Source organism: Glycine soja, chromosome 16 (genome assembly GCF_004193775.1).
Source record: "Glycine soja cultivar W05 chromosome 16, ASM419377v2, whole genome shotgun sequence".
NCBI classification, from domain to species: Eukaryota; Viridiplantae; Streptophyta; class Magnoliopsida; order Fabales; family Fabaceae; genus Glycine; species Glycine soja.
Genome location: NC_041017.1, coordinates 5,566,409 through 5,627,356, shown reverse-complemented (window position 1 = coordinate 5,627,356; position 60,948 = coordinate 5,566,409). Strand labels below are relative to the sequence as shown.

Genomic DNA, 60,948 nt, shown 5'->3' with positions numbered 1-60,948 from the left:
CTCTTCTCTGCGAATGATGTAGTAGGAAATGACCCAACCAAAACAAATAGCAGTTAGCATCACTCATCGTGAGTGAAGTGAATTGCAACCTCTCATCATTCAGGTATTCTTTGTCATTTTGGATTTGATTCACGTAGAATGCTTGGTGAATGTTTGGTTTCATGGTGGCCACAGAAAAAATGCATAAAAAAGTGAAAAGTTGACCAGGGGAAGAAGTTGCTTCAATGTATATGGGAAAAATTAATCGAGTTGAGTTCAACATGCCGCAGCACCAAACACATGCTTACAATATCAGTTCAAATGCCAACATTCCTTACAATCATCTTAAGTAGGATAGTGTCAGTACGTATTGTAGCATGTACTGTTTAACAACATAATAAAAAGCACTTGAGACTGATTGGGATTTGAATATCAAAGAAGAGAAGGAAGAAAGCTGAGCATTTGTTGCTACCCTACCAAAAAAACAGACAAAATGCTCCACAAATTTTGTACCTTATTCCTAAAAGGTTAAAAGTAAGGCTATAGAATACATAGAAAGTTCAATCTCACCAAGTTCTCAAACCTCAAGTTTTCTCATTTGGCTTTACACGTCTTCATATATTGCAAGAATTTCTACTGTCATCAGTTTATAAGTTAACCACTCCCATCAAGCTGTCCATGAGAAAGGAGGTGTGCCATATATTGCTGTAAGAATCCAAACATGTTATATTGTTGTTAGTTTCATAAACACTTTCGAGATCCAAAAGAAATGGAATACAATAATAAAATTCAACAAACGCAGAAGCATGGTTAAGATTATGCTAAAAGATTTTATGCATAATATAAAATAAGAATAATCTACTAAGGTTTGATTAATAAATTGATTTAACTATCAGCAAAAGCAAGTAAAAAAAAAATATTTGTACTGCTTCTGCCATAGCTGCTATTGCTTGGTTATACAAAAGAACATAGAGAAAAGCTCCTCTAGCCAATACCTAAGGTCTGTTTACTTTGAGAAAATACTATGAGAAAAGCCTGCCTGATGTTGAAGATATCACATTAACTACTGATATGACTAAAACAATGTATATAAGGAACAACACTCATCTAATGAGTAATGAGCTAACTTTTGGGATTAAGTTAGGCTTAAACCCAAATTCTAAGTTGGTATCAAAGTCTATCCTACTGGTTGTCATTGGGCATATCTGGTCAAACGAGCAATATATGTAGACGTTCAATCTTGTAAACTTCACACTCAAGATTTCCTGCCCTCAATGTAAGTGGGGTGTGTTGGAAATCTCACATTGATTAGTGACATGACCCAAATAGTGTATAAAAGTTAGAGGGCAAACTCTCACCTTATGAGTTATCTTTTAGGATTGAGTACAGTTCCAATCCAAATTTTAAGACCACAAAAAGAAAAAACATAACTTTAACATGACAGAAGAAGTCCTAATCCTGGGAATTATACTACAATTTTAAACTAGTTTCAGGTGATATAAGGAAATTATGTCTATCATCCTCCACTTATGGAAACTGGATTTGCCCCTACTGTGTATGCCTGGTAAAAACATCAATGCCTTTTAACACCCAAAAAGAAAAGTTTGGAAGTACATAACATAGCAAAAACATTTCTATTTCCTTATCTTCTCAAACACTAAAATTATCATTTCAGAAGACAGTTTTTAATGCAATTTTTCAAGCATTTTCCTATCACAAATCTATCTTGTCATTCCAGAGAAGGCCACAAGTTGTCACTCACAAATCATTCCACTGTCCACCACTCACAGAGGAGGAACAAAAATTCTATCCAATAGTTTCCTCCAAAATCTCCTTAATAAAACAAAAATCCTCAATGCACTAAGACTCTTTGATACAAGCCCCTTTCGAGTAAGGAGAACTCCACAAAAATTAGCAAGAGGAAGGGAAATAGGAAGCTAAACTGCTTTCATTCATATCTGATTCTCACAGTACGATGGTTATGTATATTTGTAGCAGCATATTGCACACCTAGCTGCTATGCACACTAACAGCAAGCTAAAACAGATTCCTAACAAACCCATTCTAGAACATATTTCCTATTTTTAATAAAAGAGACTAATAACACTTATTTTGGGCTTCAGTAAGAATTGGGTCATAACATTACTCCACCCATTTACAACAACTTTGTCCTCAAGGTTGTGATCATGGCAGGCCTTTGAAAGAGGCATGGCTGCAGCAATAAGAGTCGAGTGATCAGTCACTTGGGTAGATTAAGTACAATGCAGACAAGTCAGTAACATCAGCAGTGTCCAATTCTTGCTTTAAATTTGCAAAAACCTGTCCTTCACTTATCTGCTCTAATATTTGATCAGATTTTCTTGTCTCCAACAAACCAGTGGCTAGGCTAGCACAAATTGCACTCTCTGGATTGTCAGCACCAACAGCAAATTCAACTGAATGCTGATTAAAAATGTGGTCACAGGTGGGACTAGATAAAGAAATTCCATGTTTTCTTGGATGAAGAATTCCTTGTCTTGGGGTGTAAAACTTGCCCTTGAGCTGTGTTTTGAGATGAATAACCATCCAAACCCTTTTGTGTAGCAGGAACGAGAAACATAGGAACTTTGACAGTTGTGCGACGAGCTAAGAAAACATTTGCTGCAACATAAAATCTTCAGTCTTCCCACCAGTGAATGATGCAATGTCTACTCTATCAATTTTCACATTATTGCACTCGCACACCAAAGCAAGATTAGCAGAGGAATGTGGCTTTGTGACCAATGGTTCCATCTTTGATGCATTAAATCTATACTGGACTAGAAATCTTGCATTTTCATCACTAAAAACTGGTTCATATGGTGCAAGTGTCATATCCCCAAGGTATTTGTATGTGGTCACAACAATACTGTTTTTCCCTACAGCTTCTACAACCATGTTGCACACTGCCATCCTTTCTTCCATACTTAAATTTTCAATTGTTGTCCCTACGAACTTCATCCCTTTATATGATGCACCAGACATAGATATTTCACCATTGATATGCAAAATTAGACCCTTTGCAAGCAAATAACAGGGCATTTCACCTTCCAATACAAATCTTAATGCTGGAGGCACCTTGAGTAAGACCTTTCCTGTCCCTAATATAAAAGCTACATGACTACATCAGTGCTACCAACTTCTATGGCAAATTGGCCTAACACTCCAGCTGATGTGGTGTAAGAATTAGTAACCAACAAGACCGCTCCAGGTCTCTAACGACCCTCCTGTGCTAGAGCAACATGACAAACACCTTTACAATCTGGATTAGCCCTGAAGTTACTGCAATCTTGAATAGCATAGAAGTACTTGATATCTTGCTCCACACAAAACTTTCTTGAAATATCCACAATGTAGTGAGCGTGTTCGGCATTGGGGAATATGTAATGATCAGGGATAAACATGAGTTTTTCACAATCCCAAACCTTTGGGGTGTTGCGAAACATTTTCTTAAAAATTCCACATATACCTTGACAAGTGATCATTGATTATCAAAGCACCAACATTTGCCCAAGCACTTTCCCCTGGTGTCACTCCACAGTTCTCCTCTTCTTTTTAAGAATACCTAAAACTATATTTGAAGTGTCAGATGACAAAGCCAAATCAAGCAAACTCCTCTAAGCAAGCATCATTCCTGCATCTCGAACAGAACCACAGGATTTTGCAGCAATAAACCCAAAGCATCCTGTTCAAAATCGAGACCTTCTTTGTCGCAATTTTTTTTAGTGCACATACAGTGTCAGAGAGTGATACCTTGAAACCCAGGAAAATGCACTTCGAGGAAGCTTATTCAAATCAGGAGCAATCATCACATAAAGTACATGTTAAGAAAGGTTCTCTAGGCTATTTGAAAGGCTTGCCCTTGTCTATGTTAGGTTTTGGAGTTCCAATTGATCTAAATATATGCTTCTACGCATGCATTCAACAGAAATTACTACTATTTCATAATCGAATGAAATTTGATTGCTTCAATTTGAATTGCTTTACAAGTTCACATTTCAAATTCTCTGAAATCTTAAAATTATTTATCCAAACACACCATAAAGGAATTCATAACATAACACCTCCATAAAATTATGTTGTTGAAACTAAGAGGAATTATATAAAAAATGAAAGCATCATGCATCATACCGCATGATATGCATATGGCGACTTCCCTTGACGCTCGAAGTGCTTCGCCATGACGCAGAACTCAAACGGACCCCACTCTTCAGCCTCGAAGCAGTTTCCAAGAGCAGCTTTGTACAACTGATCACAAATTTCAAACACGCTAAAAATCATACTTAGGTCAAAATAATATGCAGTAATTTCCAAATGCAAAGAAAAGAAAAGAAAAAGAAGACCTTGGTAGTGTCGGTTAGAAGCTCGGTACCAGCAGGGTAGGAGGCGTAGAATTGATCGGCTCTAGAGAAACCAGCCCTAGTCGTGTTGTTGACGTAAAAGTAGCTTATGAGCGTAGCGAAGCAGTAGAACCCACTGTACGACACCAATCTTCGGAACTTCTGAATCTTCACTATCTCTTTAAATTCATCATAGATCCTCATAATGATGGCTATGAGAAGTTAGAAACCTTACCCTCAAAATCAAACAATCAAACACATAGTATGCAGTGCGCATGCAAGTAAGATTATGTTGGGGCCTGAGATTGAAGCCCATTTAGAGGGACCCACTTTAATCTCAATAAGAATGAAAATATTTGTATTGCAGCAACATGTTAATCCATTGTTGCTTGCAGAATAGAATAGAATATAGAATGTAGATTTGTAGAGACACAAGTATGCATGAACATGAAGTCACAAACTGTGACATGAAAAAAGAAAAACAATTTGAAAAGAAATACCCTATCAGGTGATTTTAAAGCGAACAGAGCAGTCCGCACTTTCGGCTTATGCCCTCCTTGGCTGGTTTTAAGTTTAGGGGCGACACAGGGCAATTCCAGTGATTCAAAACGATATGGTTTTATTCGCTAAACTTATTTTAATAGATGCTATTGATTTGAGTTGAAAATAACTGTCTCACTTATTTGTTATCAAAGTAATATCATATGATTTATATTGATACATTAGTTTAGTTTTTTATTTTTATGCAATTAAAATTCAAGGATTTTTTTTTAATTTGATATTTTTATTTTTAATTTAATATTTTATTAAAAGACATTTTTATCTTTAATTAATTTATATTTTTTCTGATTCTAAACATAGTCTTTTCTTTCCTATGTATATAATTTTTATCATTGTCTTCAATAGCTTGGCCACCAACCACCCACCAGAGAGCTCTGTCTTCGCATTCCCTACGCAAAAGCTAAGTGTTTTTAATATATTTTTCTCTGTCTTTTAAAAAAAAAAAACTCTAATTATATTTAATAATTTGATCTCGTATTAAAACTCATGTATCTAAGGTTATCAAACTCAAAATTCATGAGAGATTCATAGATGGACTCGTGGACTCTACAAATAATAACAAAATATCTGTAAATAACACACTAATTAAATATTTCAACAATATAATAAAGTAAAATATTAAATAATAAATTTCATAATACTTAAATAATCAAGTCTTGTATATGTTATAATAATGGTAGAGCATTAGGGAATAAGAGTTTAATGTAATTAAAGGTGATAATTTTTTGATTTGAAAATAACATATTAAATGAATGTATATTGAACATTAAATAGATAGAAAATAACTCAAAATGACTTATTAAAAAAAATTACACACGAGTCAACTCATAGGAAGGAAGTGAACTCGTAAACTTATAAGAGTTAACGAGTTAACCCGAGTGTTTAATAATCATGCATATATCTTTTATCCAAGATTAAAACAAGTATATCTATAAAATATATATTTGTTCTAATATTGGATAAATGATATATTTGTTTTAATGTTTGATAAAAGATAATTATGAGATCAATTTATTAGATATAATTAGAGCATTTCTTTTAAGGCAAAGAAAAAATATATTAATAAGACTCAACTTTTGTGGTGGTCATGGTCAGGTAGAAAGCACGACGCAAGAAGCGGCGTGTGAAAAGTGTTATATTGTTGATGACATTGAAAAAGATTATATGTAGAAAATGGAATGTCAAGTTTAGAATAAAGAAGAATATGAATTAATTAGGGATACAAATGTTTTTCTAATAAAACATTAAATTAAAAATAAAAATATCATATTTGTAAAAATATATTTGAACTTTAATTACAAAAAATGAAAAATTAAACTAAATTTTCTAATGTTACGATATAAGACACATACCAATATATGATTGGATGATACATAAGTTACATCGATATGACTTATTTTTCATGTCACACCGAATTAACAACCTATATTGATATTGAGATATAAGTATAAATAGAGGGTAATGCTAATGCACTCACACCCTTTTTGTAGTATGAGTAAATTAGTAACTGATATCAACAAATTTGAAAAAAATAATCAATAAGCTCATTTTTTATCATGATATTAGTATGAAGTAGCCATTATTTATGAGGAATCTCAAATGTACACAAAGTGAATATTTTTCTCCTAACAAGTTCATTTAGTCAGACTATTAAAAATATTATACTAATCATAATTGAATTCAAATAAAGGTTTCAATCGTATCTTAGAAGCATCTTTTATTATTAAAGCTAATAAGTTATGCAAAACTCAATTCCCGCCCAAATTGCAAGCTTAGTCCCACCTATATTACATAATTTTTTTGCATAAACTTTTAAATTTCCATGCATACAATCGCTATTATCAAAATATTTTTTTGCCATTAATTATCCAACTATTAACTAGAGATTTATTTTCCATTAATTATGAAATTCTTTGAATTCTCCAATTACCATCTCCTGGTTTTATACCTATTAATTACGAAACTCTTTGAATTCTCCAAGCAATAAATTGCAGTTTCAATTGTCCCCTAAAAATAATGAAAGACTTATGTTACTTAATGCGTGGTTGTTCAAGAAACATTACCATGTGTTTGTGTTATTCAGAAACACACAATCAAATGACACCCTTCAAGCATATTCTTTTTCTTCAAGGAACTCGGCACCCAGGGATACTTTCGACGGTTGCATGATGAGCTATGGTGTTTCTCCTCCTTTTCTCTTTTCTTTCCCTTTCTCGTCTCCTTTTTCTTTTCTCATATTTATCATTTTGTAACAATTTCTGTTGGTGCAAACCCTTCCCCCCGTTCAACATCATTATTCATGTAGAAAGCAATTATTCTATGAAATCAAATTGTTCATGTTAATCATGCATTTGATGTGCTTGATTAATTGTCTAAGTGGAAATTGAAATGGATGTTTCTCAAGCCCTCTTCTTCAATTCCTCTCCCGCATTGGTACAATCTTCTTCCATTCTGATTTCGTGTAATTTTTTTTATTACATCAACGTCTTGATAGTACATAAATTTATATGCATAAATTGATTTTCTTATGCTTATTACAATACCTTTAGTTGTTAACTTAATATGCCGTGACACTACATTGAAGAAACAAAACTTGCAATAAAGAAGACAAAAAAGGCACATCCTATACTTGATTGCCTTACCATCAGCAATTCACAAGTCGGATATGCAAATCCACAATTTTACGCACTTATACTTATTCACTTACAACAAGGATATGTCAAGGTATAACTTTAGGAAGAATTACTTTTTAGATTAATAGCTACTATCACAGGAATTAATACTAGTCCATGATATCAAATGTTTACACATTGTCATTCCCTAATAATCACATTTATGGTACAAAACTCTAATTACTCATTACTCTTGGTCTCACTAGCCTTATATCATAATACATACATGATGTTCATCTCGCCTGAAAGATATTATTCGTACACCAGGCAAAATCCTTGTGCAAATAAAGTGTTTTTCATACATATCTAATGCTTATAGTATCTGGTGTGTTCATCTTACATATACAATGCTTCATCATGCACATATATTAAATGCTTTTCATGCATATAAGATGCTCATCGTGCACTTTCAGGCATATAAAATGCTCACCGTGTCCTTATAGTGCTCATCGTGCGCATAAATTGCTTCCTCATGCATATTAAATGCTAGCCGTGCAATTACAGTGCTCATTGTGCATATAGAATGCCCATCGTACACTTATAGTGCTCTTCATGCATATACTTAGACTATATGGTGCCATGAAATGAGTCTTAATCTAAGCAAACGGGACATACGTTAGAGCTGACATTAACACATGATTCTATTCAATGTAGCTCATCACTTTACTCATGAAATCATTCTCTTTTCTTCCCTTCCTTTTTCCCTCACCCCAAAGGCATATGTATATAAATTTGGATGGAACATATTGATTGAACTATGTTTTAAGAGAACTCAAATAATGTGCTAATAAAGCATGCATATAAGGAAGTCTAAGATACTAATTAATCATGAATAGCTAACACTAAGATAAGTAATGCACTTAGTTTAAACAACCTACAATTCCAATTATACAATTTAGTTTAAGTGAGGAGATTTTCATGTGGAATGAAAATATGATCTCGTTAAAAAATTTACAATGGAAATATGATTATGTTTTATAAATTTCCATGTATATAACAGAAACGTGTTTCTATTATGTTTCTATCCAAGGGATAATTTGGAAATACAATTAAAAGACACCCATGTAAGTAGTGCCAATAGGAAAAATGGTAGAGCCAATAACAACCCCATTGAAAAGGTAGGTACCTCAGAATCAGAAACAACATGCTAATAGGATTATGTTGGGCTTGAGATTAAAGCCCATTTATAGGGGTTGGGTCCACTTTCCCACAACTCCGCTACAGATATTATAGGAACTACTTATAAAGATAATTTGTAATTATTATCCATTCCCACGTCGTACCGGAAAAATGACACTCCGTCTAGTGTCAGCTCCGCCGTCGTTCTCTCTCTTCTCCTGCCGCGCCACCGCATCCACCGCCCTCCCTCCGCCGACACCGACGCCGACGCCGGCGCCGACGCTTATTTCTTCAATTCCACAGTCCCCGCCGCTAACATGCGCACTTCACTGTCCGCACTTCCAATCGTACGCTCCTCCTTTACTTACTCTCATTTTTTTTTCCTTTTTAAAAATTCAATTTATTTATATTATTATTGCTTTTTCAGGTGTTCGGGGTGCACGCACGAGTTCAATCTCCACCGTCCGGTGATATTGGACGACGCCACCAATTTCTTTCGGAAACACGGCGTCTCCGACTTCACATTTGACACGTGCAAACTGGTTCTCTTCACAATTCACAAAGTCTATTCGGTTTTTCTTTTTAAAAAAAATTCTTTTTAATTTGTTTTTATTTTATTTTATTTTTGAAGTGGGGTTGGAGGTGCCGTGCGAAATTGGCCGTGCGTGGCTCTTCGACGGAGCCTCTCATTGGGCTCTATGAGGAGGGTACTCATAACGTAGTTGACATTCCACAATGCCAAGGTCCCCACTTTGTTCATATATTGTTATTAATTTGTTATTGTTTTTCTTTTGGGTACCTTCACAAGATTCTATTCTATTTTAGTACACATTTTAAAAATGTAATAGAACATGAAATGAGTTTAAAACAAATTGTACATTTTAGTTCCACTAAAAGAGTTGGAACTAACCAAGTTAAGCTTTCACTTCCATTTTTATCCCTTTCCACATTTTTTTCCTTGGTTGTGTGTGTATGTTACTGTAGTTTTTTCTTATTTATTTTTAGAGAAATGATTGCAGCGCACTCTTTATGATTGACTGAAATTTATTGGAAATCACAATTTTTTGTAGATCCCTCATGTTATTTAATGACTCTCTCTTCTGATTTTGTAGTTTTGAATAAATTCTAACCAATGATAGAGTGTGTGTTAGGAGGAGTGTGTTGTTGACACTTCTCTTATTTTTAAATGTTGTCCTTTGGTTGATGTGGAATTATGTTGATTAAGCCTGTGTATAATGTCTTTTGTGAGCAGCTCATCATCCTAATATTAATGCTGCTGTGGAGCTGCTTAGACGGGGTATTTTCTTGATTTTGTTAATATCACTATGTTTTGTTTTATTCTACAATTTATTTATATAATTATTTTTTTATGTGATTTTCTTCAATATTGTTCAGGTATTATTGAAATAGGTGTTGAGCCATATATTGAAGATGAAGGTACTGGTGATTTGCGATATGTCCAGGTGAACTTTTTATAACAATGTCGAATAGGGTAGTTGACGAATTCAGTTAACAATTGGAATTTTGAATTTGGGGAAATTGATCACTGGTGGGTGGGTTTTTGCAGATGGCTGTGACAACATATAACACATCTCTTCCTGCGGCTCAAAGATATAAGAATGGTTACATCTTAGTTCTTACTCGTGATTTATGTGAAAAAAAGGAATTAATGGAATTGAAATAACAATTAATTCTTTTAAATCATACGGTTTCAGGAAAGGTTCAGGTTACATTGGTTTGGAATTCAAGAAATGAAAACTCACCCGGTTCAGACAAACTGAATGCATTAGCAAATGTGAGCTTGTTGCTTGGCTTTCTATCTTAATTGTTTTCTTTTGGCTTTATAAGTTTCCCTGCCCCTTCCCTTTTCATAATAGAAAGTGATGGTTTGTATGATCGATTGCAGTTTCTGTGGAAAAATGGTGGTCAAAGGAGCAGGCTTCATTTAATTCACTCTGTGTGGGCCAACTTTCAGACTTCTACTAACAATGTGAGTTCAAATTGTTCTCATGAAACAAATAAATGGTTTGTATGTGATTAAAATAGAAAATTGTATGCTGTATGGGATACAGGGAAGGTAGTTTTTGTAGTTGCAGTAGGGAAAGAAGGATGTTCCATGGTTCATGTATTGCTTTTGAACACTAATAGTTTGGTGCTGAGAATTTACATCAAATATATTGTTGATTCATGATGGTCATATCTTTGTTTTTTTGGGAAGCAAAGTATTGTTATATAATTTTTCCCTTAACATTTTATGGTGGGTAAAAAGGTCACAGAGAGCATAGAGTTTTAAATATTATTTGTAATTGTGTATCTGTATCATGTGACTTTGCAACTTAGATTGCCTTTGCGAAATAATATAATACAAACTAGAGGTTGACAAGAATGATTTTTGTTGGAAAGTTACCTTAATTGTGGTCTTCCCTAACCTGCCTTAGTTGCGGCCTCTTTGGAGGCTGCCTTAAGTGCAGCCTCAAGAGTGGTGGTTTAGTCCCACATTGACTAGTGATAAGGCCAAAGTAGTGTATATAAGTAGGGGACAATCCTCATTGTACAATCTGGTTTTGTAGAGTTGAGTTAGGCACAAAACCCACATTTTGAAATGGTATCAGAACCTATCTTAGATCCATTGGTGGGCCACCTGCATTTGCCACGCTTTAGGCTGGAAGTTCTGGGTGCGAGGGCAAGTGTTGAAAAGCCACCTTAATTGCGGTCTCCCCTAGTCCTCCTTAGTTGTGACCTTTTTGGGGTCTGCCATAAGTGTAGCCTCAAGGGTGGTGGTTTAGTTCCACATCAACTAATGATTAGGCCAAAGTAGTGTATATAAGTTGGGGGGCAATGCTCACTTCATAAATTGGTTTTGTAAGGTTGAGATAGACTAAAAAAATTCTTACGAATTTTGATAATGCATGTTTGAGGGGATATCATTGGATGCTGAAATTCTGAAACTTTATATTTCCATTTCAGTTCTTACATAAAATAAGCTATTTTTATCTAGGATTCCTTGTATGCTGATCATGTTAACTTTTCTTGACAACTTATGATTACTTCATCATGCATGATGGCATGCATAATTGTTTTAATAAAAAAAATAAATTCATGCCTTTGAATTGCTTACTCGATGGCTCAGATAATTTTTGGGAATAAATGGAGACATCTTCTTGGAGAAAGAGATTTTTGGGAACACGTTGGTGGAATTGATGTATCCTTGGCACCTTCTAGTTTTGGCCAGGCAAACACACGGGTAAAGATTCTAATTTAGTGGATTTTCATAATTTACATGGCAATCAGATAGTCATTTTATGTTCTTTTTGAGTTAGTTACTATTGAAGCATGGCACTAGACACAAAATACACACACACGTTGACTAATTTGTACATACATATTTATAGTATTGGTATATCAAGTATATGAAAATATATCTAAATTCTAAAATATGCTTAGCATGTGTTAGAGGGCAAGCCTGGTGAAATAGTAAGGTTGGAGCCTTGTGCACTAGGTCACCTTTTTATGATAAGTATGTGTTTAAAAACATTTTATTTTAGGATAGTTAAAAACATATTTAGGTGTCTTAATGGTGTCTAACTGTCTCATTTTTTTAGGATCGTTCAAAACATATTTTTTTAGGATAGTTAAAAACATTTTCCTTGAGCATTATATTAAGGTCTCACTGTCTCATCTCAATGTGTCAATGCAAGTATTATTGTCTGGTGTGTGTTGTACAGTGTACACAATAGGTTGTGTTTTTGCTGATTGTACTTTGCAAGTAGTGAACTAAAAGGAAAATCACATCAGTAGGAAGGAGGAGTGAGATGCTTGAAAACATGCATCGTGTGTTTGTGTGTATCCAGCGTTGTTATATTATTGAGGGCTGTTGTGCCATTAAGCATGAAAGACTGATTTGACATGCCCACTGTCTTGCCTCCTCATTCTTCCAGGCTTTTGATGCCTTGCTTCGGAGGTTACAGAAATATGTTCCATATGAATCAGATGTTGCTGATTTGTATGCTGGAGCTGGGGTCATTGGGTTGTCATTAGCTGCCACAAGAAAGTGCAGGCAAGACCTGGATGATTCTAAACCTTAAATGTTTAAGTTCTAACTTTGTCTACATAATTGATTTGGAGAATATGTGCTAGTTGTCTTACAGATCTATTAAATGCATCGAGATTAACAAAGAGTCAAAGGCATCTTTTGAGAAGACCATTGAACGGTTACCTGCCACCGTTGACAGCAGTATTACTTGGCATCATGCAGATGCTTCAAAAGTTAGTACTGCATATCTGAAGCATCATCATATACATGTTTTTAACTTTGAAATATTTTTTTTTCTGATTCACATAACTATAATTTCTAGAACTTCAATTTTGGTATGCATGTTTATTTATCAACATATGTGAAGATTTTATTTGAAAAGGATTTTTTTTATGTCCACGAGAGAAAGCATAGTGTTTTTATTTTTTAATCTTTTATCCCTGTCACTTGTTATTTGGAACTGATTTTATGAATCATTTGCAAGTAACAGGAGCCCTTTTTGTGGCTTTTGGGTTCAGATGTTGTCGTCATTGATCCTCCCAGGAAAGGACTAGATGCATCTCTTATTGATGCATTGAAGAATATATCATCAGTCGAGCGTAAAGCCTTTTCATCTTCTGGAAGGTTGTAATTTTGTAAACCTATCAAGTTTAGTTAAACGGAAAATATTTCCCCAAGCCAGTTTTTGATTTAGTGCAAGTTAACTGCAGCTCAAACTCATCCCAGGAAGAGAAGAGACCTTGGGTTTTACGTGCTAAAGAAGATTCAGTCCAAATTGGAAGCAAACCTCCAACTAACATAGCTCAATCAGTGCCACAAACCCTTATTTATATAAGTTGCGGATGGGAAAGTTTTAAAGAGGTATCCACTCTTAATGTTTTATGGGTGTGCTTTGACTTTTCTCAAACATGAGTTCTCTTTATGTTAATTTTAAAAGTTGCTGACAGGACTGCAAGTCATTGTTGTCTAGTAAGGCATGGTATTTGGAAAAAGCTCATGGTTTTAATTTCTTTCCTGGCACCCAGAGGTATTTATGTTTTTCTTTTATTTCTTAATTATTTATTTATTTTTAGTATTTACTGATTATCATAATTGGTTTCACTCTTGCATAAAAAATCTTAACGGAGTTAATACATCTTGCTTTTTATCATTCTCTGAATTACATTGTAGTTGCATTTCAACTTTGTATTCATCTAGAACACAAATCTTTTTTTTTTTGGTATAGGGCACAACCCTTTGATATAGTTTTTATCCACTTCAAGTACTTATATTTATAATGATTTGGTATACTTATTGATTACTTTGAAGATCACGTATGTATACACCATATCAGGTCAATATTCTCGTTTCTAATCCTTTCTTTTTTTGAGTGCAACAGACTATTGTACAACTCATGAATAATGTAGGTTTTTTTATTTTTCTTATTGTGTGTGTGTGTGTAAATGGGCAATTGGAGCTTTTAACTTTTAAGTAGGCTGTGCAGAATGGGAGAAAATACCCTGGTATTCAAGTTAGACATATGAAACATGATCACTAATAGCTTGTTTGGTTTAGCATAATTCTAGAGAAACAATCGCTTATTTTTTCAAAAACTCTTTTAGGATGTTGAAAGAAACAAGTGATTATTTCTCCAAAATAAACTAAACCAAACATTTACTAAATCTGTAATGGAAATAATGTGACACCCAGGACATCTAAAATTGCATTTATATTTGAACTTGGCTTGTTCTTATAGTACTCAGCATCCTGCCCAACCCTTTCTGGTCTCCTCCCACAGTAAATTATACTAGTATATGATATTAGTCCTGGGAAGTGTCAAACATGTCATTTTCATTACATTTGACCTTTGTAACATTTGATGTGATTGATTAACATTGGAGGCATGCTTGTGCAACCTAAATTTAACTTACTACATGATAGAAGAATCCCCATAAGCATTATGTCTGTACTCTAAACATGGAATGAACTTGAGAAAGTTCTCCATTACCTTGTTAGTTCATATATAGTTACAGAATGATTCCTAGAGACAGTGATTATCCCATCTCCATTAAATGCCTTCTGTATACTGTATATATAATCCATAGCTTGCTATCTACTTCAAATATGCTCCACCCCTCCCCTTGAGTTTTTTTTCCCCTCAAGTAAATTTTTTATGAGAACCTTTTTTTCTCTCCAGAAGTAAATTAAGGATACATCGTGTAGTTGGTTATATGATTGTACACAGCATAGCATCCTCCCCAAAAAGTAAAAGAATATTAATTTTTCTTTTGCTCATTGGTTGCAGCATTGAAGTTCTAGCAGTGTTCAAGAGGGGCCCTCAGAAAAAGAAACAAGGAAAGAAAAAGAAAAAACACTTGCAAGGAGCTGTGAGACATTAATTAGTACATGGTTCAATATGCCGGTTTTCATGTACACCAGCAAATCAGTGTGAGATCCTGCAGGGAGGAAAAGAAATGGATATGTTTTGTAGCAGTCTCGATTGGGAAAAATTTACCATGGCCTTTTTTTGGGTGGGTGGGTGGGGGGAAATTGTTTGTACTGGTGGAAAAGGGAATTATGTTTCTTCATTTGATAAATTGTGTTGAAAGAATATTAAAATTTGAATATAGTTTTTACACTGCTTTTGTATCTTATTCATCTCCGTGCTTTTGATCCAAGTAATACAAAATTGAGGAATAACTTATGGAATTAAGAAACCAACTTGTCCCAAGAGAGCTGTTTTGCCATTCAATGACTAGGAAAACTTCAATTCGTCTTTTCTCTACCCTTAGATTTTGCCAGGTGAGGAAAGACTGTCAGAATGTTTTGGGCAAGTAGATCTTGCCTGGTCAAGATCCCAATTACTGGGGATATCTGTGAGGAGATGGCATCATTTGGTCAGTTATATATGGTAATTTTAAAAAAGAAATTAAGATCAGCAATGAATTTATTTTGCTCCTGAAATGCTACAAGAAAAAATGGCAACATATCTAATTCATGTTTCAATGGTGTTAATATTAATGTGCTTAATAAACTCACCCCAGAGGCTTGATACTTGGGTACTACGAGCAGATGTCGAAGTCCAACTTGCCTGAAGAGGGTCATTGCTTTTGCTACTGACATGCTCTCTAGCACTGTAAAGGGAGTTGTATTGGTAAGAGGATGTAGATCAACAAACATTTCCATTTCCTCACTGGTCACAGCCACCTCTTCAATACTTCCTTCTCTCTCAGCCAGCTCTACCCAGGTAAATTTCTCTCTCACTTCCCATTCCTCTGTTCTCCTTCTTTCTTTAAGGAACCACTTCTTCTTTATTGCCTGGATGAGATGTGCTCTTAGAATCAGTCCATGAAGTTCTGTTCCCCCATTGGCCTGTCCTACTACTGGTGGTACTACCCCATTGTCCATAACAGGGAAAGCATTATGTGTTGTGTTTTTCAAGACATCTACTATTTTGGCTACTTTTTCTACTCCATGGAGGGTAACCACTGGTGGCTTTACATCAACAAGCTCACCCACAGTGAGATTTCTCATCCATGGCTCAGGATTTGCATCAATGAAAGGAAGGCCTTTCAAGTGCAGTATAATCTCATAGATGCTTGGGTTGAAACTGTCTCCAACAGTTTTGGCTATTAGGAGAACAATCATTGTTATTGGTAGTAGGAGAAGATTGTTGGTGAGTTCAAGGAAGATCACACAAAGGGATACAGTCATCCTCATGGAACCAGCCATGAGGGAGGCTGCACCAAGTACTGCAAACAGCCCTTGGTCAATGTTTGTATGAGGTCCCATGTAGATGCCGAGAAGGCGGCCATAACCTGAGCCCATCAGAATGATTGGGAGGAAGAGCCCAGATGGCACTGCAATTCCAAAAGTAATTAGTCCTAATATGCAATAGAGTAGAAAGAAAATTACGAGGGACAATGGTTGATATTCTTGAGGAGTGTTGGTTGAGAATATGTTTCGAACGGCATCATCATTAGTGGTAAGCAGCAGAGTAGCAAGATCATTGTAGTAGCCAGGGGGGCAGTTGAATTGTTTGAAATTTCCAGACCGTCCGTTGGTGGGGCAGGCTGACTCTGGAAGTGATGGATCACATGGGGTGCATTTTGCTAAGAATGGGAGACCATATTGGCACATTGATGTGAATAGTGCAACTGCAAGACTGAGGAGGAGTTTATGTGTTCTTCCTTTTCTGCAATAATTGATGGTAGACACCCCCTTAGTAATGTGATTTCCCCATATAATCAGTTTCAGTTGTGTTGACATTTTATTAGAGTATGAATCCAGGATACCCTTTGGGGAGTAATTCTAACATGTGCCCATTAAGTTAGGGTGCATCCATGCATCTTGCATTTGATACCATTGGATCTGAATAAAATAAAGAAATATTTGTTTTGTTCAAATCCAATGGTTACACATGTAAGGTGCATGGATACATTCTAACTTATGAAGGGTGCATTGTAGAATTTGTCACAATTTGGGATCATGCCATAAGTTTAGTTCATTAGATGCCATCAGTGGTTGATTTTGATGTTTACTTTCTATTTTTGACCTTAGCAATTGAGCACATATGTTTATATTCTCATTGATAGCAAATGGCACAATTATGTTGTCTTCATTGGATGATGCATGTGTGGTCAGTATAGAACATTAGATCATGATTTTTTTCCCGTCACAGTAATTATGTCTCCTCAGGAGTTCAGGATATGCAGTATGTTGAGACTAGAGTTGGACATTGATGCTTACTGATTGATGAGATTGTAGAGTCTGAGGACCTTGTGTAGCACATGATTGTAAAGGCTTCCCAATACACCACCAATGATTCCAATGACTACAACAAGGACGATATCCATAACATGGTACCTCACTGTGACATTGCTTACGTCAAACATGATCAATCCTCCTTCACCAAAAAGGCCGCATTTCCCAGTATGACAGATTTCAATGAAGGCCCTGAGCACCACTACCACCACAGCTGTGCTGAAAAAAGTTCTCCATAGGAGAGCACTTCTCCACCAGGTTGCCACCTCTTCAAGAGCAAAGAGAACTCCACCGACTGGAGCCCGGAAAGCTGCACAAACTCCTGAAGATGAACCACAGGTGATAAGATCCCGACGGTCACGATCATTGTTAAAATATCGAAGCCAGTGCCATTTGGTCCTGTAATTGTCAGGGCCTCCCTGGCCTAGTAAGGAAGCAATGCAGCTTCCTATATGCACCAACGGTCCTTCTTTTCCCAAATCTAGACCTGCAGAGACAGCTCCAATGCTTCCAATTATCTACAAGAACCAAGTCGTGGGATATGATATGAATAGGATTTAAAAATAACATTGATCAGAAAATGGAGATATGATGTGAAGAGGAATTGGTAATTTGTATACAACAGTGTCAATGCTAAGTGCGAATACCATTTGCATTCATGGTCTGTGATTTTTACCAATAACAAACTTATAAACTTGATTAGTGATATTTGTAAGGGTGTGATTGGGAAATGGTTGAGTTGAACGTAAACAGATATTTGGTGTTTTTGAAATACCAATCCAAACACTATTTAGTAGAGGGGCATAGCTTTATGTATTATATGTAAGCGATCTAATATACTATTTGGGAGAGGGGCATAACTTTATTATGTGTTAGATAACACAATTGAAGCCTTCATGATTGTCTGTCATTCATTAGACAAATTGGTCTTCAATGATTGAAACTGGTGACACTTGTATCATGCTTCTTGTTAGGGGTGGGAATAGGCCAGGACAGGCCAGACTTTAAAAGGCATGAGCCTAGTCTACGATTAATTTTTGAGGCCTGAACCTGGCCTATAGCCTATCAAAGGCTTTTATTTTGGCTCGGCCTGACCTTTTTAAAAGCCTAGTCTGGCCTGGTAGCCTATTTAAAAATCTTCTTCACATTAAATTTTTAATATTCCTAGTTGTTTTTATCAAAAAAAAAAAATAACATACCTTTTATAATAGGCTAAACAAGGCCTTAATATATAATTTGCCTTAATTTTTTTAGTTGGTAATCCTAAAAATATATTAATAATATAAACAGAAATCACCAAATGATATAAAATAATCTAAAACGAAAGAAAACCTCATACTTGATATGATAGGATATGATTTTTGTATGGGAACGTAATAAGATATGATATGATATGATTTTTATTTGCTTCAAAATACAGGAACGTAATCACAGGAAACCTAATAGGAATAGAAAAAGGAAATGTTAACAGAGATAGGAAAACTAATAAAAATAATGAGAAATATAAAGGAACACATGACTCACACATTGTAATTATAGGAATGGAATCTACTAGTTTTTTTAAAAAATAATATTTAATTGTATCCAAAAAATAATATATATATATATATATATATATATATATATATATATATATATATAGGCCTATCAGGCTTATAAGGCTTTTTAATAAGTCTAAGCCTGGTGTATTTAATTTAATAGGCTTTTAAAAAAGTCTGAGTCTAACCTTTTAATTAGATAGGTCAGGTCGTATTCTCACCCCTACTCTTGTATAATTGTTGTGCTATTATATGTACGATTCCAGAAATCCGTGCTGCAATTTCTGAAGTTTTGCGGGACCATTGTATGGATAGATGGAACAAAATAGAAATTAACAGAACATGACGGAATAGGTTTATTATTCGAACATAAAGTTGATATAGTATATAGTTATTTACTTTTTTCATCTTTTTTCTTCTTTCTTTTGTATGCTTTTCAAAAAATACATTTAAAAATCTGAGGATAACTTTTTGGTTCATTTTGATGTTGACAAAACATTTTACGGTCGAAATTATCCTTTGTGTTGATCTGCAGTATAAAAGAATTAAAGAAAGAAAGCTGCCAAGGAAAATAAACAAATACTTTTTTGCGTTGCAGTATTATAATTCACTCTTTTCGTTTCTCTTTCCTCCATTAACCTCCTTTCCTTACCATCTAAAACTCCTGATCTCATCAAAATGAATCCTTATAACTGAGTTTTATACCTTTTAAACTGGTTTGCTGCGAGTTTAATCAGAAATAATTCAAATGAAGGAACTGAGACAGTGTTGCATACAATCAAATAATTAATGTTACCTTGACAATCAATGTTGTGGCACCAAACATGTTGGGAGTATCAACACCATTAAGATAAGCTTTGATCTCAGGAATTCCAGGTCCTGCTGCTGTGGGTGCAAAACACACACAGAGAATAGCAGCAACAAATGTCAAAACGAAATTAATGCCCGTGAAATATAGGAAACCCGTCAAGTACCTGTCCCATGCACATTGATGAAGTCACACACTAACTCATGACATTGTTGAAGCTGAATTGCTTAAAAAAAATATATTGAAAGAACAAAAGAAAATTGATAGGAAAAATAGAGAGCATGACATGATTGTTCTGACCTTTCTTTGTGGATGTATTTAAGAACAGCCAGAAGCTTATACCCAGCAATATTCTCAACAGCAAGATTGATGAGAGTGGCTATAATACCAGTGAGAAGTCCAACAAGGAATGCTAGTAACCATTTCAAGAATATGTATTGTAACACTTGAACTCTTGATCTGCTCCTCCAGTCATGCTTGAATAGATCATTCTCATTTATCCTGCATAGCAAAGTCTTTGTTAATAAGAACAAACGAAAGAAAGAAGAAGCAGCTTTTTTGGTGGAAAGAAACAAAAAATCATGTTTAGTGTTCGACAGTATCTGGAACAGGATTGCCTCTAAAAGAGGATACACGTGGAAAAACAAAAGAGAACAAAAAGATATAAATTTCATTGCACTAGGATAATGCCTTCTTACTCATAGTCCAAGCTTTCTATGTAGGAAACTTTTTCTCCAACCAGAGCAAGAGGGTTGGAAGACAGTGTCCGAGTCCTCTTGAGCAGTAGTGGCTCATTCAGGGGATTGCTTTCTGGGTCTATTTCTTCTTCTCTTTGAACTTCTTCCATTTTGTGATTGATTTTTGTGCTTTTTCCAAACTCCCTAGAATCCTCTCCCATTGGAACAGACACTGATGTGGTTGAGGTAGAGAACTTTATAAAGCTCTCAAGTTGGTGAACTTTGTGTTTGTTTTGGTTTGGATTAGATCAAGGTGAGACACCTCACCTATAATAAACAGTGGAGACTTGTTATCTTTTAAAGTCTACTTGTTCTTTGGTGTTTTGCATTGCTAATTATTTTTGTTCTTGACAATTGTTTTATCTACATGGTTCCATCCCTTTATGAGATCATTCAAACTGAAAAGTCACACTGTGGATAGAAATGTTATGGTATAAAATACATGGAGATGAAATTTAGGGACCAAAAGGAACTTGTCTTTTCAAAGTAGGAGTAGATCCTATCCTAAATTGAATCTTTTGGCTTAAAAAAGGTATAAAATAAAAGCATCCTCAATCAACTCTATGTATTTGTTAAACAAGCTGTTACCTTTTTTAATCCAAGGTTCTTGGTTCATGATGATGGTTGGGACCATAGATAGTGAAATGTAATTGTTCTTTGCCATGAATGGATGTGGATGGTACACGTGCCTTTGTTTAAGTCTTTATTATTTTGATTAGGTAAATGCCATCTAACTGACTCTTAAGGTATTGGTTAAGAAATTAAAAGATTTTTTTTTATTGGGATTTATAAAATTATATTGTCTATAACTTTTTTTATGCTCTCCTATGATTTCTATAATAAATATTTTTTTCTTTAAATTTTTTAATTAATATTATAAGGACACTAGTTAGCCAGACTATTTTGATTATTAGTGTGTTATTGAAAAATAAATAGTTGTTGTAGTTGAGCCAAATGGGTGCTTCCTAGTTGCCATTGATGTATGAATTTGATGGCTACACCAGTTTTATTTTCATCATTTTATCTGTAAGCTTTTGTTCGTTTTTCCAAGGATTCCATTCCAACTGTCAAACTAAAACAAATTAAAGATACTACATATTGTATGAGACTTTAACTTTTATTTTTTGTGTGGGTTGGATCTAACTTGTTAAAGTAGTATCTTACAAAAAGTGTATGTAGTTTTGTACTTTCTGTTTTATTTAAAATATACTTCTATATATATTAAATACATAGGGAGTTCATCATGAGCATAAGTTTATAATAGAAACCAATTGATAAAATCACTTTATGCCTTTGAAAAAGCCAAAGTGTAACTATGTGTTAAAAAAGTGGATTGTTTATATGGGTTAATTATTTGAGGAAACCAGGGCAGCTAGTTGGAGAAAAATATCTCTGTCTCCACAAACATTTGGTATAAATTCTATTCTTATCTCTTATATTTAGCAAAAAAAGTTTGCTATCATTGAATTCTCGACAATGAATGTAATAATTGAGCTGAACTCGAATATCAGGTTTTCGAGCTGGATATATGACTGATTTGTGTAATCTTATTGGTTAAAAAAACATTTTTTTAAAATAAAATAAGGAATTTTTTGTTTTTTTTTTGTTTCCTTAGACTGATTCTGCTTTAAAAAAATTCTATTCATTTTAAGAAGTAAATAGAATTTACTTCTTAAAAAAAATTTACAATTGTTTTTTATAAGTTTGAACAAACAGATCATTAATACATATACTATTACTAATTATTTGTAATTTTAAAATAAGTTACAAAAACATATAATCCAAATATTATAAAATTATAATGAGTTTAATGTTCATGTAATAGTAATGTAAAATTATTTTATATCATCATCAATCACAAAAATTATCATTTAAATTATTTTAAAAATTAACAAATTTATCATATATCATAAATTGTGAATTGTGATTAGATGACTATGTTAAATTTTTTACATTATCATTTATGTATGATTTTTCTTTGTCTTGTAATATTAATCAAGCTCGAACTTAATTCCTCTGGAAAAAAAAGCTCAAACTTAATTCTTCAAATTAACTCAACAAAGTTCAATTTAAGTTAGAATACTATGCTGAAATTGGTTTACATTCTTGCTATCAAATTATTCAGTTGCAATGCCACATGAATTTTATTTAAAACTTTGGAAAAAAAATTATATACTGATAAAATAAAAAGTTTGTAATTAAATACAGTGTAAAACTGTTTCGAAAATCAATACGCATAGACATTAATCTCTTAAAACTTTACCTACAATATGTATTTAGGGAAAGTTATTTATTACTACTAAAAAATATTCATGTATCATTATTTGAATAGAAAACTTAATATTTAGTACTAAAAATTATAAAAACTCCATAGAATTATAAATAACTTCGTATCAAAATAATCATTCCCCCGAACGCAATCATCTTGGTTATTATACTCTTTTATATTTCAGAATATGAATTTAACATATAATATTTGAATAAAATGCTAAAAAAAACACATTCAATAATATTAATCTTTCTTCTTTCATTCGTGTGATACGATCCTCTTTTTTTCTTACATCTTTTTTTTATAGCTTTTTATGTAAAATATAGACATAAAAATTAGTTATTGCACTTAGTTATACATTATCTTAATTATGTGAATTATTCATTGGTAAAATGTAAGAAATATTTAATAAATGCATTAGTTCCAACAAGAATGGCATTTTCGATTCAGCAAAAAAAAAAAGAATGGCATTTTCAATCAAATTAAGAAATTAAACTAATAAAAATACATAGAAACTAACTAAAACAAACTACACAATAATATTTGTAACAAACATTATAAAAAAAATTGTAATAAAAATAAAAAAATTGCCAAATACTAATAATTAATCAAGATAAAATTAGATACACCAAGAATTCAAGTCTCAAAGACTCAAATTAATGGTGATGAATGAGATTTAAACTGAAGATCTCATCTCACGTGGTGAATTATTCATGCCCGTCCAGTCCTCATCAAAGGCGAGGCTTCAATATTTTTTACACCCACCACATATACAACATATAAAATCATAAATATAAAAAATATACCATCTGAGGTGTATTTATTCTATTAAATAAGGGGAAAATAGAAAATAAAATAAAATAAATGATGTGATCAAAATTAAAATAAAAAGAAGATAAATATGAAAAACTGTGAGAAATGAGAATATAGTATTATAAATAGAAGTAGTAACCTGATAGAAAAGATCGTGCCATCTTCGTCTTATTATTATTATCATTATTATTAACTTCTATATAAAAATTATATATGATTGGCTATGGCTCTAGCTCTTGCTTTGCCCATGAATTCTGAATCATTTCATTTCAACTCTACCTCAATATTTGATTATTTTATTTTTAAAATTATAAAATATTATTTTAATTTTTTACATTATTAAACTAACCAATGATGTGAAATGACACAAAATAGTATTATAAGATTAATACTAAAAAAATGAAATTTTTATAAACTCAATAGTAAATGAATGGTATTTTAAAAAAAATATTATTAAAACATTACATGCTATTAAAATCGACTCATTTATTTATATTTGAATAAAAATAGACTCATATATAAAAAAATTAATGTTTTTTTTAATCAAACAAAATTTAAAACTAACAAAATAATTAAATAAATTAGTAGCTATCTCCAAAATCTTGCCAGAACCACTTAAAAAAGGTCATTGTTTAGTAATTTCAGAAATATATATATATATATATATATATATATATATATATATATATATAATTTAACTCACTCAATCAATGCTCAAATTTAACAAAATTATTAAAGGCGAAATTTTTTTATTATTAAATTTTTAATACACTTTCATTTTCAAAATTTAAAATCAAGACCATTATTTAAATTAAATCAATTCTCTAAATGACACTTTCCTTCCAAGAATTAATGATTTAATGTACTACATTACTCGGCGTCACCCAAAAAGCCTCATCCGATATTAGATACTGTTACGAGGGATAATGATAACTTTTAGAGCCACTTGTTACATGCCACGTGCCACCTTTTCATGAGTGTATCAAATTCAGCAAACCGTTCATTATTTGAATGGCTATTGACTACCTCCAAAGGGCACCTTATCCACGTCATACATCCCTCTCTATTATTATTATTATTATTATTATTATTAATTAATGTAGGCAATAACATAGTCCAAGCTGTCCAATCTGGAGGTTTCATGTATAAAATAGGGCTAATTACAAAATGGTAAAATTCTAAAATTGGTCCTCTATTTTATTTTCAATTTTGAATTTGGTTCTCCAGTTCTTTAATTCATAAATTTGGTCTCCTATTTTGTAAAATCGTGCAATGTTGATCCCTCATGTCACAATTGAACGTCGGCCGTTACATACAAAGGAATGTTGACTGTCATGTGTCACGATATGATGACGTGTTATGTTCTGATTGATCAATGAAAACAACAATGTATTTCATCTTTCATGTAATTGATATCCAATCATAACATGACACGTGATAGTCATTATCTAATAAGAACGCGACACATGACAGTAAACGTCACTTGCTAATAGTCAACGTCCAATTGTGACATTAAAAAACCAACATTGCACGATTTTACAAAATAGGAGGACCAAATTCGTGAATTAAAAAACTGAGGAACCAAATCCGAAATTTGAGATAAAATAGAGGACCAATTTTACAACTTTGTCTTACAAAAATAGTCTCATTATTTATGAGATTAGTTCCTTTATATTTTAATTTATTATTAAAGTTTTTTTTTTTCAAATTTACTATTTAAATGTCATGACTAAAATAACTCATGATTATCGACTTTTTTTTAACGCTCAACATCTAAATTTAGTCATGAAAATTCAAATAATAAATTTGAAAAAAAAAGACTCTAATAGTTAATTAAAATACAGGAAGACCGATTATGATAAATAGGAAGACTATTTTTACAATTAAACCTATAAAATAATATATTCTAAAATATACTTTTCTATAAAAATAAATAAATAATATTTATTTGAATCAAAAGAAATTACAATCATAGTATTTTAAAATTTAATAAAAATTAATGGCTTAATAACTTTTTTGTCCCAGAATTTATTTATTTTTTCCCATTATAAATTAATGGCTTAATAACTTTTTTGTCCCATTAGATTTTATGATTTTTAAAATTGAATCAATTTCATCTTAATTTATGTCCAAATTGACTTAATGTAGTTTGTGTTCAGATTAATGAACGTTTAAAATTTAGAGATTAGTTCTTATAAAATGAAATTATTTCTGCACATAAATAAATTAGCTTTAAGAATTTTAAAAATTACCCAATCAAACAAAACTTTTGTACGGTACAACAACTTGATTCTTCTTATAATCGAATTTATAATACTATCATATAGATGAATATGAAGTTGTAGGGATAATCTCAAGGGTATAAAATTAATACAGAGTCGAATGGTATTAGTGAATCAAAATTTGGATTTTTGTTGGGATTAAAAGAAATGTATATATTTAATTTCTAAATGTCAAACATGATCATTTTTAAAGAAAAATACTAAAATTGAATTACAATTTATAATTTTCTAACATCCATTTAAAAAAAGTTTAAATTATAGTTAATAAAACTTTGAACATGTATTCACGGCTGAATATCAAATTAAAACAATAATAATAATATTAGAGTCATTCTCCTTGAATAACATATGGTGTTTGAATCTCATGGACGAAAAATATGATTAAAGAGTTAGATAGATTCTCAACAACAAATAATTATCAATAAAACGGATAATTACTCAATATGATAATAAAAAATTAGGTTGAGATTTTTATTTTTTAGCAGGTGGAAAGCATGGGTGGTAGCAGATCTATAATAGACACCCAAGCAAGTTGTCTTCTCATGGACATTAATTCTTTAACCCCACACCACAACACAACAATTATTCTACTCCTTTTGTTTCATTTCAAGTTCTTTCACACTCACGTGATTATGATGTGCTGTTGTTTTTTTTTTTTAAGCCTTTCTTAGGTTTTTCTTTTAGTAATGTTAAGGCTACCATTACAAAAAGATAATATCGAGGCTATCTTGTGAAGTGAGAACCATCCTAAACATTCCGTGTATAAGATTGTTGCGTATGCATGAAAGATTAGTAAAAGGTTCCACAAAACAAATAAGTATTGGACACATTATTTTTGAGGTGGGGACTACAAATCTTGTCATATATACGTTCATAATATCATATATGTCACAGCTTTATAACAGTTATACAGACTTATCCAGTGGCGACTCGAAATTGTTGTATAATTGTTGCATTATGTCTTCCATACCATGTGCTTATTTTTTGTTTTCTTTTTTCTCTTTTGTTTTTTCCCATTCTTGTCATTAATTTTCCTTATAAAGAAGTAAATTAATATGAGTGCATTGGCAGCCATAATAAGTTGCAGATTCAAATTGAGTTTCTCAATTTCAGGTGATACCCACGTAGTTTTGAGGAAGGGATGTTTAATTTTAAGGAACAGAGAAAATTTAAATACTTAAAAAAGATTACATAATTTTTTTTAAAGAAAATTATTATTAGATTTTAACTAACTGATAAAAATAGGAGTAAATTAGTTATTTTTCACTTTGAAAACTGTAACAATGACACGAATCTGACAAAAAAAATTTACATTCCATCTCTTTTTTTTATCTTGGACTAATTAGGGTTGTTAATTACTTTCGATTCTTTTTTCTATTTTTATTTTTTAATTAGGATTGTCCAGCTTGGAAACATACGAATGATAATTTGTTTACAGTGAAGAATGCATATCATGCGTGACTGTATTTTTGCTCAACAAGTTTGGAAGAAGCTGCAATATGAGATCGAGGGCTCACACAGTTCTTCACAAAGTGAGCTTCGGCCTTGGTTGCATGATAAATAATAATATATCCTTGGCTTCGTTGAGTTTTGGCACGAATTGGAACGTGGTTTTCGGGGTAACATTATATTTTATGTGAAGAAATAGGAATGATATTGTTTTTTTTATTTTAATCCTAGTTTTATTCAGTTTGTTGTTCTTGTGATGTAGCTTTGGTTTCTTTCCCTCATGGATTTAAATAAATGCGTTCTCTTGGGGCTTTAGCCTCCCTCTTGCTCCCAAAAAAAATGATTAACTTGTTTTAAATCTATTTTTTATTTTTAATTATTTGTATAGGAAACACTGGAAATAACTTCTTTTTCTCTCTCTATTTCCTGTACAAATATTAAAAACAAGAAATATATTGAAAACAAGCGGCAGAAGTAAATATAGGAAATAAAAACACAAGTAAACACTCCCTTGTATTCTCACCATCATTACATATTTAAAAATTCACTAATTCACTTATTATTTATCAGTACATAATTATATATATATATATATATATATATATATATATATATATATATATATATATATATAATGATAAAATATTTTAAAGAAACATAATGTGCCATTTTGTTATCATGTTAACTTTATATATACAATTAAAAAATATTTTAAAGATAATTTATTGGTGAATTTAGTGTTTTGGTTGAGATCCTATATGTATTTTTTATGGAAAATAATCTTGTTTGAATTGAGTATAATCAATATAGGTGAGAAAATTCTCATTTGAGTATTTGATGCAAATGTGTACCTAGAATTCGAATTTGAAACCACTTAAGTTAGAACAATCTCATGTGAATTGATCTAGAAGATAGTTTGGTGAAATTAATTTACTCATATGAATAAAATATATATACACTTGTTCTTAATTTGTTCAGTATTAGTTTAAATAACTTTGATCACAGTTTAAATAATCAAATTTAAATATTACAAAATATTTAATCAACATGTCATTAGTTTGATTGTAATTGAGTTCAGATTCTTTAAGCAAGATTCCAATCAAGTTCAAGCCTTGTGAATAGAAAAAATATGATTGGAAATAAAAATCTTAATAAAGTTGGTCAGTAAGGTATTTTGATAAAATTGGTAAACATTATGTGATAATGTCATGGTGACAAAAAAAACCTTATTTACAAGTAAAATATGTTATCAACGAGAAATCATGATAGATATGACTTGAAGGTAGTTATTGTAAAACTTAATAAATTTATTGTACATTACACTATAAAATATCTTTACACTATTAATACATACAACATATTCACACAAAAAAGATACATACAATATTTTTGCTATAAATTATATATAAGTGAATTCGTAGATGAGAATTTAGAGATCTCTTTCTAATACTTAATTTTGAAATAGATTTAACTCTTTTAAAACATATATATGTAAAATGATAAAATAAGGTCGAAACATAATTTATATGACATACAAATAATTTTAAATAGGTATAATAACCATATTTAGGTACTTAAAGAATACATGTGTTAACAAATTTGTGTCATTTTTTTAATCAATAGGAATCAAAGACATGTATTAGATGATTTTTAACAACACATGCATCTTGCTCACCAACTAAACTAGATCCCCTCCATAATTTGTGTCATTTGAACTTCTTATGCCTTTAATAATATATTTATTTACGCTACTATCAAAAGAAAATAAAATAATAGTATTATGTCTTTGTAATTCTTGAAAAAGATGAATTAACACATAAAACATAATTTTTAAACAAATATAATATAGTAGTATTCTGTTTAATTGAGTTATTAAGTTAATTATAAATTAATCAAAATTATTAATTATTAAAAAAAATAAAAATTATTAATCATAATTTTTTATAATATTGTGATCCTCTTCTTCTCTGCAAACACCTCTTCGCCTGAGAGGTGTAGATTAAATATTTAGCTCTATAGAGCTTGAAGCTAAGCCTGAGACTTGTGAGGCTTAGATTGAGGAGTGCAAATTTGAAGTTTTGGTTCCAGGAGTGTTAGGCTAAGTGTGGAAACACACTAGGCTAAGCATAGGTCCTCCAGAAAGGGGTTTGAAGCTATGTAAGAGGTTATGTTTAGAGATTATGTATGTATGTATACTTTATTACTTTCTATGTATCACCTTTGAATGATTGTTGGAATACTAAATTGGTACATAATTATAAGGTAGTGATTAGTCTATGACTATTTTATTGTTGAGAACATTATATTATATTGTTCTTCATATGTTTATACTTTGACGAGATGATGATGAGATTTGAGATTGGAACTGTCCATATGTGTTAGAAGAGTTAGCTATGTAATTTGGGAAGATTTTTATTGAAAAATGGTATACTTGGGAGGGTGGATTTCATGCCAGAATTTTGATCCACTAAAGTGATCTTAGGGTCTTACCTAGTTGGATATCTTCTTGAGTATCACCTTGGTGCTTTGACTCGGAATGACATGTTGAAGTGTTGAAAACTACTTCCCAAGAGGTCTAGTGACTCTTTTAGCATATAGAGGATGGGTTATTGTTGTCATGGTTATGGTTGTGGATTATTGAGATGTATTTGAATCCAAGTTAGGAAATAGGAGATGGCCGGTTGGTACAAGATGTCGTATCTAAGACTTAGGGTATTCTAAATATCTATTGTCAATAGAATATGGTGAGTGCATAGAAATATGCTAAATAGTGTGTGTGCACAGTTAGTGGCAGTGCATGTTGTTGTTGATTATCGGTATACATGTAAGTTGAGGATGCTTGGTGGACTCTTAACCTAATGTTGGGATTTTTGTGGTGGCTAACGAAAATGAGCCTATAAAATAAATAAGTGTGTGAACCCATATAGATGTAAGGGCTTGCAAGCCTACAAAGGTAAGTCAATACTTACATTTGTTATTTTCGATAAAATCATACTTCCTTCATAAGATTAGTCCAAGAGACTCTTTGATTGATCAAAGTGTAAGACTGTGTTAGGGGATGAGACTCATGAGAGACCACCCATATGATGTAGAAAACTCCATGGAGTAGAGTTTGTTGTTGATATTGTCTAAGTTAGATGTTATGATTGAATGTTGATGAAGACTTTTGATAGTTGATGTTTGATGTCACATTGTGATGTTTGGTTATTGAACTATGATATTATGGTTTGATGGTACTTATTGATATATATGTACAAGAGTACATTTATATAAATTGAATTTTGTGATAAATTTATGGTTATTATATGCCTTATTTTTTAAGTACATAAAATTTAGCTTTGTTTCCTTTTTCCTTGATTGAAATTTGTTTGTTATGTTCATAGATGAGTCTAACTTAGGAATATTATGTATTTACCCTGTAAAAAAATGTCATGCTTGATAGAGAAGTGATGTGAGCCCTAATTGGACAGTTTAGAAAAATAAAAGATTATACATATTTTCATCCAATGTAATAATAAAGTGAGATTATAGTGAGTGGTCAAGAGTATGAAGATCATGTTTAGGTGTCATATGACACTAGTGGCCTAAAGATGGTCAAAGGGATCAATTCTAGGTGCCTAGGGAAAAGGTTAAGGTATAGTCTTGGGAGATAGAAATAATCATGATATGGGATAATAGTTGGGAGATAGAGTGCTTAAGAAAAGAAAAGGAGAAGTCATGAGTGTTATAAAAATGATCTTTATAATAGAGAGTTAATCTAGAGTCCTTAAAGCACTCATTGATATATTATATCTTGTCCCTTCTAGTTTCATGTTTTTTTAGATGTTAAATAAATGGACGTGCTCAAGGAAAAAACTTGGATTTGAAGTGGTTAACTTGAAGGAATGTGTTTGTAGTTTTTTTTTCCCTCTCAATGTACGGGACTAAGTTTATGTTCATGTATCCTTGGTTATGTTTTGTAAGGCACATAAGTAACAAAAAGCCTTGTGTAAGTTTTATTCATAGGTATTCATTAAGTTTTGTTTATGCATAGTTAATCTTGATATTCTGATATTCTAAGTTTTCAAAACTTAGTAATATAAGTAGGAAAATTGTATCATTATTTAGGATGTTACAATGCAAATGGGATATGAGTCATTAATGTTGAAGTTGCATTGTTTCACACTTTTATTATATTGGAGTTGCAAGTCTATATAGTGTTTAAGTATAGTGTATAGGAAGAAGAAAGGTGACACAATAAAAGTTTGAACTTTCAATACATATGAACATTATATCTAAATATTGAAGGCTTAGACGTTTTTCAATTGATCTACAAAAAAGTTGACAAGTTGATATTGTGTTCCCAAACGTAATACTCTCTTAGATCTTCTTTTATGAGACACAATTAATTAATTTAGCAGGATTTTGTCTTTTAAAAAACTAATGAAGCATTAAATATTTTTCCCCATGTAATACCCTTAATAGAAATTGTTGTTACAGTATATTAGGATGTTACATTGTATATTTTATGAAATTTAAAGTATTAACTTATTTCTTAATACTTGTGTCAAAACCTAAAATGTCGTATAAAATATAATGGAGGAAGTATGTTCTTTTTTTCAAAATTACCCCAATAATAATTTTTTAGGGATACCCCGTAACATTAATGAGAAATGCTTTTATTCTTTTTTTCAATTATTATTACTAGTTTGAATTCCTTTAATATCTTTCATCATTAATATATTTCATGTTTCATGTTGTTTCCTTGGTTTCTTTTTGTACGATCTTGATGCACAAGTTTATGTTTTGCTTGGTTTTACTTATCTGGGTTTTTTATAGCTTTGATAGATTTGACATCAAGACTTAGATATTTTATTTATAATTTTTCTTTGTCATGTGCAACTATGCACACGTATCATTAATTATCTATTTTTAATCAATTTTGACAAGTTAATCAATTATGTTTTCTTAAAAAAAATTCTCTCTCTTCTATTGATTTCACAAACTAACCTCTCTTTTCACTGAAAAATTATACTCCTTTTTTATTTTTATTTGTTGCCTCTTCTTATTTTTTTTAATAATCGTTAAATGGGGCTATTATAACAAAGTAGGACCTACCTTTAAAAAAAATCCTTTTTTTAAAAAATATTTTTACTATATTGTGCATTTTCTTTGAGTGGATTGACATCAACAATATTATAAAAAAATTGGTTATAATTGCCATTTATATGTGTCATACGACAGTAATAGAAATATTATATGTTAAAAAAATTTGTTATAATTGCCCTTCAACGTTTAAATATTATATGTAATTTTTTTTCGTTAAAATTGCCATTTATATTTTATACGTTTTCTTTGAGTGGATTGGCATCAACAATATTAATTATAGAAAATATAATTGCCATTGATATGTGGCATACGTCAATAAATAGAAATATTATATGTATTTTTTTATAATAGTCCTTTACCGTTTTAAAAAAATAAGGAGAGACAACAAATAAAATAAATTTTAAATATATTTTTAGTTCTTTAAATTTGGCTAATTAGTTTTTTAGTTCTAAAAAAAAACTGTTATTATTTTCTCAATTTTTTTAAAATTTACTTTTAGTCTCTCTCTTTCATTAATTATGTCACATTTGTGATAATTTTTCATTATAAATTATTTTTAATTTAATTTCTTGACTTAATTGTAAACTTTATCACTCATATTTCATTATTTTATCATCCAAGTTTTATTTTCACACATTTTATCACTTAACTTTTTAATTTTTACACATTTTACCACCACCGACAAAAAATAGATGATTTTAACTTTTAATATTGATTATAATTATAATCGAGGTAGAGAAGTGACTTTTTGCATTAGTTATAATCATAATCGATATAGAAAATGATATTTTGTTACCAACATAATGATAAAATATACAAAACAAATTTGAATGATAAAATTTACGAAATGTTAAAAATTGGATGGTAAAATTTGTGGGAAAAAAAACTTGAATAGTAAAATCTGTGAAATTATAAAAATTGGATGATGAAATGTGAAAAAAAATAAAACTTGAGTGGTCAAATTCACAAAATAATGAAAGTTTGGTGATAAATTTTACAATTAAGTCAAATTTTTTTAAAAGTGATTTTTTGGTGGTTTTAAACCACTAGAATATGTAAACAAATTAAATAAAAAACCATCACAATTCAACATCCATGTTTTTTTTCTTTATATATTAAGACAATTTTAAATCACAAAAAATATTTTTTTAAAATTATATCAAAATAATGATTTCTGATGGTGAAAACCGTCACATATTATGAACAAATTAAATAAAAAAATCATCGCAATTCAATATCTATGTTTTTTTTATATATTAAGACAATTTTAAAGTAAAAAAAATGTTTTTTTAAAAAAATTATATCAAAATAATAATGTCTAATGGTGAAAGTGTCACTAATTGTGAATCCATGAATAAAAAAGGACTAAAAGTAATGTTTCAAAAATTTGAGGGTCTAATAATAAAAGATTTTTTAGGACTAACAAAATAATTAATTAAATTTGAAGGATTAAAAATAAATTAAATAAAAATAATAGCGAGTGTAATTTTCTGGTGAAAAGAAAGAGATTGTAAACAAGATTGTGAAATAAATAGGAGAGAAAGAATTATTTTTTTCCAAGAAAACATAATTGATATTAACTGGTCAAAACTATTAAAACTATGTAACTAATGCACATGATTAAAAAAAAAACTCTTTATTATATAGTTAGATTTGACATCTTATTGTTTATGTTTTACTAGATAAAGGTTACAAGTGAGATAATAATATGGCAAGACCATTGCTTTAGTATAGAAGATTAATAATATATACTATCAATATATATCATATTGTAATACCTGATTTTTCTATTTTTCTTTTTGTAATGTATTTTGAATAATGGGTTTTTATTTCTTTTGTCTAGGTAAAAGTTACAGATTTAGGTGACACAGTCATTTTGATTCTTGACTTAACAAAAATCCATTTACAAAGGAGAGGCTAGTTACAGCTCGCGAGCTTTATAGGACAAGGTGGGCAACCATTGTAAAGTTTTTCAATAGTAGAATCGATAATGCTATGAAGAATCATTGATATGTTTTAATGGAATGAAAACAAAAGGAATCCAGAAATAAAAGCTCGCAAGAGCTTATTAAAGTTTCATACACTGAAAAAATGACACTTGCATAAATCTGTCCCAATGGTTCGTTGAGCTCTATAAAGTTTGGATCCATATCATTCTTTATAGGCGATTTTCCTGTGGTGGATTCAACTGGAAAAGAAGTGAGTAACCATTTTTTTATTGTAAAAGTATATGATTAATAATTATATCCATCAAAATCTATAAAATATTTACATTTATGTATAATATAAACATATTAAAAAATAGTGTAGTTTCCCAATAAAAAAAATTGAACAACATTCAAATATGATTAAATGCAAAATAAAAGTAAATAAATAGCATAACGCCACACCAACTTCATTACAATATCAATAAGAGTCTAAAATGATCACACTGGCAACATTATTAACTATTGGATTCATGCATGGATTTAACAACCCATAGTTGTTATTGCTCAAATTCGATGAAGCACGAACTCCCTAATGTAGAAATACTAGAGAGAAAAAAACCAACTAGTTAAAAATAAACTAGTTTGGAACCATTTTGATTCTGAAAACTTGACTTTCAAATAAGCTTTTTAGTTCCTCTGTCCAAATCAACAAGTTTTTAGGAGCAACCTATTAAGGAAAAAAATCCATCCTTCAACTTTTTTTTGAGATTTATCCACAATAAAGTTCCTACTTTGGATGAAAATAGGACAGGGTGCGTACTAGCAGTAGATACATGCTATCCACCCTGTGCTCATGCGAGTATCCATTAAGCATATACTTGTAGATTTTTTTAATATCTGTAAATATATGGGTGTTTTTTATTTAAAAAGTTTAAAAATATGTTAAGAATACAATTTAACTATAATTTTTATTTATTCTACTATTTCCTACCAAAACTAGTTTAAAGGTAAAAATTAAATTATTCAAATATTTTATGTAATTACTCTATACAATTATACTAATCAAAGAGTATTCAATTTAAAAACTATACTTAAATTTAAAATGTTTCAATCTCATAGCTCCAAATAAAAGTTAATAAACTAAAACAATTAAATCTCATAAGTAAAAATAAAGTTAATAAGGTACAATAATTCAATCTCACTAGAAATCCAAACAAAATATTGTAAATAACGACATTTAATTTCAAGAGAAAAGATTTTTAAGAGTTGTTTCTTTCGTATTAAATTACATAATCGTTGTTATATTAAGTATTTAGTTTTACCGTTTGGTCATATACTTTTATATTAAATAATTAATCATAATACCAAAGAGTCATTGATTTGGTCCTATAATTTTGTATTAAATAATTAATCAAAATACAAAGAGTCATCGATTTAGATTAAATATATTTGAATTAGTTACAAATCATGTCAAATCAAGTATCTCGACGAATGAATATATATGAACATTAAATTTTTTTTTCCTTTATTGTTCCCTATTGAATTCATTCAACCTGCTTTATATGTCAATCCTTTTGAATATATATGAATTCTATATTTGTGTTTTTTCTCTCTCAAATCTCTCTGATTCTGGCTTTAATGCAAAAGGGGTGTTCTTTCATCACATTCGGCTTCTTTTTCAATAGCACTTAAATAAACACAAGACCTAACTTTCAGGCTGGGATTAAGTTAGGCCTAAAGGCCATAAAACCATCATTTGCATTTGGAAAGATGAGAGCATTGAGATTGAGGAATTGTGTGTATCTTCCTCTCTTAGCTTTCTTGATCGTGTCGGTATGTTTCCTACTATATCACTACCCTAGATCACTTGAAAGGGGAGTCACAAAGGTGGTTCTGCTCAAGCATAGATCAACTGTAAGCATTCTTTAGATTCTTTTAATTTGATTTTTCTTAATTAGCATTGAACTGATTTGTTTAAATTTATTTGTTAAAAGAATACTTATTTTAATCAAATAAGCAATTTTATGTTTTTTTAGTGTGTTTGTTTAAACTGTTTCTGCTTAAAAAAAATATTCTGCTTATTTTAAGAAATAAATCTTATATGTTTCTTAAAAAAACACCTACATAAAAAATATTTATTTTAAAGTTGATTTTTTAAATAAAAAAAATTAAACAAACTCTTCCATAAGTACCACAACTTCTCCTCAAATTATAAATTAATTGAGGCATTGGAGTTTTATTTGGTACCAATTGGTGATTGGTTTAGGTGATAGATGTCTGCTTTCTTTAAATTGTGAATGAAAATTTTGTTTCCTGAGAGTGTTAATTTGATCATGTTATAGATGTCCTCATTTAAAAGATCTTCATAAAGGATACTTGTGATTTAAACCCAAAAGTTGAAGCTTTATTTGATTAAAACAAAAATATTGAGAAATGAAATTTTAAGGTGAAACAATAAGAGTTATATTCAGGTATATGTAACTTAACCATCTATCTTTTTATACATATATAAATTATTAATTTATATATAAAAAACGCATACATTTGAGAGCAGTTTTCAAAAAACAGAACAGAACAAAAAATATATTTTGTCTTCTGTTAAAGTCAAGTGTTGGGGCGTTATTAACTGTTCTGCAACATGTTTGAGGAAAAAAATGTAAATTTATTGTCATTGTTGTATGAACCCGCAGAATTACCAAAAGAAACAATAAGGTTATCCTTTTGTTCTTAGAGAATGCGATTGTATGTCATCCGATATGATTTGTTTAACTTACTAGTCTTCTTTTTGTAGTATAAACTCAAATAAGACTCTTATTACAAAACATGTGCCTGTGTGTGTGAACATACAAATTTAAAATAATTTTGTTGATAGAAAACTACCTTAATGATAATCTGTAAATATTTTGTTATATTTGATATTAATTGAAGAAATTTAAATACTAATTGAATAAATTAAAGTATTGTTTTCAATTAATAAATAATTAAATGAAATACAATGACTTATTTGAATTTAAAAACCGATATACATTTAATAAAATAAGAAAAACTTATAATAAGAGAAAGATATATATAAAGTTATTTTGCTTTCATTCAAGAGGATTAAATCTTTTTTAAACAAGGATTCAATTTTTATTTGGAGTGTATGTTTGCAATTCTGTTTTTCCATTATCTGATCATTGTATTAATTTTGTACTATATTAATCTTAATTGGAACAAAATCTTTCAAAATTGGAATACGAATTTTTTTTCCATCAAAGAAAAAAGAAGTACAAAGTTGCATTTTTCGTATGAACTATATATACATTTTTGCAAATATACATATGATATAATTTAGATTATACTACATTATTAAAGACAAAATACATTTTTCACTCCGATAATTATTTTATACTTAGATTATACTACATACACTTTGACCAAGACTAATTATTATTTTTCACTCCGATGATATCAAAAATTGAATCAATGCATAGGAAATGTATGCATTGTGTTGCTGTTAAGTTTACTGAAATACATATGATATAATTTAGATTATACTACATTACCTATTTAACTGGATCTTACCAAGTTTGTTCATGCAGAATATAATCGAGTCTAATCATAGGAAAGATTCTCTTCAAGTAAAATCAACCTATCCTCTCTGTAAGAGCCATTTAATTAGGATTCAAAATTGTTATAGGTGTGTGTATTGTTTTTTTTTCTTCACATTATCATGTAATTTGTTATTACATTATTAAAGAGTTTATATTGAAGTCAACCTTTTTTAATAATGTAAGGACATGAAATTGAATGGACTTTAAGGCTGGTCAAAATTGACTGTTGGGATATTAAATGAGAGCATATATTGAGTAATTTTTCAAAATGATTTTGAGTTCTGCTCAGTTTATTTACCATTACTTCCCTATCAGTATTACTCAGAAAATGAAGAATTGGATAATGTACTGTGGAGTGCTAAATTGCCAGACAGAACAGTTATCCTAACCATGGTAGATGAATCAATGGCAAGTCCTGGATCTATCCTTGACATTTTACTACAGAGCTTCAAATCAGGTGAAGGGACCGAAAGATTGCTGAATCACTTGGTGATCATATCCATGGACCCCCAAGCTTTTGAGTACTGCAGTTCCTTGCACCCCTATTGCATCCATCCCTCCATATTTCCACGTCCCATTATGACAACCCCAGATCATAATTTATTCACTTGGACAAGAAATGATGTTTTGTATGAAGTGATTCGATTGGGTTACAACATAATTTTCACGGTATGGTTCCATATAAGCTTGTTGAGGAATGTTAACTAACATACTATTTTCTAGCACGTTATCATTAACTGAAATTTATTGAGACCCACAAATTATGAGTAGGAGCGAGATTTGCATTTCATGAGTCTCAATAAATTTTAGTCATAAGAGTATGTTAACATTTTTTCAAGATTGACATATAAAATGGTGAATGAATGGTTTATTAATTAACTTGAATTGCACGTCACTTTGATTTTACAGGATGCAGATGTACTGTGGCTTAGAAGTCCGTTTATAAACTTCCATGCGGCTAGTGAACTCACAATTTCATGTAGTGATGGACAAAGTGGAAGTGACCTGCAGGATGGGGGGATCTTCTTCTTGAAAGCAAGTGAGAATTCCCTTGAATTCTTCAAGTATTGGAAATTGACCAAGTTCCTGCATCCAAACAATCCCGCAGAAGAGTCCTTGTGTACAACAGTAAGTGTAATGCAGGATGCAGTTAGCCGGTATAGCTTTGATGTTCAGCTTGCAAATACAAGCTCTTTTGGTGATTTTTGTCAGCTAAATATGAACACGTTAAGGGAGGCTTATACCATTCAAGCTAACTGTTGTGATGATCTCAAAAGCAAAGTTCATGACCTGAGGATTGTTCTTGATGATTGGATCCGCTTCAGAAAACGTGCATCAGAGGGCAATGCTTTGGACAAAATGGATTTGAGGTGGCCACAGAAGTGCTCCATAAGAAACTATACTTAGAATCATATACAGTACTCAAGTGTTTGGAACGAATTAATGTTGAGAAAAACACCTTTTAGATCTCCCCCTCCCCCTTATAGCTGAACTGATGTTACTCTTTCAATCAAGTTTAAACTTTAAATGTCAATGTCTTAGGGAGCATTGAATCAGGTTTTTTTCTTTTTTGCTTCTATTTCAGGAAAAGCTCTTAAAATAAAAATAATTTCTTTTAATGAACAAAAGTCTAAAAATGTAAGACACCTGTGGTTTAGACAAAAAGAAAAGTATACAAACCGGTCAAACTTCTAATAATTGACCCAAACCATGAATAAAACAAGTTGCTTACTTTCCAAGCAAAAAGCACATCATTTTCTCTAAAAACACAACCATATTTTCAAACCACCTGCATTGCAAATAGACAGTTTCTCTAACACATAAATTTTCCTTCCATGCAAATATTTTTCTTACATGACAAGTAACTTTAACATGACTGCTATATTCAACATTATAAAGGCATTCTAAATTGATGCAAGAGGGGACAAAAAAACACAGACTGCGTCCAGATTTCAGAAAATCAAGGGCAGAACAAAATTTAGATGCACAATGAATAAATAGCATAACTTAAAATCAAATGTGTATAGAACAGTACACTAACTGCGTCCAAGGAATTGATTTTGCATAACAGAACTCACATGCATAAAAAGCCTCTCACAATATAAAGGGATTCTAAATTGATGCAAGAGGGGACAAAAAAACACAGACTGCGTCCAGATTTCAGAAAATCAAGGGCAGAACAAAATTTAGATGCGCAATGAATAAATAGCATAACTTAAAATGAAATGTGAATAGAACAGTACACTAACCGCGTCCAAGGAATTGATTTTGCATAACAGAACTCACATGCATAAAAAGCCTCTCACAATAAAATGTGAAGAACCATACAGAATGTGAGTGGATCATGCAGTCGAAATATATGGAGCGTCTACTTCTGGAAGATTCCAATTATCATTATCCTCTTCCTTCTTGGTTGGTGCAACATCTGGCTTGTTTTGTGGTTGAAATCTTGATTGAAAGCGCCTGAAAATGATGCGAGACAAATATTAAAGGGTCTGGCTAACCTCCTTCACCAATTCCCTTCGAACACTATGAACCTGATACTACACTTTAACCCAAAACCTTAAGACTTAAGTTTATGGATTTTGTCTTTACTTATATGGTACTCAATCTTCCTATTGCTACATGATGTGAGACTTCATCTCACACTTGTACTCTAACACACTACTTAGTATTCAACAATTATAAATTGCGTGCGAAAATGCCTACACTGAATCGGGTTCTAAACCAAAACTATGCATTAGCCCTACTTAAGTTATCTTGTTTTTCAACTCTAAGAAACATGAGAATAATAGGTTATGTTTACTTGAATCCATTTTTCTTCCTGAGCTAAATCCTAATTAATTTTGTCACATTACCAAATGAAGTAGGGACCTATCTATAAGACTGTAACTAGGTGGTACTGTTATAATATTAATCCAACATATAACGTATCACCGGAAAGTTAAAGCACAAATTACTATTTTGGTCCCTAAAGTGTATCGCACTCTCGCATTAATCTTTAAAACTAAGAAAATTTTAGATAAGTCCCCAAAATTTCTAGTTGGTTTATCTATGTCCCTAAACTTAATCACCTGTTGACATTTTTATCCATAACTCCATATGTCAGTAATATATTAGGATAAATAGTCAAGTTTGTTTCTCAAAGTGTATATTAGGATAAATAGTCAAGCTCCTCTCCGAAAGTGTGATGTGGGGGCAAATAGATCCTTGAAAGATGAAAAATACAAATTTATTCTCAGAATGTGCAAAAAGTGTGATAAATTAATCTTATCGTTAAGTTAGTTTGCAGGACTAATTTGTCACATTTTTTCCTCATTCAAAGGATAAATTTGAATTTGTAATTTGTCATCTTGTTATATGCAAAAATTGACTATTTACCCGAATATATTATTAAGTCACATTTTTCTTTTAATTTTAAACTAACTCGATTGACCAGATTTTTTTTAAGTAATTGTGTTATTAGTGGGAAGTATTCACTGACTGACTTTACCATGACTAATCTGCACCCGAAAAATCTGACTGATCACATTTGATAGAGTATCTCCTCTAAGCATGTTTTTTTTTCCATCAACAACATTCAAATTCAAGACCTTCTTCCCAATGACAGGTTAGTTGACTGACAGATTCCAAACTTACTTAGAATTTCCTTAATTTCAAAGATGAATTAATATAACAACACTATACACTTTCAGACTTTTCAGTATTAAATGGATAGTTTACTCGAAAAAAGTTAGAAGCACTGAAGGAAAGAAGGAACGAACCTGCTTCTGCTTTTACGCTTGGCAGCTTCGCGGGACTTGCGCTTCTTCTCCTCCTGCTTGTTCTCGAAGAACCGTCTCCTCTTGCACTCCTGAATGACTCCGGCTCTCATGACCTCTCTCCGGAAGCGGTTGAGCAGCCTCTCCTCCGGCTCGTTCTCTTCCACATAGTTTCTGGGAAGTAGAGGAATAGTTGGGAGTTGCACTGAACTTCTGGTATCCTTTGATGACTTTATTAACTGCGTCAAGGAAGTCTTTCTCTGTCACGGTCTTCCTTCTGGCTCGAATAGCATACATACCAGCTTCAGTGCAAACGCTCCTTATATCGGCCCCTGGAGAGAACCAAAAAGTATCTTTGTCAAAAAAACCAATCTCTATAAACTACCCAATGTTCAATCGTGGGTCATAGGGAAGAAAGGGAGTGGCAGAAATCCCACAAAATAAGAACCAAGATTTCGGCAGAAAGCATACTACACCAAATGCTAAAAGAAACTAAAAAAATTCATGGTCAAAAAATATAAAGCAACATACAAAGTACACGAATATATCAAGGAAAAGTACAAAATGCCAAGTTTAGAAGGTGCTCTTACCGGTAGAATTCACAATTTCAAGCATAGTGTGCTGAACCTCATTATCACCACCAACACCATCATCAAACCGTGCACCCCCAATTGCATCAACTTCATCGAAAAACACAATGCATGCCGTCTTTGAGTGGGCCATCTAAAGGGCATCAAATTTTAGTCAGATGAAATCATGTCATGGAAACAACGAAAAATATAAAATAAATAGAAGGTGCATCTTAGCCATTCACCTGAAATAGTTCACGAACCATTCGAGCATCCTCACCAACATATTTCTGAACTAGCTCACTTCCAATAACTCTTATAAAACAAGCATCAGTCCTATTAGCCACAGCCCTAGCTAAAAGTGTTTTGCCAGTCCCTGGTGGACTATAGCAAAGAACACCCTTTGGAGGATCAATTCCTAGCTTAACGAATTTCTCAGGGTGAAGCATGGGAAGCTCAACAACCTAGCAGATAAAATATAAATAAATAAAATTAGCGCCATGTAACTCACATCACCAATTATAACATATTAAAAATCAAGGGAACTTCCAATCACTAACTTCTCGCATCTTTTCAATCTGCTCCTTACAACCACCAACATCATTATATGTCACATCAGGCTTCTCTTCAACTGTCATCATGGTAACACTTGGGTCAATTTTTGGAGGCAGTGGAATTTGAATCTGATATTTGTTTCTATCAACCCTGAAATGATGGACTCTCTTGCTGAAATATGTTTGGTCCCCATCTCATTTACAGCCTCATGTTTGTTTGGTTGTTGGTTTGCCTGAGGTTTAGGCCATAAAAATGTTGTTGGTTATAGTGTGAACTATGGCTGTATGCATGGCTAGAACGAACGGAGAAAAAGAAAATAAAGGAAGAGGAAAATAGAACATGAAGTTGAGTTTATTTGACTAGGACTTTGACGAGGTATGAAAAAGAAAATTATAGACTCAGTGTTCTTTCAATAGTAAAATATTTGACAACTTTTTAAATTTTACATCAAAATCAAAGTCTAGTCTAGTGTTACAATCTAGGAGAATTTGTCACATTGGATAGTATGTGGTATTAAAATTGTCAATAATGTACCTCATTAACGACGTTACTTTTTAATTTAACGACAATGATTATTTTATAAACTTATGCAAAGATAGAAATTATTTTTTACATTTCAGAAATATAGAAACTAATTTGCAAAATGTGTTATAAGTCAGGAATCAAAATGTCTATTTACTCAAGATTTAATTACTCATTTTCTGATCACTTTTAAATTTATTTGTTTTTAGTCATTATGGTTAACAGTGAATTTGTTGGTATTGAAGTTTATATTTTAATTCTCATATTTTAACAACGAACACTTCTTAGATGTTAAAATGTAAATTTTAGGACTTAAAAAAAATTATTTATTAAACTTTTGGGATTAAAAAATTTAATTATTAACTATAGAGACTAAAAAAGATAAGTTTAAAAACTATGAAAATTAAATAGATAATTAAACCTTTCTTTTATTATCATCGTTGTCAAAATAATGACAAAATAATGAGCAATTAGCCAAATTTATTTCAAAGTTGTGATGTCATAATAAATTTGTTCTTAGATATAAAATACAAATTTAATGTTGAATTTATCATCATCTTTATCAAAATAATAGTAAGTATTCAAATTTATTCGAAAGGTATGATGTGATGGTAAATTGATCCCTAGATAGAAAACGCAAATTTAATTTTTGAATATTCAAAAAGTGCAACAATTTATTGTTATCATTAAATTTGTCACACTTTTTGTATATTTAGGGGAAAATTTTGGATTTATCATTTTTCAAGAACTAATTTATCAACATCTCACATTTTCAGGGATTGACCTGACCAGTTTGAGCAATTGCTTCCTGCATCCTATAGTTGCTACGTGTGTCTCACATTCCTCTAAAACTGAACCATTGTTGCTCCATTTTTTCTTCATCGTTACCATAGTTGCTCCATGTTGCTTTGTGTGAAAGCCTTCGACAATCAATTGATTGAACACAAGTGATTAATATGCTGAAGTTAAGATCGAATTGTTCAGGAACTACTTAAGTTTAATCCTTGGTGGAAATAATTATTAGTCAAGATTTACTTATCTCTCAATTGAACTTTTAATTAGTCAAAGTCTCTCTTCCTGATGAACTAGAGGATTAAGAAAAAAAAATCCTTCAACACCATAGTTGCCATCCATGGGTCAAATGTTTGTTGCTTTGTGTTAAAGAGATAAGTTCCAAGGTTTATTTTAGATCCGGTTATAATTCTAGTTTGAAGAATCCATAAATAAAAGGGTATTTTTGTCCATGTGAGAGTTTCTTTGGGGTGCATGCAGCAAAGGCCACCTGTTTGTTTCCTTTTGGGCCGTAAAGTTGAAGAATGTTAATGGCCCATTTCTTATCATTTTCGTTTTCTTTCGATCATCTGGATGAGATTTTCTTTAAAGAGGAGTCCTAATATACTCTCTAACGCATTTTTTAATTAATTAAAAATTACAAATGGTGGGTTCATGAAGGTCCACACATTTTTGTATTTTTTTTAATAAATTTTAGATAATAATATAAAGTGTACTAGAAAAAGAAAAAGTATTATAGTTAAGGGTTTTAAAATAAAGATTAAAATATATTTTTTATTTATGTAAAAATTATAAAGTTTGGTTTTAGTTTCCAGGTTTTATTTGTCTGTTTCCATCCTTACAAAATTAAAATGTATCATATTTTGGCTCGGAATTAGGTTTGATTATGCCAGAATTTACTTCACATTTTTTTTAGTTTTAAATTTTAAATATGATTTTTTGGGGAATAAAAACAGCCACAAAAATTTAAAAAAATATCACAAATTTTCAAATTTTTCTTTCCTAGCCTTCTTCATCTTGGTCTTCTTCAAACTCCATTCAACATGGTGTTAGGATGGGCTTAAGAAGACCTAAATATATCCTAAAATTAAAGTGATTAAAGGATTATATTGGGTGGAGTTAAATATTTTTTCTTATAATTTTAGTTTAAATATGTTTAGAATAACATGATGTTGACACCTGGATAAGTATTATCTGTGAATTAATATCATTTAGGACTATTTAAATGTATTTTCCTTTATCTATTAGCATCAATAAAAATATATGAGTTGTTATTTTATCTTCTATGTAGGTTTCTTATATAGTTTTTATGGTATTTTCTTAAGAGTAGAGTATCATAGTGTCAACTCTCTATCACACGGTCGAACATACTTAACATTTGAACAGATAAAGGCTTAAATATAATTTTGATTCTCGTTGTTTTTCCAATTCACAATTTTGGTTCAATCCTCTATTTTGTCAATATATATATATATATATATATATATATATATATATATATATATATATTTTAATTAATTAAATTATTTTTAATGATACCTTAAATGAATATATTAGAATCAAAATAAAAAAAATTAAAACGTAGGTAAAATTAAGGATTGAATCAAAATTATGAATTTTAAAAAGAAGAGGATTAAATTGTATTTAAGCCAAAGATAAATAAATATAAAATTTTAATATCTTATAAAAAATTTAATACAATAATAAAACATATTTATTTATGTTTTTTTAAAAGGTTAACTTGTTAGGCCTAAAAAGCTTTTCGAATGGTTTAAGACTAATATTTTTAATTAAATATGCTTTAATAAAAGTCTTAACCTAATTTATTTTATGAAAAAGTTTGATCAAGTGGGAACTTATATACGCTAAGCTGTCGATCCTTCTTGAGTGGTCTGATTTATTCAGATCTTGCTTTTGAGACATATTAATAATTTGACACAATTTTATGTTTTTATAATAGGAATGTATTTTGTGTTAAATAAAAAATGAATTAGATTCTAAAGCATAGTTCAAAAATTTGATCCGAACAAGTTGGTCGGACCGGTTCAATCGGAACTCGAAGACATAATCAAGCTGATTTGGACCCGACATGGTTTTTAAAACCTGTTTCATGTAAAAAAACAAAAAAACACTTCCAAAAAAATTAAAAACTTGTGTAATTGTGTTATTGAATTATTATTTATAAACTTGTGTTATCAACTTTAATACTTTAATTGTTATTTTAAATTTTAAAATATAAATAAATTTTTCTTAATCAAATACCAATGACCGAACCAGATTTCCTACCTTTCTCTACAGTATTAATATTAAACTGGTGGTGAAATTTTCGAATAGTTTGCATAATGTTATATATTTTGTTAGAGACTGTGCATTTTACGTATAAGATAATATTTGTTCAAGTTAAATAAAAGTTATATGAACCATAAAAATTTCTTTTTAATATTTAAAATAACCGCATATTAAAGATTTGAATTCAAAACTATTTATTGATATACACGTTCGGAGATAAACAATGTTATAGTTTGAAACTTTATTGTCACCATTATTAAATATAAAAAAAATCTTATTACTATGTACAAAATAATTAAATTTACTTCGAAATGAAACTTATTTGCAAAACTATGATCAGAACTACGCAATAAAAACTGTAGAAATCGTCATCAAATGCGTATTCATTTTAAACACAAATATAATATAAAACGTGGAGGATTTTTAAAGCACTAAGATATTGTCCTTTGTGTGAGAGACGTGATGCGAGGTTCACTTCATGACGAAGAAGAAACGAGGTTTTTTATGCACTTTATTAAACTACACAATTTTCACTACTTCTTATGAGCTCCATTTGAGAAACTAGGGCGCATAAACTAATCTTTCTTTGCTCCAATTTTGAAGCATTCCACGACGAATTTTAGCAGCCCAAAATGTATTGGTTTAGGTAAATGATCAGTACTACTATTAAAAGGATTATTTAATAGTACCCTTTAGAGTAGTGTTTGAAATCATTGGGAAACCAATTAGAGGAGCAATTGGTGGTTAATTAATTGGATGTCCTACTTAAGAGTATCCTAATTATCATTCACTTTTTAATTAATTTATTGGCAATACAGAAAACTAACTAAACATTAGATTAGATTATACTTCAGTCAATCCCCTCGAAATTATTCTCTCGTCAATTGCTATTAAAGGTGACTTTAGATAATACTTTGAAATTATGTATTTATTGATCTATTTAAATGATTACACACCTTCTGTCTTAACTATAAATTTAGATTTATTATCTTGTTTCAGAGTAACTGAGTAAGTCGATCTGTAAGTTTATTTAACATGATTGTTTTAAAAATGACCATTCCACATTTTAAAAGTAAATAAATTTAAAAATAACTAAATAAATTAAATAATAATTTTATAAATATAAAGCTTACACTAAGCTAGTCAAGTTTCATCTCTATTCATCAGGAAATGAATATGATATGGAAACAACGACATATACCCTTATTAGCAAATAAATTTATTTGTATATATTTTAGAATTTACTGGCATGACACAATTATATTTATATATGATTTGAATTTTGGGCAAGCTAGAGACGTTTTATTATAATTAACCAGCTTTAAGCCTGTGGATTCCACGACAGATCTCTGTCAAAAGTGTTGAACTCGAACCGCAATAGAAACCATTAAGAACGAAAAGAGCCATGGCTTTTTTTATTCCCTCTAATTGCGTCAAACATTTGATTCCCTCTGAGCAAATCAAAGAAATTGAAACTAATCAAGAAATTATAATATTGGATAATATCGGCCCTTGATACAAATTTAAATCAAAAAACACTTTATCTTCTAAACTAAACGAAGAACTTTTATATGTTTAGTTAAATTAACTGAAAATCTACTTGAAAATTAAAAAATTATTTAAAATCTAAAAAGTTAATTAGTAACTGAAAGTTGGAAATTAATAGTTAAAATTTTTAAGTTAATTTATTAAATCATGAGTACTTAATTAAATTATGTTGAAATATACTTAAGAAATATAAAATAATATAAACAGATATATTTTTATATATTTTTTAATTTTTTTATAAATAAAAATATATTTCGAGGTGTTATATTTTTTTTTATTAAATTTTTAGTTTCAATTTTTATATTTTTTTATATTATGTATTCTACTATATACTACTATATCTTAAAATATTTTAAATCAAGTTTAAAATAAAGTAAAACAACATGTAATTAAATAGATATTATACTTTTGTTATGTCAATTAGCATGATAGTTAAAATAAATTATTTGATATAATTTATTGAAAAAAATAATAAAAAAATAAAATAAATCTAGCTTTTATCAGATATTGTGTGAAGTATAATGTTAGAATAATAAATTAAATATTATAAATAGTTCAATTAATGGTTAAAATAAATAATGTAATTAAAAAATGTGTATGAAGAATGAGTGAAGAAATTAAAATAAAAAAAAAACTATTTTATTTTTAAAAAAATAATAAGAAGATTTAATAAATATTTTACAAATAAAAAAGAATAAAATTTAAAAATTAACATTTTAAAAATACTATTTCAAATAACATTTTTAAAAACGTTAAAACTATTAAACATATATTTACTGAACATTCATAAATTTTTTTAATTTGTAAGAAAATTAAAAATTAGTTGAAATAAGGTGTCAAGAGATAATTATATACTAAACCTATTAAACACATATATACTAATAGATTGTTAAAATAACACAAAAATAAATTATATTTCACCAAATCATGTTGATATCATGAAAACACCTTATAAGAGATCAAAATCTATTCTACCTGTTTGAATAACACACAAAAATCACTTTTAATCCAAGCACACTATAAATTATTGCATCACATTTTCCATAGAGGAACCTACCAAGTGTGACATGATATCCTTTTTTTAGTTGGAGAAAAGAAAAATAAGAATAAAAATTAAAATTAAAGAGCCAAAATTATATATATATATATATCTATGCATTGTTATGTATAAAAATACACCAACCAACACCTTTGGACGCATGCAAGATTGGTTGAAACAAGATCTAGAAGACCATAATTGCTGAACAAGTCTTCAAATATCATAAGTTATGAAAAGTTGAAGTTAGAAGAATCATTTTGAATTTGAATCTCTTATTCTCTTTAACCTTTAAACTTTTTTATGTATATTTTAAGTTGGTAAAAAATTCTCAAAACACTTTGTATATCCTGAAAGAAAAAAGGATAAAGATAATATCTTTAGTTAGATATTTGTCTCCAAAATAATAATATTATCAGTGTACAATCAAACTTTAACAAATGTTATGATTTATTTAGAGAAAAAAGTGATTTGATAGATAACAAATATTTAAATTTTAAAAGCTTGAGGACAAACTTATTCTAGAGTCACAAGTGAAAGTAAAAATGATGAACCACGTTCCTTTTATTTTCCCGTTGCAATTTGGTCCACGTTTGACGTTTTTTCCCGTTGCAATTTGTTGGAAATTTTTGTTTTCTGATCCATTTTCTTTTCACATTCAACCCTTATATTTGCAATCACCTTTAATAACAAATCAAGTACCTATCCTCAAGCCCACGTCCTGATAACAAATTGATTACTATGTAATGGACATACTCTGTAGATAGGATGGAGTGCTATCAGTTTTGGATCACTAAACTCACTTTTCTATTAAGAAAATACACCATCTAGTAAGAGTCTAGAAGAACAAAACTGTCTTTGGATTCGTATATGCACTGCTTCACGTTCAATCTGCAATGACTGAAAGTACGCTTATAATATTTAGTTTCCGTTGGTTGATCTGAATATGCCATTTAAATTGATTTGTATAGTTGTATATTTTTACAAAAAATATTTAATTTTGTTAAAAGTTAGTACTTAGGAATTTGATGAATTGTCAAGAATTAAATGCAATATAGTTATATAGAGGAACCAATGTAAATTTTAATGTGTCTTATTATATTATTATCTCTTATAGGTTTAACCCACAAAGAATTTAAATTTGATTTTATTTCTAAAAAGTGTTTACGAAAAATCTGTTAAGAAATTAACTTGTCAGCACAATCACTGCCCTAGCTATATGAGAATATGAGTTGTCGATCATAAAATATTGGATAATTTTACTTCTTTTATGAACACTCTTATATCTTTTATTGATCTATCAAAATTAATTCAAATAATAAATATTTGATTCTCGATTTTATTTATAATCTTTTTTTATAAAGATGTACTGAGATTAAAACTTATAATCCTATACATATTATTTAAATCTTTCGGTTATTACCAATTCCAGTGAATTTTATTTACAATATTTTACTGCTATTAAAGAATGTCTTTCTAACGTGAAGTGCCTAACAGGTGCTTTACCCGTGAAGCAGCATCATAACTAGCAATAGCAGGCTGTAAAAGTTTACACTATTACGTTTTCGTCCTTAAAAGTATAGAAGTGTCGGTCCATATAAGTTATTGTAATTACGAAACAGAATTTGATGATAAATTTTTTTATAGTCTCCGACTTGGTTTTCCTTCAAGCATATGATGGTATGGTAATAAGAGTACTTAACTTTTTTTAACTGGAATAATCCTTATAAATTTCTTATATTGTCCTTTCTCATTTATCTTTTCTCACTTCTCAGTATTTGAAATGCATCAACTGGATCTCTCATCGAAGTTATAATTTGTTTGTACCTATCTTTTCATTTTTTTTGTTTGAGAAGGAAAGTATTAAAAGCATATATGTTAACTATGTTATTTTATTATGGAAAGTAATGTAAAAATTGTAAAACAAAGTAGTGCATAAATAATAATGTTGTTATATGCAATGCATGTGGAAAAGGAACGTCAAATGTGGTTCTATAATAGTGCATAATCTCTTAATATTGGATTTTCTCTTTTCTAAGATTTTTTTTTCTTGTCTTGATTCCCTTGCAGCTCTTCTCCTTTCTAATGGCTTCCCCTATTTCTTTTTTTATTTTCCTTTCTTCAGTTTCCACCTCATCATATGTACTTCTCTTCTTTGTTAATTCATTCGAAAAACTAGTTTTTCTACCAAATCAATAGTCATGAGTCACTCTGCCAGCAGCGAAAGGGCTAACTCCTTTATGTGTCTACTTTAGCATAGATCTTGCATAGAGAATTGTAATTGTTTATATTATATATTATTATTACATCTTTGTATTCTACATTTTATTTTGTTAATTTCTCGCTTGAATAATTGATCTAATTTTATTTCATCAATGTTGTCCACAACAATTTCTTATCGTATGAGTAGGTGTACCAGAAATTATTAGTTTATTTAATTAGTTATAAAAAAAAAGTGTGCTTACTAGTATTTATTAAAATATAAAGCATCTAACAACATAAGTTATTTTATATAAGAAAAACTAATAAATAAATAAGAATGATAACTTTATGAAATTAACTTTATTATCAATATTATATTGAAAAATTAAAACCAACTTATTAAGGACACTACTAGAAAAAAAACAATTAATATAATACTTATTTTAGAATAATATATATTTTTTAAAGTACGATATCTATTTTGAGAGTGATGAAGTATTAAAATATTTATTTTCTCATCAAAATCCATGACAGCCCACTTGATTAAGTTTCATCACATAATTTGAGGGTGTAAAGATAACTCCCACTAACGATAGTGCAGAAGGAATATGACCTTGTAGACTTACCAAGAATCATACACAGTACGTTCTGCGTTTGTTGTTTTAATTAAATTTTGTTTTTGTGTATACATGTCTGGTGCTACTTTAAGAAATTGCATTGATATACTCTCTTATTAAACCATGAAATAAATAATAAATATATTAATAAGTTTGTGTTTGCTGGCTCCATTTCCAAAAGAAAAAGCACAAGTCTGTAGGTCCACTCTTTCTTTTCTTTGAAATTGTATTCCTCCTAAGTTAAAGGTAAACCCTAATTAATTAATCAATGAATAAATGGCGCACCGTACTTTCTTCTTCCTTTTTGAATAGTAAGATGCCACCAATCAACAAAATTAGTGGTCAATGAAATGTTATGGTCAGATTCCCAAATTCACCAACAAACATAATTTTAATTTATATAATATGGGCTTGCGCAATTCGGAAATTATTAGAGAATCATTTGTATTATTTTACAAGTACAATTATCGCCTAAGTGCGTTAATGTATAAATTATGGATTATTTCTTGTGTAAGGTTGGCTTTGGCCAAAGCTATTCGCCAAAGGAGAGCCTGATTGCCCTATTCTATAATTCCTCCCTCGACCTACCGATCCCAATTCCTTTCCATTATTCTACGTTTTTAAAAGAAGTTTCTATCTGATTTTTTGACGGTGTTCTATCTGATTTGAAAAATATTGCTTTTGTGTATTTTTTTTAGCACTATATCATTTTTCGTAACTTGTCATCATCAATCTATTTTTGTAATATATTTGTGTGTTGCCAAGTGTATATTCAAGTGGTTGCAAATATACTCTTTATTTTGTTCTTCTTAAAAAATAAAATAAAAGTATGATCAAATTATATTTATAGGGATATTTTTAACAAATTCAAAATTATAATTTATTAACATTTTCACTTTTAAAAAACAAGTAGAAGCATATTATTTAAACAATGATAGTTGTCAAACTTTCATGTTTTAAGATTTTTTTGCTTGTTTTCAAACTTAAAATACTTTAAGATTAATTATAAGAAAAGAAAAATAAATAAGATATAAACAAAATAAATTAATTGAGTTCAATTTTTTTTAATCAACATTCAACATTAAGTAACAAGAAGGTGGAACGGAATTATAAGGTTAGTTGAGCGATAAAAGAAGAAGGGAGGGAGAGAAACATCAAGAATTTGATTCATCTCCTAACAATTAATAACTAATATTTGTCGATAAAAAAATATTATTTGTGAGACATGGGTTAACAATTAACTCGTGGGCTATATGTTCAAAACGTAAACCTATAAAACCTAGCCCATTTTTTAAGTGGTACAGGTACCTCCCATAATTTAAGTTGTGGGTTTTTGCAAGCTAGATTTAAATGGGCGAGATGACTCTTATGCCTACCCTAAACGGAACCATTTGATGTATGTGCATATGTGTGAAAGAAAGTGTAATTTGTAACAGCCTAAGTTTTGAGTATTGGGAATATATCTTAAGAAAGGAGAGGGTGAGGCATTAGTTTTATTGATGTGTTATATCTCATTTCATGAGATATGGAGGCAAGTGAAGCCTTAGTGATGTTGTGCGCCAAGATGGCATGGATGCAAAGAATGCGAGGAATATGCGAGTCCCTCTGAAGTTATAATTTGCTATGAGGCATGTTGTGGAGACTCATTCTCATTTGTGATTGCCTTAACAAGTTGTCAGGAGGATAGTCCTAGTGGTGATCTAAATGATCATGTGTGTCTTGTTGAAAAGTTAACATTGTACTAGTCGAGGGGGACTTAGGTAGATTTACAGGAACTAAGGAAGATGTCCCTAAAGAGCGATTTCCAATGAGGGAATGTCATGCATATGAGATGAGAATGTTGAGGTGAAATGGGTTGACCATACAAGGTACCTAGTGTATTGTTCATAAGACACGATCCTTTGGGGGTGGATAAGGTGTTAGGTCGTGAGGTCTTGATGGGACTGGGAGACTCACACAACCAACTTGGATCCTTGATAAATGTAACCATGTTATGGTAGAGAGTATCCTATGTTGTACCAATGATATGTAATCCAATAAAAGTTGTGTAAGACCTCAGATCGAGGATCATGAGGCATCGTGAGCCCAAAGTGGACAATGAAAAAACCCTAGAAGGAGAAACTAGGGCACCCTACATTTCATTGCATTTCAAACCATTGTAAAGTGATTGATTTTGTATGTCAAACCATTTTGGTTCTTTTGCAAGTGGCATGATGAGGATAGAAAATTCACCTATACAACTATTTTTTTGTTATTTTATTCAAAAAGTAACTTTTATCTAGTAAAATAGTTCAACCATAATTGAAAATTTAAATTTTAAAAATGATGTCATCATATATATTGAATAAAAATTGTGCATGGGTATGTGCACACCCACGTGTATATTTTTTCAATGAAAATTATGGCCTAAAAAGCATTAAAATAGAACAATGACATCCCAACTATGATGACACCCCACATCCTATCAATCCTTTACTCTAGCCCAAAGTATTATTAAAAAATAGAAAAAACGATGAACAAGAGGTCATGAGGGACTATACCAATACCCATGAAGAAAGGTCAACAAAAATGATAATATGACAATCCACAATGTTTTTTGCATATGCAATCCATAGAATAAATGTTTCTTTTTTATGTTATTGAACTTTATAATAAATAAATGTTGTGGAAACATAGAAATTGCATTTTGAGTTTATGATAAATAGTTATGACTTAAATATACTTTTAGTCTCTTAAATTTATTGGTATATTTTTTTAGTCATTCAAATTAAAATATTTACAATTTTTAGTCTCTTAAATTCATGAAATGGTTCTTTTAGTTCCTAATGTGGTTTAAAACTGTCACAAATTGTCAAAAATCAATCAAGAATGACTAAAAAGAGCATTTTATGAATTTGAATGACTAAAGAATGCAAATTTTTATTTGAGTGACTAAAAAAGATAGACCCCAAATTTCAAGTATTAAATTCATATTTAAGTCTTTAATCATTGATAATATTTTAAAAATATTAAAACTTAATTTAAAATTAAAATTAAAAAGGGTAAATTGAAAGTGATAAACAATTAAGAAAATAAAGTCTACAAATAAATATAAGTGATTTAAGATGATTGAGAGAAAAATTGGTTAATTATTAATTAAATTAATATTGTTATGATATTAGCCACAAGGACTTAGAAGAATGGGTCTATAATGAGATTTTCCATACAGTTCTCACTCGACACACATTGGATGATAGGAAGAGCTTTAGGCCCTAAATTAAGTGATCCAAATATTATATTGGATGAAGTTAATATATTTAAATATTATAATATTTATCATTTTAATGTTATTTATTTTAATTTTGCTAAGCTAGGATGATGACATATGTTGGGTTCTCATTCATTAGGTTTATTATTTAATGTATGCTTGCAATGTATCGAGCATCATTGGAAAATATCGATATATTTACAAGTACTTTACACTCTATGTAGCTTTTTTTATAACTTTATTAGTATTGTTAGGAGTAAAAATAGTATAGTTTTTTGTATCTTAGCAAATAATACTTTCATCATATTACTTCCTTCCTACAACCATTCCAATGTCTTCCAAGGATGATTATTGGTGGTCAGCACAATCACAATAATCATTGTCGTCACCACAACCACTCTTGTTATAATTGTACTTATGGAACTCCACCAACATTTATACTATCCTCCTAAAAACCCTTCTCCATTGTAGTGGCTACGATCGACTCCTTCCCCTGCTCCACTGAACACTTATTCTTATTATCCCTCACCTTTATCCTCTCAAATCACAAATTTTCCTTCATAACTCCAACACATTCCACCACCACATAATCAACAACTAACATAACCACTCTTATTTTTCCAACTGCATTCCCAACCACACCATACACCTCCAAACAGATCTACCATTATCGCTTCCTCACTTTCAATACCATTATTATGCCTACCTTAACCCGTAATCTAAACACTACAAATGGCATGTCGTATCAACAACAATATTACAAAGATCTATACCAATGGCAAAATCAACATTACTATCCATATAAATAATCGTTGGTTCCACGATACCAGCAAGCCTATGATCAACCTCAACTTTATTCTCCATCACAACCTATATATAAGTTGTGAACATGCCCTTAAAACAACAAGTGATAAAGAATGAGCTCTCTAAAGTGGTCTACATCTTTGATGATATTATTTTAGAAGGCACAACACAACACTATCATTCCCCAACTTTTTAGCAACCCAAATGGAGGTCAAGCACCCAATTTTCTCTCTTCAAAACTATCCAAATTTGTCACTCTTTTTTCAAGTTGGCAAGCAACAACAACATTATGTCTTTGAAATTCATAACAATTCCCTACCCAAATCCCTACTATTCATCACACTATTGAAATCAAACCCTTTTTTTCCTTGGCATGTTTTGTGCTCCATCCAATTTCCATACATCCCAATTTTTTTCAAATCTGATTGCTCTCCTAAATCCTCTCACATCCACCTTAACCTAATAGTTCTTTATAACTTCTTTTACTACTCACCCAACTAAACCCACAACAAATTTTGAAGACCTATCTCTATTAGATCAATGGATGAATCATAACCCCTCAAAGTTTTGACAATAGCAAACTAAGTATGTATTTTACAAGACGTAAATAAAGCAGTAATCTCCACAAGTGAAGCCAATGTTTGATAAATTAAATGGAGAAGTAAGTGCACAAAATACTATGTCCATTCCATCTATCTTATGTTGTGTTGGATGAACATTAAGGAATAAGTCTGATATCTTATAAGGATCAACAAGTTTTCAAAGGATTAGGAGAAAAGTCAACCTACTACACCTCAAAAATGTGTTCTAAACATGAAAGCGAAAAAAAAGTTGTATTTTATGATAGAAAAACAACCTAAGAAAAAAGTTCATGAAAACACTGCAATCAAGTTCTATACAAATAGGATCTACAATAAATTTTCTATTTTAGATGAAAGTAAATATAAAATGGAGGAGCCATCTAAACCAGAGTTGCCACCCAAAGTAAAACCTCAAAAGTTTTCCATTTATGATTGCTGATAGATGGAAGAAAGAAAAGTTGACTCTAAAATTTGATGAACATGATGTAAAAAGGTTCTTCCAACAACAATTATGGAAACTAAGTCATGAGACTAGAAGCTCCAAGTTGTCTGAAGAGGAAGAAGTTAAAATTTCTTCTAATGGCATTGGATGCAAAAGGTCTAAAGGATGTGGGCACTACAACTTTGATAATGTGATTGCATGTGCAACAAGGAAGAACTTCCACCCAATCCATGGTGTTGAAACCTTCCTAGTCCTACTCTTTAGCAAAATTATGTATATAATCTACAACTTTGCAATGTACCCTGTTGCAAATAGAGTAATGGAGATGGTGTTGGCCAATGTTGAAAGTCACTTCAAGGAGTTAGAGGAAGCAAAACAAACTGAAAGAGATGTTGGTACATTAAACATTAGTGATCATCCAACAATAGGAAGACACTATGAAACAATAGGAAGTGATCATCCAACGAAAACCTAAGCCTCAAGAAGAATCCTTGGTGTTGGATGAGGTCACTACTAAAAAAGAACCCATGGTGATAGAAGGGGTTGCTTTCTTTGAAAAAGCCAAAGTTGTTCATTTTGAAGTTGCTTTGGATGCTTTGACTGATGAGCCTCAAGTTACTTGCAATAATCAGTTGGTGGTTTCAACTCAACCAACCCCAACTATGGATGATAGACACCGTGAACGATAACTTTAGGCTAACTCTTTAACTGTTGCAAACCAACCTCAAATCCCTAGACTATCTGTTGCTGATATTCAAGCTCTCGTTGATCAATCTATTCAAGCACAAGATGTTGCTTTTTGCACTCAAATGGATCAATCTCTAAAGGCATAGAATATTGTTGTTCAAGTCCATTTGATCAATAAAGACAATACATAGATGGATGCTTGCAACTTATGCATGATGCTTTTAGTTCTCAACTCATACATAAGTTATTAGTGCATGTATTTATGCAATACACGAGATAAAATATGTGAGATTAATATTTTTTTATTATTTCTAAAAAAATAAACCTTTCTAATTGCAATAACCCACCTTCCTTAGATGTTTATTATACTAATACATCAATAATACTATTAAAGACCTATAAAAATACTTCAGAATTTTTCACATTTAACTCATAGATATATACAATCCTTCACAAAATTCACATTGCCATATCATAAAAGTGTTAAGCCTTATGGCTTTACAAAACACGAATATGTAGGTGCATACATTACCAAAAAGATCCTCAATTAGAGGATAAACACAATGAACTTAAGTATTTATACATATTCTCTAAGGCCAAGTTGGTCCCCATACTACACACACACACACACATCCATAAAATAAAACAAAAATTGGGATCTCATCCCATCTTCAACATCTACATTTGTTTTAGTCACAAGTGGTCTAAGAAATTTCAACATCACCATGATATGCTCTTGTGTCAACCACACAATCATCACAATTATAAAACACAAACACAAGCGCAAGGGTAAGCTTATATATGAAAAGAAACAAATTATAAAAGGTAAAGATATGATGTTATTAGCTTAAAAGATAAATTTGTATAAATCAATCAATCACAAATAAAAAAACATTATACAATAAGACAATCTCAACTCATACTTTAATCTTATATGGAAATGCATTATGTAATGTCATGTTAACTCGATTCCATGGAGATTTTTACAACTTTTGGGTGGTACCTATAGGCCATATCCCCTACCATGGTCCCACTTTTTTATCATTCAAGGAGTCTATTGAGATGACCTTGTAAAGGAAGTGTAGTTTTATTGAATATAGACAAGTGTGGGTATTGACTTACCTATGTAAGGTTTACAAGACTTTACATCTATAGGAATTTGCTCACTCATCCATTTTATAGGCTAATTATCATTAGTCACCATGAAAACTCCCAACACTAGGTTGAGAGCCCACCAAGTATCCTCAACTTACATGTCTACCCATATGCAATGTCAACTAGGCATTACGTATGAATACACATATAATTTTCACCTCACACATCACTACAACAAAATTGATATACTTAATTTATCAACATCTTCAGTATATGAGTTCACCTTACTCATGATCACCAATTTTAGAGACCCATCTAGTTTCCTATTAAATGAAATGGAAATCCTTGCCATGGATTTTCCACCATCATCATCAAAACTTATTAAAGCACACCACATTAATATAAAACTTTGTTTCAAATCAATACCATAATCAATGATTCTAACACATACCTTTAAACCTCATTCTGAAAGTCTTAAGCTATACCTCAAATTTAGGCTTAGCCTTGAGCTCCTTTGTAGCTAAAACCACATGATAGAGGTTTCAGGCTTAAGCCTCAAATTTAGGCTTAGCCTCAAGCCCTCTCCCTAATCTAAAACTACATTTTGGATGTTTTCATGCTTAAGCCTTAAGCCCTCCCCCTAAGCTAATACCATGTGTTGTATGTTCTAGGTTTAAGCCTCAAATTTAGGCTTAGCCTCAAGCCCCCCTCCTTAAGCTAAAACACGCTATGTATGCTTCAAGCTTAAACCTCCAATTTAGGCTTAGGCTGGCACTGCAAGACTTTGTAAATTATTGTGAATTTGCTTCCTATGACCATCCATAATCTTCCAAATGAAACCCAAGCATGCCATACCATCCCTAAACACTCATATTTCCTTTCTAACCGATTAATCTAGTCAATAAACCCCTCAATCTAGCCTAATCTTGAAAATTCCTAAATTTCCCAACTTAAGTTTCAAAAAGGAAAACGAATAACAATCCAATCAATCAATAATTTAAATCTAAACACAATATAGTATAGGATAGAACTTCTAGAACTAAAAATTATTGTAACCATTTGATGCAAAAAGCCAAAGAAGAAACTAAGGTTCTTGAGAATTCTTCCTCGACTTGTGCTATAGAATCTACTAAGAGGAACCTAAACCAACATCAAAGTAAGCTCCAATCAAGTTTTGGACCAACAACCAAAATTTTCTTTCAAATCCATTTGGTAGCTTCATGAATAGAAAAGAAAGTGGACAAGAAGAACAAAAGAGGAAGGGGAAGAGCTTACCACTCTTGAGAATACTATAAAAACTCCATATGAAATAGAAAATAACTCTTCTTTGAGTAGAATTTCAAGCTTTCCTCATTTTCATGGAGATGTTTTTCTTGAGGGAGAAGGAGAATGAAGGAAATGAGAAAAGGAGGAAGGAGTGTTCCATGTTTAAGTTTTATGTTTTTGCTATTTGTCCCTACACTTTCTCTAACCACACCCTTTTCTACTCTTTTTCTTACTCTAATGTTAGGATTTTTTATCCTCCAAATTCCAATGTAGTTTATCTTTATGCTCCCATCTACGACTTTTTTTAAACCAAAATGATGTAATTTTTTTTATTTAATTACCGAAATTGGTAGATTTTGAAAAAATTATGGAGAATGGATAAGTTATGTTTTAAAACATGAATTTATATAAAAAAGTTATATTTTAAAACACGATCGTGCTTTTTAGTCTTTTTTTATTTTTTAAAATAATTTGTGGCAGCTAAAAGCCATCACACTTCTTAGCTGCCACAAAATGGGAAGTTTTACTATTTTTTCCTTAGCAAAACAATTTGTGGTAACTTATAGCTGCCACAAGTTATTTTAAAAAAAGCTACAAAGCTAAGTTGTGTTTTAAAACTTGATTTTTTTTATGTGAAATGATATTTTAAAATACGACTTACCCATTCTCTATAATTTAAAACCTAACCATTTTAGTTAATTAATTAAAAAAATTACATCATTTTAATAAAAAAAATTTCTCCAACTACTTTTTTTTAAAAGAATTTGTCCATGCACACATCACCTTCAATGTCTCTTATTTTATACATGCAGTAACATATAAATAGATCTTAAATTTATCTAAGTTGTTGTAGCAAAATGCCTTTTAAAAATCATCCAAGCCTTATCAATTATATGTTTTCTCCACTTTAATTGCTTCACTATTCTTAAAAATTTCCTTTTTATAAGATTTTTAATGATCCTGCT

At 30.6% G+C, this 60,948-nt stretch overlaps 5 protein-coding genes across 8 annotated transcripts; 2 read left to right on the top strand and 3 right to left on the bottom strand.

Annotated features, from left to right (window-relative positions):
- Positions 1 to 206: 206 nt before the first annotated feature.
- Positions 207 to 4,987, bottom strand: LOC114389469. 4 transcript variants are annotated; one of them, XM_028350163.1, is made up of 4 exons: positions 4,838 to 4,987; positions 4,341 to 4,549; positions 4,129 to 4,245; positions 207 to 684 (listed from the first exon to the last, which is right to left on the bottom strand). In XM_028350163.1, the coding sequence occupies exons 2-4, from the start codon at positions 4,539 to 4,541 to the stop codon at positions 634 to 636; spliced, it is 369 nt and encodes a 122-aa protein (XP_028205964.1). In that variant the 5' UTR covers positions 4,542 to 4,549; positions 4,838 to 4,987; the 3' UTR covers positions 207 to 633. The 4 variants fall into 4 exon arrangements, with proteins under 4 accessions (XP_028205964.1, XP_028205965.1, XP_028205966.1 ...); XM_028350164.1 differs by having other exon boundaries at positions 4,341 to 4,567; positions 4,838 to 4,957; XM_028350165.1 differs by having other exon boundaries at positions 4,341 to 4,573; positions 4,838 to 4,956.
- Positions 4,988 to 8,824: 3,837 nt separating this feature from the next.
- Positions 8,825 to 15,353, top strand: LOC114391228 (uncharacterized RNA methyltransferase pc1998). Its single transcript, XM_028352281.1, has 15 exons — positions 8,825 to 9,036; positions 9,117 to 9,231; positions 9,321 to 9,432; positions 9,942 to 9,986; positions 10,085 to 10,152; positions 10,257 to 10,311; positions 10,405 to 10,484; positions 10,596 to 10,679; positions 11,820 to 11,933; positions 12,628 to 12,746; positions 12,838 to 12,955; positions 13,213 to 13,346; positions 13,433 to 13,583; positions 13,670 to 13,749; positions 15,007 to 15,353. Exons 1-15 carry the CDS (start codon positions 8,861 to 8,863, stop codon positions 15,098 to 15,100), a joined length of 1,545 nt encoding a protein of 514 aa, XP_028208082.1. The 5' UTR covers positions 8,825 to 8,860; the 3' UTR covers positions 15,101 to 15,353.
- On the bottom strand, positions 15,315 to 20,893 carry LOC114391227 (chloride channel protein CLC-b-like). The gene is made up of 6 exons (XM_028352279.1): positions 20,510 to 20,893; positions 20,112 to 20,312; positions 19,800 to 19,977; positions 17,451 to 17,983; positions 15,741 to 16,896; positions 15,315 to 15,575 (listed from the first exon to the last, which is right to left on the bottom strand). Exons 1-6 carry the CDS (start codon positions 20,707 to 20,709, stop codon positions 15,468 to 15,470), a joined length of 2,376 nt encoding a protein of 791 aa, XP_028208080.1. The 5' UTR covers positions 20,710 to 20,893; the 3' UTR covers positions 15,315 to 15,467.
- A 15,008-nt stretch (positions 20,894 to 35,901) lies between these two features.
- Positions 35,902 to 39,537, top strand: LOC114389729 (uncharacterized protein At4g15970-like). The gene is made up of 3 exons (XM_028350477.1): positions 35,902 to 36,291; positions 38,286 to 38,639; positions 38,880 to 39,537. Exons 1-3 carry the CDS (start codon positions 36,148 to 36,150, stop codon positions 39,375 to 39,377), a joined length of 996 nt encoding a protein of 331 aa, XP_028206278.1. The 5' UTR covers positions 35,902 to 36,147; the 3' UTR covers positions 39,378 to 39,537.
- Positions 39,538 to 40,064: 527 nt separating this feature from the next.
- On the bottom strand, positions 40,065 to 43,043 carry LOC114389730 (26S proteasome regulatory subunit 7-like). The gene is made up of 4 exons (XM_028350478.1): positions 42,861 to 43,043; positions 42,546 to 42,764; positions 41,735 to 42,454; positions 40,065 to 40,433 (listed from the first exon to the last, which is right to left on the bottom strand). Exons 1-3 carry the CDS (start codon positions 42,939 to 42,941, stop codon positions 42,305 to 42,307), a joined length of 450 nt encoding a protein of 149 aa, XP_028206279.1. The 5' UTR covers positions 42,942 to 43,043; the 3' UTR covers positions 40,065 to 40,433; positions 41,735 to 42,304.
- Between the last annotated feature and the right edge of the window lie 17,905 nt (positions 43,044 to 60,948).

Bases quoted from the DNA above. Each gene is read 5' to 3' on its own strand.
- LOC114391227 (XM_028352279.1), bottom strand. From the start codon at position 20,709: ATGGGAGAGGATTCTAGGGAGTTTGGAAAAAGCACAAAAATCAATCAC. The intron at 16,897-17,450 runs GTAAGCATCAAT...CAATTATTGCAG, and splicing joins CTCTACAATCTCATCAATCA to AAAAGGAAGAACACATAAAC. The intron at 15,576-15,740 runs GTGAGTTTATTA...ATCTCCTCACAG, and splicing joins CCAAGTATCAAGCCTCTGGG to ATATCCCCAGTAATTGGGAT.
- LOC114389730 (XM_028350478.1), bottom strand. From the start codon at position 42,941: ATGATGACAGTTGAAGAGAAGCCTGATGTGACATATAATGATGTTGGT. The intron at 42,765-42,860 runs GTTAGTGATTGG...TTTATCTGCTAG, and splicing joins AGATTGAAAAGATGCGAGAA to GTTGTTGAGCTTCCCATGCT. The intron at 42,455-42,545 runs GTGAATGGCTAA...GATGCCCTTTAG, and splicing joins TGGTTCGTGAACTATTTCAG to ATGGCCCACTCAAAGACGGC.
- LOC114391228 (XM_028352281.1), top strand. From the start codon at position 8,861: ATGACACTCCGTCTAGTGTCAGCTCCGCCGTCGTTCTCTCTCTTCTCC. The intron at 9,987-10,084 runs GTATTTTCTTGA...AATATTGTTCAG, and splicing joins TGTGGAGCTGCTTAGACGGG to GTATTATTGAAATAGGTGTT. The intron at 12,956-13,212 runs GTTAGTACTGCA...TGCAAGTAACAG, and splicing joins ATCATGCAGATGCTTCAAAA to GAGCCCTTTTTGTGGCTTTT.
- LOC114389469 (XM_028350163.1), bottom strand. From the start codon at position 4,541: ATGAGGATCTATGATGAATTTAAAGAGATAGTGAAGATTCAGAAGTTC. The intron at 4,246-4,340 runs GTCTTCTTTTTC...ATTTGTGATCAG, and splicing joins TTCTAACCGACACTACCAAG to TTGTACAAAGCTGCTCTTGG. The intron at 685-4,128 runs GTATGATGCATG...GGATTCTTACAG, and splicing joins CGCCATATGCATATCATGCG to CAATATATGGCACACCTCCT.
- LOC114389729 (XM_028350477.1), top strand. From the start codon at position 36,148: ATGAGAGCATTGAGATTGAGGAATTGTGTGTATCTTCCTCTCTTAGCT. The intron at 36,292-38,285 runs GTAAGCATTCTT...CTTCCCTATCAG, and splicing joins TGCTCAAGCATAGATCAACT to TATTACTCAGAAAATGAAGA. The intron at 38,640-38,879 runs GTATGGTTCCAT...TTGATTTTACAG, and splicing joins GTTACAACATAATTTTCACG to GATGCAGATGTACTGTGGCT.